Source organism: Sinohyriopsis cumingii, unplaced genomic scaffold, assembly GCF_028554795.1.
Source record: "Sinohyriopsis cumingii isolate HCF-2022 unplaced genomic scaffold, ASM2855479v2 utg001947l, whole genome shotgun sequence".
NCBI classification, from domain to species: domain Eukaryota; kingdom Metazoa; phylum Mollusca; class Bivalvia; order Unionida; family Unionidae; genus Sinohyriopsis; species Sinohyriopsis cumingii.
In genome coordinates this window covers 43,344-104,068 of record NW_028316089.1, presented here as the reverse complement: position 1 = coordinate 104,068, position 60,725 = coordinate 43,344, and the positions used below count along the sequence as shown (strand labels likewise).

The 60,725-nt window shown below is 36.2% G+C and overlaps 2 protein-coding genes and 1 long non-coding RNA gene across 9 annotated transcripts; 2 read left to right on the top strand and 1 right to left on the bottom strand.

The window, feature by feature from the left end:
• The first annotated feature begins 14,496 nt into the window (after positions 1 to 14,496).
• On the top strand, positions 14,497 to 16,514 carry LOC149771331 (sex peptide receptor-like). Its single transcript, XM_089948626.1, has one exon. The coding sequence runs from the start codon at positions 15,288 to 15,290 to the stop codon at positions 16,437 to 16,439; it is 1,152 nt and encodes a 383-aa protein (XP_089804752.1). The 5' UTR covers positions 14,497 to 15,287; the 3' UTR covers positions 16,440 to 16,514.
• A 162-nt stretch (positions 16,515 to 16,676) lies between these two features.
• Positions 16,677 to 42,955, bottom strand: LOC149771329 (uncharacterized). 5 transcript variants are annotated; one of them, XR_016418330.1, is made up of 5 exons: positions 42,471 to 42,955; positions 31,952 to 32,397; positions 29,994 to 30,119; positions 19,227 to 19,428; positions 16,677 to 17,207 (listed from the first exon to the last, which is right to left on the bottom strand). It is a non-coding gene; the product is annotated as an uncharacterized LOC149771329 (long non-coding RNA). The 5 variants fall into 5 exon arrangements; XR_016418332.1 differs by having other exon boundaries at positions 31,952 to 32,151; XR_016418329.1 differs by lacking the exon at positions 42,471 to 42,955 and adding an exon at positions 19,813 to 19,877 and having other exon boundaries at positions 31,952 to 34,024.
• LOC149771330 (protein transport protein Sec61 subunit gamma) lies at positions 25,630 to 41,393 on the top strand. 3 transcript variants are annotated; one of them, XM_089948629.1, is made up of 5 exons: positions 25,630 to 25,774; positions 27,692 to 27,788; positions 31,716 to 31,818; positions 34,045 to 34,096; positions 39,159 to 41,393. In XM_089948629.1, exons 2-4 carry the CDS (start codon positions 27,695 to 27,697, stop codon positions 34,052 to 34,054), a joined length of 207 nt encoding a protein of 68 aa, XP_089804755.1. In that variant the 5' UTR covers positions 25,630 to 25,774; positions 27,692 to 27,694; the 3' UTR covers positions 34,055 to 34,096; positions 39,159 to 41,393. The 3 variants fall into 3 exon arrangements, with proteins under 3 accessions (XP_089804755.1, XP_089804754.1, XP_089804753.1); XM_089948628.1 differs by lacking the exon at positions 39,159 to 41,393 and adding an exon at positions 35,076 to 35,501; XM_089948627.1 differs by lacking the exon at positions 39,159 to 41,393 and having other exon boundaries at positions 34,045 to 35,501.
• Positions 42,956 to 60,725: the final 17,770 nt, after the last annotated feature.

Sequence of the window (60,725 nt, the reverse complement as noted above, 5' to 3'; positions counted from 1 at the left end):
AACTAGCGCCGATGAAATTATCATCCTTGACCTTGTCAAGGTTAAATTGTGTGGCTGAACGAGTAATAGAACACTTTACAAACGCGATGCGTGGAAATGGATTAACTGATTTAAGGCGTGAAAAAATAAACTCGTGGGCTGATTCAGTTAAGGATAACGGTGCTACAATAAAAGATGTTGCTGAGTTAGGAAAAATATTAAAATTTCCAATAACCGTAGCAACAATAACGGGAGAAGTACTGTACCAGTCGAAATATAAATCGAAAGGAGCTCCAATAAATATTATCGATCATAACGCACACGCATGGACTAACGCAGTAACAATATTTCCACGTGATCGAACTGTTAGATTTTATCCCACAGAATTATCTGTGGCAGATATGGCTGTGGCAGATATGGCTGTGGCAGATATGAGTATGTTTGATTTTATTAACGAAATAAGTAAAACCGATCCTGTATCGGTATGGTTATTCAAAAGTAATGAGGAGGGTGAATTTGATCAGTTTGTCAAACCGAGTGGTGAAATATATCGCACAGAATTCCTCCATGACGAGATGAAAAATCTTGCGACGTTTTTACAGTGCAAGCACGCGGAAAATACTGACAAATTACTAACTAATTGTTTTACCGTTCCATCTGTTGCGGCTCATTTCGCCAGGGAACGAAATTCATGGAAACCAACACGATTTGATTTACTCGAGGACGTACGTGCAAGTTGCGTCGAATATGGACATGGCGGATTATGGAATACCAAATACAATTACAATGATGTTATTTCGGTTGATATGGTTGCATGTTATCCAGGAAGTTTTCTGGGATACGGAGATTGTTCTGTGTACTTTGAAAGATTTGGTCACCCTACAAACGAGATGACGCGAGTGGCAATTAATGGACCATTACCTGATTTTGATCTGACTGGATTCGCCTGTATTGAGTCGTTCGAGTTTAACGAAAATCTTCACAAGATTTGTTATGTTTGGTTTGGTAGACATTTTTGTGAAAAACGTTGGGCACCTATAGTTTTGTTGCGATATATGCTAGATTGTATGATACTGACATCGTTGGTGGTCAGTGAGGCAATTATATCATATCATGCACAGACCAAAGTTTGGTTGCCCATGTCAGATTCTGAAGTTATTAGCGAGTTTAAGGACGATATTCCTAATAAACTCAAAACCGCAAAAGATCTCGGTAGAAAAATTATAGGTAAATTTACTCAAGGTGGTGCATATGATTATAAAAGACATCACGCACGATTAATTTTAGATGATGCCGAGTACGATTTTATAATCGCTGATACAACGGCGAAAAATACATTTGTAAATCGAGAGAGTGTTTATTTATCCGACGGAACAAAATTAGGTACGATCGTTAGTTACATAAATGACGTATCCCCGCAATATACTCATCTAAGATCTTCCATGTTGGCTTATGTTTCTATAAATTTATTATCGATGATTAATAGATTTCCTGAGGCCGCAGTCAGAGTCGCAACGGACTCGTTTTATATTTCAAGTAAATATTTAGAACCTGTTATGAAATTTACAAGTAGTGATGAACGATGGGGTTCGTGGAGAATAAAAAAGGAACTATTACACAATTATGTAGAATCAGCAGATGTTCCAGTGAGAGATGTTTATCGTGAGGGTAATAAAATATCAGAAATGTCGAAGGCACCATCGTTGAGTGATCCAATAACCAGATATAAGACAGTATATCTCAATGGACCTGGTGGATGCGGCAAAACAACTCGAACAATTAATGTTTTTAGAAATTCAGATATAATCGTGCTGACACCCACACATAGACTTGCACGTGAGATGAAACAGCGGCAAGTACAATCGTGTACGTATCATAGTTTCTTCCGGTGGCGCGGAGATACATGGACTCCTGAACGGATGGGAGAAAAATATATACCTAAAATAATTATTTGGGACGAGATATGCACGGTGTCATTAGATACATTAAAAATGTTTCTTGATTGGTTGTTGACGAAAAATACCGCCATAATAATGTGTGGCGATCATGGTCAACCTCCGCCCTTTGTTGGACCATCTCCACATGACTGGTTAAAAAATTTCGTTGATTATTACGAGGAAATAGATGATGATCATAGAGCTCTTGATGCAAATTTGAAAGAATTTAAAAAATTAATCAGATTACAATCAAACAAAATTCAGTGTGGAATAATACGTGGAGTGATCTCAGAGACATCAATGAGTGATTTTTTGAACTCATGGAGACCCACCGATTTGATCGTAGCAAGTAGAAAAATAATCAGAGACGCTTTACAACAACAGTTATTTCAACTACATAAAGAACAATATTCAGAATTACCCGTACCGTTATGTTATAGACCATCAGATACACGAAAACAGAATATTAATGTTGATATTCCAGGACCCTTGACAGAGTCAAGGAAGCAAAATCTCGTATTAAATGATATTGTCGCCGTTGATATCAGTGTGGTCGAAGATGCATTACGCGCTGACAAATCTCCATGGGTATTGGGATACGCCATGACAATCCACTCGTCACAGGGATTAACTATTTCTGATACACGAGTCTGGATTGTAGACGATCGCATCGAGTGGTCAAATTTAGTTTATTTAGCGGTATCGAGGGTCAGAAATATATCTCAATTACGTAGAATTATAATTCCTGAAATCGTTGATAAATTTAACATCATCGATGATGATATAATAAGAAAAAAATTAATCGGATACAAACAATCTGACAAAAAAAATAAACGCGACTTTGATCTTGATGTTGAATTTATTATTGAGTTAAAACAGCAGCAGAACAATCATTGCATCAGTTGTAATTGTATAATGTTATGGCGATATTCGAGTAATGATTCAAGACAATTTACCGTAGATAGAAAAGATAATAGTCGCGGTCATACACGAGAAAATACCATGTTAACCTGTCTTGAGTGTAATCGACGTCGGGGTGCAGGCACCCTTGGCGCTAGCGCCTTGGGTGCTAGTTAAGTGATCGAAATCACCGAAGTGATCGCGGCGGTAGTTGTGTATCCGCGGGAATTATTTGTAGTTGTTCACGTGTAAATCCACGTTGAGGAGCAGCAGAATCTAATCTGTAGATTGCAGGTCTGGAAACGCCTACATTTCTTCCAGTGGATCTTGTCACGGTAGATATTTTGTGTGTGGTAACACTCCAAATAGGATCAGTTGCTCTCGCGCTACCACCTTCAAGTTCACCAGGCTCATATAAATATCTGACTGTGACATCACCTAATATTTTTTGTTTTCCAGCATCTTTCCGTTGTGTTGGTATATTTTTTTTTGTGACCGCGCTAATGGGTTTCATGTTGGTTGTTCGTGTGATCTCATTATTTAATGCAGCTATCACGATTGGTAATCTTGCAACCCATTCACGAGATCTTTTATCCTGAATAAATTCCCTCGCGTATTGATATCCAAATAACCGCTCAGCAAGTGTTCGATTAAATCGCTCAACAATTGCTTGATCACGGTGAATTGCAGTATGACCTCGTCGTATTTTGGTATTATGTTGTTTCATCAACGATGATACTGGACCAAGAAATTCTTTACCAGGATCAATCTGTAGCAGCTGTGGCCATCGTAGACCACCTCGTGGTCCACCACCTCGTTGATAAATTCGTTCAAACGCATCGGCTACTTCAGATGATGTTTTCGCTGATAGCGGCTCTGCTTCTTTATATCTACTTGCAACATCAACTACGGTTAGCGCGTACTTGTACGTTTTTCCACGCACAGTATCATGCGGTAAAAACAGAATATCAGCTTGATGAACTTCATTAGGAACACTGACATCGAAATACGAGTACTGAATTTGTTTAGGACGTGGTAGATAAATTTGCCATATTGCTTGTTTAGATAACCACGTTTTAGCAGTAGAATGTTTAACCGATGCTGCATCAGCAAGTTTATCAATTGCTGCTTTGCCTCTCCAGTATCCTCTCGGTGAATAATAAATTGATTCCATTATTAATTACCAGCCCCAATCGCTAATTTACCTTTCATCGAGGATCTTACTAACCAATTAGCTAATGATTCTCTAATATTTTTATTTTTTATAGAATTTAATGAATGAATTAATTTTACATCTGCAATATGCCTATCTTGTAGATTTTTACTTTTATAAGCTACATCATGAGCATGACAAGCTCGATCAATAGCGTTTATTGGTTCCTCGCCTGGTTTTGGTTGATCTTGATTATCGAGCCTGATATCAAGTCGAGTACCAGGACCGCAATAATTATATCCTGGTAGATGTTTTTCTCCGCTGTATTTAGCCCATGGAGCACCTGGAAACTTTGACATCAAATTAGCAATATCACCACCGTGCTTATTAGGTAAAAATGAAAATTTCTTTCTACCGCATATAGAACATTTTCCACCGTACGCTATTTTTTTGTTTTTTGTTATAACTGTAGCTAAATCAATAGTTGGAGTTTTGACTTTACAGCGTAAACAATATAAATTCATGTTATAATATATATGGATATAATTGATTTCTCAGCAACTCGGCAGCGAGAGCCAGTTAAGCATCATCCTGCGCTACCGAACTCCATCAGAATGATTATCATAGGACCATCTGGATCGGGTAAGACGCAATTATTACTTAATCTGATAATGAGATGGTTGAAATGGGATAAGTTGTATTTAGTAGCACCATCCGTTGATGATCAACGATGTTATGATGTACTTAAAGATTTCAATGAAAACGCGCGATTACTGGATGAAGATACTGATGTTATAGAGTTTATAACCGATATTGATGAAGCACCATCCGTAGATTCCATAGATGGATTTATTAATAATTTAGTTGTGTACGACGATGTGATGCTAGATAAACAATCAAATCCAGCCAGAATATTTTCCCGAGGGAGACATAAAAATACAGACGTGATCTATGTTACTCAACGATATACACAAATACCAAAAGTGATCAGAGACAACTGCAACATTTTAGTTGTGTTTAATGGCGTAGACACACACACGTTGCGAAATATTCATCAAACCTGGTGTGGTGGTGACATGGATATAATTAAATTCAAAAATTTCTTTTCACGAGCGCAAGCTACCCCGCATGGATTTATAACAATAAATTTACATGATCCAAGAACAAGATATCGTGTGGGTATTGATAAAATATTTGGGTAACAGGGGGTGATGATAAAATTAAATTTAATTAAACAGATATCATTAATATAATGAACAACTGTGCGTGGCTGCGTCAAGGAACCACTAACAATTGTAATAAAAAATGCCGTGGAGAATATTGCAAGAAACATAATTATCTTATAAAGAAAAATCCTCATGCTGGTCCACGAAGATGTGTTGGATGTAACAACGGCGTTAGAGGATTATATCAGATTTGCAAAAATTGCGGTGGAGATCGATACAGAAGTTTGATGATATATTATAAACACAGAAAGAACATAAATCCAAAAATAGAAAAACCACCATTAGAACTTGAATATTACTTGAAACATAGAACAAATTCCGAAGATTCAGATGAAGATGATTCAGATGAAGATTCCCATGATTCAGATGATGATTCCCAATATTGATAGCAGCAGAGAGGGGCGTCTACGGTTCTGTTTGGGACAAACAATAATCGTAGACGTGGTAATTGACCTCTATGAGTGGTCACTATTTTTTTTGGTAAAACACAAGGGTGACCATTCCCCTAAGTGGTCTGTTCACCCTCTCTGCTGCTCGCTTTAAAGCACTCGGCCACTTGGGGCCCCTTATATAACAGAAAGTGTCAACACAAAAAAAACTTTATTTTCTCGGCCTCAGTAGCTAATAAATATAAATACGATTCCAATGTTTAAGTATATGTATTTAAATAAAATGCGAAATAAAAAATTTTAGGTTTAAAATAAATTACAAAGGAATCATTAGATAATATATTAAGTAGATAGATTAAGACTCCAGTATTCTAAGACCGATTTAGATTACCTCGTATTTATTACATAACTTAAACAGATGGCGTTTTCTCTAGATAATGTAATAAATAACGAAATACCGGCAACGACCGTGGCAGAAGATGCAAACAGGATATATACAAAAGAAAGTGCACTGAAAGCGTGCCTCACATAGGTACACCATATAGTGTTGCCGAAAATAGAAGTTGCGAAAGATGTACTTATACTACATGAAGAATGTACACTCAGATCACCGAACTATACCAGACGCTGCGAAATATGTACGGTACTACACAACAACGGTGCAGTACTAAATTAAACGGGTCAAGGTACTACCCAGACAGATAGTTCACCACCTTAGCGTAATGACATTTAGTACCTATTACGTTATAAAGTGCATTTCCTCAGGGCATATATATGCATATTTATATGGAGGATTAGAGTGATTAGGACTTTTACGGCACATCAACAGAAGTAGCTTGTTAAGTGCAAAGGCAATTATAGCACAGTGCCTTGGCCATGACACACCATGCTGGTCCTGTTGTGGGATTCGGTCTGATGTCTGGAACACTAACCACTAAGTTACCGCTGTATATGAGCCTCAGAACGAAGAATAGCAATCAATGTCATGTATGTTGACAACTTCAGTTAGAACGAAGAATAGCAATCAATGTCATGTATGTTGACAACTTTAGTTAGAACGAAGAATAGCAATCAATGTCATGCATGTTGACAAATTTAGTTAGAACGAAGAATAGCAATCAATGTCATGTATGTTGACAACTTCAGTTAGAAAGAAGAATAGCAATCAGTGTCATGCATGTTGACAACTTCAGTTAGAACGAAGAATAGCAATCAATGTCATGTATGTTGACAACTTCAGTTAGAAAGAAGAATAGCAATCAGTGTCATGCATGTTGACAACTTTAGTTAGAACGAAGAATAGCAATCAATGTCATGTATGTTGACAACTTCAGTTAGAACGAAGAATAGCAATCAGTGTCATGCATGTTGACAACTTCAGTTAGAAAGAAGAATAGCAATCAGTGTCATGCATGTTGACAACTTCAGTTAGAACGAAGAATAGCAATCAATGTCATGTATGTTGACAACTTCAGTTAGAACCAAGAATAGCAATCAATGTCATGTATGTTGACAACTTCAGTTAGAACCAAGAATAGCAATCAATGTCATGTATGTTGACAACTTCAGTTAGAACCAAGAATAGCAATCAATGTCATGTATGTTGACAACTTCAGTTAGAACGAAGAATAGCAATCAATGTCATGTATGTTGACAACTTCAGTTAGAACGAAGAATAGCAATCAATGTCATGTATGTTGACAACTTCAGTTAGAACGAAGAATAGCAATCAATGTCATGTATGTTGACAACTTCAGTTAGAACCAAGAATAGCAATCAATGTCATGTATGTTGACAACTTCAGTTAGAAAGAAGAATAGCAATCAGTGTCATGCATGTTGACAACTTCAGTTAGAACGAAGAATAGCAATCAATGTCATGTATGTTGACAACTTCAGTTAGAAAGAAGAATAGCAATCAATGTCATGCATGTTGACAACTTTAGTTAGAACGAAGAATAGCAATCAATGTCATGTATGTTGACAACTTTAGTTAGAACGAAGAATAGCAATCAATGTCATGTATGTTGACAACTTCAGTTAGAAAGAAGAATAGCAATCAATGTCATGCATGTTGACAACTTCAGTTAGAACGAAGAATAGCAATCAATGTCATGTATGTTGACAACTTCAGTTAGAACCAAGAATAGCAATCAATGTCATGTATGTTGACAACTTCAGTTAGAACCAAGAATAGCAATCAATGTCATGTATGTTGACAACTTCAGTTAGAACCAAGAATAGCAATCAATGTCATGTATGTTGACAACTTCAGTTAGAACGAAGAATAGCAATCAATGTCATGTATGTTGACAACTTCAGTTAGAACGAAGAATAGCAATCAATGTCATGTATGTTGACAACTTCAGTTAGAACGAAGAATAGCAATCAATGTCATGTATGTTGACAACTTTAGTTAGAACGAAGAATAGCAATCAATGTCATGTATGTTGACAACTTCAGTTAGAACGAAGAATTGCAATCAGTGTCATGCATGTTGACAACTTCAGTTAGAACGAAGAATAGCAATCAATGTCATGTATGTTGACAATTCAGTTAGAAAGAAGAATAGCAACCAATGTCATGTATGTTGACAACTTCAGTTAGAAAGAAGAATAACAATCAGTGTCATGCATGTTGACAACTTCTGTTAGAACGAAGAATAGCAATCAATGTCATGTATGTTGATAACTTCAGATAAAGCACTACTCGTTCCAACGGTCTATGTCAGAGTCCTTCGGGTAAAGTACTGCTCGATCCAACGATCTATTGCAGAGTCCCTCAGATAACGCACCACTCGACCCAACGGTCCATGACAGAGTCACTCAGATAAAGCACTACTCGATCCAACAGTCCATGACAGAGCCACTCAGATAAAGCACTACTCTATCCAATGGTCCATGACAGAACCACTCAGATAAAGCACTACTCGATCCAACAGTCCATGACAAAGCCACTCAGATAAAGAGCTACTCTATTCAACGGTCCATGACAGAGCCACTCAGATAAAGCACTACTATATCCAACAGTCCATGACAGGGCCACTCAGATAAAGCACCGCTCGTTCCAAGTGTCAATTGCGTAGTCACTCAGATAAAGCACTACTTGATCATACTCTCCATTTCCGAGTCACTCGTATACAAACTACTCGAACCAACTCTCCATTTCAGAGTCACTCATATAAAAACTACTCGAACCAGCAGTCCAAGTCCCAGTTACTCAGATGTCTAGAAACTACGGTCAATTTCAGGGTCATTCAAATCTCTATAAGCAACGGTCAGTTTCAGATTCACTCAGATCCCTGAAAACGGAGATACAGTTAACACATTTTCGAAACTATGTTTTATATTTCTTTGGGTATTTTTTTTTACATATTTTATCTATGTTTATATTCAGTACAGACCATAAACTCTTACCCTTATGTCCTTGGATGTGTGATAGATGTATATAATCTTGACAAGATAACGTGTAGTACGGTATGATAATTTCCATCATTATACTCTTGACAAGATAACGTGTAGTACGGTATGATAATTTACATCATTATACTCTTGACAAGATAACGTGTAGTACGTTATGACCATTTCCATCATTATACTATTGACAAGATAACGTGTAGTACGGTATGACCATTTCCATCATTATACTCTTGACAAGATAACGTGTAGCATGGTATGACCATTTCCATCATCATACTCTCGACTAGATAACCTGTAGTACGGCATCGCCATTTTGCATTCATTATACTCTTGACTAGATAATTTATAGTATGGAAAGTTGCTGAAGAATGTGGCATTGGATACGTTATTTATAACATTCAACAAATCCTTTACGCATCAATCAACCAGAACTCCGAAAAATATGAAACTGTTGTCGGACAGCAGTTCTGGCAGGAGCAGTTGTAGCCAGTCCAACTATCCAATACCACTTCCCAGTCCCGTACATGCAAAACACAGAACGTTAACTACAGTATAGTTATATATTTGGTCTTTTATTCAAGGTTTTTGAAGTCGTAATGACTTCAGCTTACTGAAGACTTGATACGGTCCTTTTAATTTTTTCTTAAAGGTCGGTAATGCAGATGTCAGTTTCAAATAAAAAAAGATGGACATGGTCATTAGACATAATATTGGAACATAATTAGTTCAATTGTAGAGATCAAGATTTTACTGTTACAATAAACCTTGCAACTCTTTGTTTTTGATTTGTTTTAGCATAGAGCCTTAACTTTCAGAATATGTTCCAGTCAGTGCTAGGATATTTTTGTTTCCTTAAAGTATTTGGAAATTATTGAACTCTTAGTTAGGAATCCCTCTTTATCCGTAAAATTGAATGGTCTATTCTCTTACTGTAGTGCACATCTTACGTCTAAGATGATACCAACAGCAGTGCATCAATTTAAGTCAAAATAATTTTTAATCAAATCTAAATAGGATTTGTATGGCTTACCAGAAAACCTCAATGTAAAATTTGGGTATGTTACAGTCAATCAAAAAGTCAGTCCCATTGGGCACTTCAGGTATGTACCGATATGACAGTCCAGAGACCTGCAATAACCAATCCAAATTTAATTTAATTAAATTGGCTACATTTCTGTATGATTTTGATTTTGAACAAATCACATCCCCGATACATCTTTGAGACCGTCCCCGCATTCCATGAGGCCGGTAATGGAGTTTCTACACTTATTGTCTGTAATCAGCCGCAGATGAAACTTTATGTTTGTACTGAGTTTGAATATAAACAGGGAAAAAATAACACCTACATTAAACTGATTTTTCGTATGATTCCTCAAACTTTTGATTCAAGCCAGCCTTAATGTAATTAATTAGATTCCGATGACTTACTCCACAGCAGTTTCAATGTGACTTGTCAGGGAGCAGTGGGTACCAATGCATACCAAACTAGACAAAGAAAAGATGGAAGTGGTACCTATATTGAAATCAAATTCGAATACCATCATTATATATTCGAAAAAGAAAAGTTGGCAATTGGTTCAGCTTTGGTATGTTTGTAAGAACCTGTGAGTGCGAGCACCTGTACACTTTCTCCTTGACCTCACATTGGATATGCATGTACGAATTATATCTGCTCCGGGCTTTATTCTTCCTTACTCTAACATCCCCTTGAACACTATGTGCTCATCAGTCAGCATAGGTGATGGTGAGTGGATGTAGGTGTGGGTCAGTAGGTTTAAGTAATGGTCGCAAAGTGTGGGTGCTGGGCAGATGGTTTATTTACTGGTCAGTTTATTCGCATGTAGCTACGTAGATGTAAGTTTCGTTTAGAGTTACCTTTTCTCCATGACGGCACGCCGAATGTAAATACTGCAATATGGGCGATTTTCTCGCTACCTTTTCCCCATGACCAGAAACGATTCATAATGTTAATGCTGTACAATGGGCGTTTTTCACACTACCGTTTCTCACTGTTCCATAGTATTATCATGTGTCAATCAGATATATTTGTTTTACATGACCGTCCACTTGCCCCCATACCGCCCCACCATTTTCAAACTATTCACATACCACTTACATTCACACCCATACCGTCCTACCTTCTTAAACATATAGACATTTTTAATATTGCATTTTTCAGTATATCAATAAGGTTCCCCAAAGTAAAACCAAAAGACGTGTTTAACAATAAGCATCCTTACGAACCCACAGTCCCATTTCTAGTTGGCAGCCGAAATTTAATTCTCCTTTACTCCGCTGACACCAGAACGTCATTTTGACCCTATATTGTCTCCCATAATTACAACTGCCGTAATCGCGCTTGAAATAGCAGCTTAAAAGGCTACGATGTACCGAGAAAATGTGAAACAGTTTGTTTTCTTAATGTTTCTTAATGTTTTGATGTTTACTAGTTACTTTTGTAACACTGATCAGTGGAATCTGTATCAGTGTTTTCTTTGTACTGAATGAAACGAAATGTCCATTCTTCGTTCTTGCTTATTTGTGCATTTTGTGGGATAGAGGAGGGGGAACATATTAAAAAGTTAGCAAATACTGTCTCTTTACTATTAAGGACACACACACACACACACACACACACACACACACACACACATATATATATATATATATATATATATATATATATATATATATATATATATATATATATATATATATATATATGTATGTATGTATGTATGTATGTATGTATGTCCAATACTGCTTATGCAAATAATTTTGCTCTATTTGTCGTATTGAATAAATTTGTGAAGTTAGATAAGTGTGTTCTAAGTAGTGGAGTTAGATTATAGTGTTTTAAATAGTGTAGTTAGATAACAGTGTTTTAAATAGTGGAGTTAGATAACAGTGTTTTAAATAGTGGAGTTAGATAACAGTGTTTTAAATGGTGGAGTTAGATAACAGTGTTCCAAATAGTAAAATTTCACTCGATGAGGTTACTAAATCCTTCACATGTAAAATCATGAGATAGTGATGAAATGTTGTATAGAGATGTCGAAAATCCCCGTGTTTTTAATTGTTATACGAGAATGTTGACATATTCACCGTTATTTTGCATGAGGGAAGTTTCGCAAAACTTAAAAATCTAATATAGCCAGGTAATGTAAAATAATGGTGGAAATGCAGATATAGAAACTTCTAGGACAGTTCTAGTATCCGACTGGTATAGTATTCTTTGTCCGCAGACTCCTAATCGTTTGAGTACATATTTTGAGAGCAACGAACTTTGCCTGTGTAAATCCGGATTTCCTCCTCTGTGAAGGACAAGCCATGGTAACTATTAACTTCATGTACAATTCCACATTCCTCCTTTTACTCAAATCGGAAGAAACTTCCCTCTCCAGCAGAGGATGGATCTCCTTGACGACCACTCAGTCAAGACAGAGTCTTCAGGTGACAGCAGCTGATCAGAATCGTGTCAATCAAGACAGAGTCTTTAGGTGACAGCAGCTGATCAGAATCGTGCTGATATTTCTTCACTTTCAAACAAATCTCTCAGTAATGACCTCATAAAAGTTTGACAACCGTATGATAAAACTGCATTTTAAAAAGCGTTTTTTTCTCTTCTTTTCTTCTTTCTTCTTTCCTTCTTTTTCTTCTTAAGAATTGCACAAACCTGTCCTTTTAAGTCGCAATGAATTGATGCTTCATGACACTTTGTAATAATTTTAAATACAAATATCAATACTTTGTTTATTTTGTGACTGCTGTTTCCTTATGATATTTTTATTACATATAGATTTGTTATTTTATTTTTAATGTTATAAAACAATGCAGAGAAAAGGAAGACCAATAAAAAGACAATCAACCATAAATCCAATAAGATGTTTTCAATCGGCCTCTTAGTGTAGATAGCGATCCAGTTTCGTGGGTGCTGAATATTCCTCTCGCATCCAGCACTGAGGATTGAACTTTGAACCTTAGAGATACGGAAGCTTAGTCTTGTCCACTAAACGACCTTGACACCTGCAGCCACATGTTGAAAAGACTCTAACTCTTGCATATATACAAATTGGTGGTGTTCCTCGAAAAATGTTGATATATCTTTATAATAAACATAAATCATCGCCCATACGGCAGCGTTTGTATTTAGCAAATTGTTTGAATTCGAAATTGGAAATGAGAAATGACAATGATTTTAATGAGCTTTATGGAGATTGTTTTATTTTCCAATGAGAGAGAGAGAGAGAGAGAGAGAGAGAGAGAGAGAGAGAGAGAGAGAGAGATGGGGGATGGGTTTAATTAGTTTACTGACTATAAAGATAAAACGATACCAATTAGGAATTGTCTATACCATTTTATCTATATCAATGCAATATGTACCATCAATTTCGAACTGCCATGCATGGCTGATTGGTGGTTAACGGCCTCAGTTTCTTGGTGCCATATATGTTGATTGGTGGTTAACAGCCTCAGTTTCTTTGTGCCATATACAGGGGCGGATTAAGGCTCACTGGTGCCCTAAGCACTAACAAATCTTGGTGCCCCCCTCCTTTCCACGTACACCTCGGAAGATAACCCCAGGGTGCACCATGATCAAGAAACAGAACATTATGATCAATTTGCACTAGTTTTATCAATTTTATTTTTACAAATCTTCATTCGTTTTTTTTCTTTTCACCCTTTTCTCAACTTTGTGGTGCTCCCTTTGGCCCTGGTGCCCTAAGCACGTGCTTAGTCTGCTTAATGGTTAATACGCCCCTGACCATATATGTTCATTGATGGTTAACGACACAGCAACACGTGTAACGTTTTGTTAGTACTGAGGAAATTGGGGTGAAGATATTTGCGCATGGTCAAACCGCGGAAGCCGATCAGTATTCGAACATGCATCCTTGTAGACACAGGTCTGGCATGCTAGCCACTCATGCTCCGCAGCTTCCTGACTACGAGTTCTGTATGTTCCCAGTTATTCCAATGCATTCCTGCATTTTTTTTAAAGCGTACTAACATGCTTTAAAAATAAAATAAGCATGAAAATATAAGCAAATAGTCTATGTTTCTTTTACACTACCAACCATGCTGTGTACAGTCTTTTGTTTTAGAGATAGAACTACATTATGTTTAAGTCTAATGACCACTTTTTTCAAACTGCAAACCGGAATAATTATCCGGACCGGATAAGGGTCATCCAAATTATGACACTGCAAATACAAAGTCACTTGTCTATAGAGGAGAAGTGTTTGAGCAAATATTGATTGACTTGCTGATATTTGACGTTGCTGAGATATGGTGTACATTGATAAAGATCATATAAAATCAAAGTTGTAGCACAACTGTAGTCATTTAGTTACCTGCGGATGCTAGATTAATATATTTGCCGTATTTGACCTAGTTTATCACGACTTAAGGTTCGTGAAAACTGGTTAAGAAAAGAATAAACGACACCGCAGTAAATAAGAGCAACGGTTCACGGAAGCGATGTGGACAAATTTGAGAAAGAAAAATACTGACATACATGATTCAGTGACAGAGGCTGTGTGCGGTGTGTTCTTTTTACTTCTGTACTAGAAGTGGATTTTTTAATCTAACTATTGCTTGCAATATACTATAAATTTTCCACTAATGATGTTTTCCAAATGTACCTCTCATCTGAGTGATTGGTATCCAACAGTGGACATGTCTTTAATTATTTCATGAAAGAGCAGGTGCAGTTTTATCTCATGTGGAATAGTGGAATTATTTCCGAATTACTAGTATTCAGTAACCGTGGTGAGATATTTCGGCATCTGATCACCTATGCTTGGCACTTTATGTTCTGTCTGAACAAGTAACGCTTCTGGAAACGGTTTACTATTTTCTGCATGAGGGACATTTGAGATCAGCAGAGGGATTCTTTTTCCAACACACTCAAGAGAACATTTGTTGTCAGCGATGAGATATTTTTTCAATATGACCTATATTTGATGTCCTCATCTCGTGAGACTTGGTGTTTGAAGTATGAGTTTATACATTTCGGTACTAAATGCAACTTTCTGGTGAATAACACAGCGGACGAAATAAGTTCGATTATTTATTTTAACCAAAGACATTTAATTTTTTTTATCCACAAGAAATATTCTGTGATATAGCATTGAAATAATAACATCAATTCTGATTCAATAGCCGAACGTCAATTTTGATTTCAAGGATATTGCGTCTGATTTTATTCTTTTCCTCACTAAAAACAGGTTTATTTTATTTCTAAAAACCTGGCTTAACTAATACATAGCTCCATTGTAAATCATGGATGACACTTCGACGTACCTACACTATGATTATGATATGATAGCTAACATCACTTCAAATATTACGTTGTCTCTTGGCTTTGGCGATTTATTCATTTATCCAATATTTGAGTTTGAATATTCCGTCGTAGGAATACTTTTGCCTATAGTAATAATTCTGATGTCATTCATGAATTTGTGTGTAATATCAATATTTCTCTACAAAGGAACGAGATCACCGACTAATATTCTTTTTATCTGCATCGCAATGTCGGACACTATGAGCGCATCCATCGGTCTACCTGTGCTAGTCAAAGTATACTCTCTGAACAACAGATTAATATCACGCTCTTGGTGTATAGCATTTTTTATCTCGAGGCTTTACCTGTTTAACGTGTTCCACACAGTTTCAGTTTGGCAGACATTATTACTGGGAATTCAAAGATACCTCTCTGTGAAATATCCGTTTTCTTATAGCAGATGGTGCACGAACAAAAGAACAATTATCTCCGTCCTAATCCTGTACGTGCTTTCCTTCACGCTGCATGTGTTCCACACAGTATACCCTAAACTGGATGTGCAGACAGGCCGCGCATGCGCCTGGGTGATTGAGAAGCCATGCTTGGAGTCTTGTGCATATCTGTGGGTGACTTTATTAAATGTCCAACTCGGCCCTTGTTTACTGTTGACCGTTGTAAGCGGTTTGACTCTTGTGGAAATTCGGACTTCCAGTTTCAGGTTGGACAATAACTGTCGACCCAGCAGGAGTGTTCGATACAGAGCTCAACGAGATAGGAAGGTTAACACAATGGTCCTGCTGATTACTACGGTGTTCCTGATAGTGGAACTGCCTTACGGAGTCTACTATTTGATGTTCATGGTCAACCAGCACTTGCACGGGATTGTTGCTGAGCACATAAATAATCGACTCGTTGCAGCCTTGTACAGCGTGATGCTCGTTCTTAGCTTCAATTGCAACTTCTGGGTTTATTTCACGATGATGAAAGGCTTCCGGCGTACTACTGTCCAATGGGTCTCTTGTCATCACGCACGTGCAGCTTGTAGAAGAGGCTTCCAAAGGCTGAGAATTTTGTCGTCCAGATCATCTCGGTCTTCCCAGGTCCAGGACATTCCATCGTCACCGATGGTTTTTAGAACTGTTAGACAATGACGTAATTGAAAGATGAAGCTCTTTTAATTTTCGTGTTGTCCTATTTTTGCTCCTCTATCGGATTTCAATTCAGAATAAAATGTTTCTACGTGCAGAATAATTGGCACTTTTATAAAATTTCTATCCATGTACCGCTTGGTCTATCTGTAATATTTTTTCTAAAATTTCCATTCCTCTATTTCACTAATTTCCCTTGAACATTCTATCTAATGGACACTTAGAAAAAAAAAAAAAAAAAAAAAAAAAAACCAATCAAAGATTGCATCTGTCCGTCCATCCTTCAGTCAGTTTAGTTGACAATGAACTGAAGACTTGTAGTTTAATCTCCTTGTTATGCTTTATTTAAATAAGAAAAAATTAAAATCTAAGTTCTATACCTCGGAAACTATAAAGCAAACAACGTTCCAATACAGTAGTAGTGTATTCATGTTATTAATAAACCACTGGCACTAGATCGAGGAAACTGATGCGTATGTATGTATGTATGTATGTATGTATCTGTAAATAGTATATACCTTCAAAGCTCAACCAGATAGGCGTCAAGTAAATCAGGGTCATTCTAAACGAGAACAACCAGGTTTGGTGTATTGGAGGTTTATTTGCTCCACAGTAACAAAGGTAGGGTATTTGGTGCTGGGGCAATTGAAGCAAATGGCCTAATCCAAGGACACGCCATAGTTGCCGACCCTGGTTTATCCAATAGTAAGATTCGAATCCTCGCCTTTCCGGTCAAGTGTCCGGTACACTAGCCATTAGCCACCGCGGTTCCTAAAAGTTACAAAGGACTATCAATATAAAATGGCTAAAATGACCATGAGTATTTGAAAACATCAGAATATAGAATTTGATTATTTTCAGTTCATGGATGCTGTAAAGAGAAAATTATATACAAGGACACCTTATTAAATATTAAAATAAACTTTTTGGCAAATATCATAAAAATGAATCAGAACTTTAATGGCTAAATATTGGTGGTACAAAATATTTTAATGTTCATTATGCAGAAGATACGTGACTTTCTCTTGATGGTTTACAAACGACTTTGAAATCTTCTTTGGCTAGTTTAAAAATATAGATATTACAATAATAAATCTTCAATTAAAAGCTGCTTAAATTTCATGTACTCTGCTATATCAACAATTTACCAAAATGGAAAATTATATACAAGGACACCTTGCTGAGTATTAAAATAAAATTATTGGCACATGTTTATAGAATGAATTAGAATAACAATGGCTAAATATTGGTGGTAAAAAATATTTTAATTGTTATTATGCAGACGATACATCACTTTCTCTTGATGGTTTACAAACGCCTTTGAAATCTGCTTTGGCTTTTTGGTATCCAGATGTTAGTACTAATGTAAGCACCTCCACCCCCAAAAAATATTTAAAAAAATAAAACATAAATTAAATAAAGTAATTTGGTTTGGAAGCAGGACACGAAGCAGATGGAAATGATGTCAATATAAACTTAATTGGGGCTGAAAAGAATTTGTTTTCTTCGGGTTAAGTTCTTATGAAAAGAAATTTAACTTAAGCTGGGATTGTAATTTACAAACATCTTTAATAAACGTTTTGGCACATACCATTGTATACAATGTAATTTAAGTAGTATTAATTGAAAAAGATGAAAAACAACTTCTGTAGGAAAACAACATATCCCGTACGGTTATATAGAATGTAAATATTGGCGTTAGTTATTGATGTTTCCATATAAAGCACATAGTGCCAAACATGGATGCAACCAAAGAGTTTAAATTGGATCTTTGATACAAATACGTTACTTAAACCAGTCAATAGTCTCACAAACGCTCTTTGATTTCCTTAAACCGTTCAAAATGGTCGTAAATGATCTTTGCTTCACTGAAACCAGTCAATATTGTCGCAAGTGAAACAATCTCAGATGCATTCTGGGATTGTCACATATCACAAATATATTTATATGACATGTTACAATGGACCAAGAATTAATACCGCGACACCAACAACTTAGTTTATCCAAGAAGACTGTAATTCTCGGAATCAAAGAGGGAACTCGGAACTTTACATACTGTCTTAGCAAAACAATATATTTATTAATATAGATATTACAAACATAAATCTACTATTAAAAACTGCTTCATTTTCAATGTCGAAAAATACAATGGATACTGAGACTGTTAATTGGAAAATTGTGATATGTAGCGGTTATTAAACAAACAGTTGACTGAACACTCTTATATTCACAAATTTTGTTGTGGTGTAAGAAAAAAAAACAAAAAAAAAAACAATAATTGTCGTTTGACAAAGCTATAAATTTGTTACCTCAAACCATATACGTAACATGAAATTTTCCACGTATTTTAGAATAACCGTTACCTTGATTAGATTTTAAAAATTGTAAATAGTTTTAATCTTCATGAATTAAAAAGAGTTATTTTGACAAATGTTAATGTTACAATCTATGGGAATTAAATTTGTTCTCTGTGTCCATTTGTACTGAACTATTAAATCCAAACAATAAGTACAGATTACAATATTAATGAGGTTTTGATAGATCATTTTGGCATTGAATACTGTAATTTTAAAACTGTATATATGTGTGTCTGTGTATGTGTGTGTGTGTGTGTGTGATTTGGATTTTTAACGATTTTTTAAACAATTTTTCAATCATATCCCTACGATGTCTGCAATGTGGCAGTTTATAGTGATGTCTAGCACTTGGGCATGATGCCACGGACATGTAGCATGATGTCCCACCCAGTCACATTATCTTGACACCAGGTCGACCAGTCCTAACACTAACCTCTTAATGCTGAGGGCCTAGCAAAGCAGCTGTTAGCGCCATTTTATAAGTCTTAGTATCTACCGGCCAGGTTTTCGAACCCGCGACCTCCCGCATCCGAGGTAGACGCTCTAACCACTAGGCCACAGGAGCGATGTGTATATGTCGTGCTGTATGAATATGGTGTCATAAAAAGGCCCACAACCTTGGCACCATGATGATTCTTGGATCAATAAAAAATGATGAAAAAGTACATTAAACATTAAATAGCCGAATAATAATGATTTTACTGTTTATAATACCAATGCGGTAATTAATAATAATATACTCTCTTATATAAATTGTGACTCAATATTTCCAACAAACACTTGACATAAAAGGAATTATCCACAAAGCAGGAACGTAATACAGATTAAAGTAAATGACACGAATCCTGTAAGATATGTTATCACAGAGAAATATGGCATGCATTATAAAATATTTATTTATCAATGCAAATGCCATGTAAACATACATTTCTTTAAAATTTAATTTTAATTTTTTTCAGTTGAATCTAGCTAGATGTATCTAACAATATTTAGTAAATGATGACTTTATAAAAAGATACTGTTGTCATTTCAGGTGTTGTGCTTTAATGTCATCGTTCTTCTTTCTCGGATTTCATTAGGTGATCTGTAATTATCAGCATTATTATTTTCCGTGTGAAAAGCAGGAAATTTTTATATTTATGATGAGTATGTATCTCCTCCATATTTTGCATCAGAGATAATGTATCAATTCAATATGGTACATCAGAGATTATGTATCAATTCCATATGGTACATCAGAGATAATGTATCAATTCAATATGGTGCATCAGAGATTATGTATCAATTCCATATGATACATCAGAGATAATGTATCAATTACATATGGTACATCAGAGATTATGTATCAATTCCATATGGTACATGAGAAATTATGTATCAATTCCATATGGTAAATAAAAGATTATGTATCACTCCCATATGGTAAATCAAAGATTATCACTTTCAAATTGTACATCAGAGATTATGAATCACTTTCATATGGTGCATCAAAGATTATAAATCACTTCCATACGGTACATCAGATAGTATATATCACTTCCATATGGTACATCAAATAATATGTATCACTTCCATGTGGTACATCAAAGATCATGCATCATTTATATATGGTACATCAAAGATTATGAATCACTTCCATATGGTACATCAAATATTATGTATCACTTCCATGTAGTACATCAAAGATCATGTATTATTTATATATGGTACATCAGAGATTATGAATCATTTCCATATGGTACATCAGAAAGTATGAATCACATCCATATGGTACATCAGAAAGTATTTATCACTTCCATATGGTACATCAGAGATTATAATTATATGCCCATCTGGACAAATTACTGATACATTTTCCTGTGCCAAGATACAGAAATTAATTTCTGAGCAAATTGTAGTCAGTTTGTTTATGTCCTTCTCACATAATTTTCACCCAGTATTTTGCAGAGGGCGTAAATTGTTATTACTTGTTTTCAATTTGTACCTAATATAACTATGTGATACTACTACTACTACTACTACTACTGATCAACCTGTTAAAAATAGTGCCACTGCAAATACAAATGTTACAAATTTTGATGTAGCAGTAGTAGTAATAGTTGTAGTAGCTGTTGCTAATAACAATAATAAGAACAAGAAGACGACGACGACGACGATGATGATGATGATGATATCATTGGACAAATGGATGATTAAGAACGGAACCCTATACTCGTTCCAAAGTTAATGTGTCTAATCGTGGTATCTTCGTCTGGATTATATGTAAATCATCAAATCGCCATATATTTTAATTTGAATTTTGTATTGCCATATTTCTTACGTATATTAACTATGTATCACTTCCATAAGGTAGACCAAAGTTTATATATCACCCCCATAAGGTAGATCAATGATTGTGTATCACCTCCATGATACATCACAGTTTATATATCACTTCCGTATTATACATCAAAGATTATATATCATTTTCCTATGGTTTAGTAGAGATTATGTATAAAGTAAAGCCAGTAATTGTATACTTAATAGGAGACAATTAACAATGCCAGATTTCAATTGTAACTACGTGCATTGTGTATAAATTTAATAAAATCAACGCCTACATGCATTGTGTATATTTAAAATAAAATCGGTGAAGATAGAGCACATCCTGACGCAAACTACAGTGATTGGTCAATTATTCAAACTACAGTGATTGGTCAGTTATCCATATTCATCTAGAATAACTGGCAATCAAGAGTTTTGTCCCAAAAATTCAGAGACTGTCTTGTCCATACACACTTTATACAGTACGCATCTTTGCAGATAGATATATTTCATTTTAGGAAAGAAATGAAGTCCGCATAAGTGCCGCAGCGTAGGACCGAGGTTCATCTATCACATGGCACGGAATTGTCATGTACAATTAACATGTAGCTTTCGTGAGAAAAGTTCACTTCATCTGAACGAGTTTGACAATTTAAGAAGAAAGTTAAAACTAGAATAATCTGTTATCAAATGAGTAAATGGCACTGAAAATGTAGGGTTTCTTAACCCAGTCCAGACACCAAGCAGGAAGGATATTTCACAAGACCCATATTGCAATGGTTCAAGTTACATGCTTAATTCACTATTGTATCTCGAAAATATACAATTTCAGTGAAATACAAAACACAGACGACGTCAAAATTAGCCATATAAGCACATGTCATGATGAACTGTAACCTTGTGCCCTTCCTTATATACACGTGACTGAATGATCAGTGTAAGGGAGATAACATTTCACCGTTGATTGCATGGTTACTGCCCAGAAGCACATTGAAACGTGATTCTTATGTATATCTTTAGGTCATATATCTCTTTTCACAAAATTCATGCAGTAAAATTATATGTATACATAAATGAAAATGTTCTTGGTTAGGAAGTATATGAAAGAATTCGTGGTGTTCATATTTCATAGGTCACGGTGTTTACTTTTGCACCCGAAAAAAAATCAGTGTTCTTCATGGTGGATTTATTTTCATTTGTTACCCGCGATACAAGAAAACGAAAATAAATTCTCCCAATTAATTCATAGTCAGCATGTACATCCCTGTGATTATTTTCTAAAAATAAATCAACATTTGTTTAAAAACAACCACGTTCATCACTTGACTTTTCCGATCATAAAATGCTAGCTTTTTAAATGCTAGACAAAATTAATTTTAACGGCTGTTATGTTATCATTGAAAGCTGTAAGAGGAAACCCCTAGCTTGAAAATATAGTTGCTAGCAACGATTGAAAATGGAAAAACAAAAACAACTTTAAGATTAAGCAATAACATATATACGTTACTGCATTTATCTGGTCATTTTAGTTCAGCCTCGCAGAATCTTCCTGTCACTTTGAATCGACAGCAAAATTGTTTAATCGATTCTTTAAAGATATTTACTTTGAATATATACGTTTCTTCATTTTCTCTGAGAATGTTTTCTTCCATTTTAAAAAGTTTTTTTTAACAAAAAACAAATTTTTTCTCTCTCTCTCTCTCTCTCTCTCTCTCAGTAGATATCAGTTATAAAGATATAATTGCATGTAGGACTGTTTGTCTCTACATACCGATTTTAATAATTCTTTTCCATGAGAAACTAATACAATTATCTGATACATTTTAGAGCGTTATGATAATGGACAGTATATCATTTATGCCGTTATGTCAGTAACATGGTTGTTTATAAATATATAGATGTTACCCGTTCTTTGTTTGTTGTTGTTTTCTTTATGTTTGTTCTTTCTTTGTTTTGTTTTTTTTGGGGGGGAGGGGACTTCAGAATAGTTTGTGCACATGCACTGCAGTCTTGGCTAAGTTTCTGATCTCAGCACCACGTGAGTAGAATAGTGGTCGCCTATGCCTAGCCGTTTTCACCGAGTTATAGTGTCCCAGGGGTGTTTTTAATGGTAAGTCCCATAGACCCTATAATATCCCCATTCACTACTCTAGCCGTTTTCACCGAGTTATCATATTTGCAACATTATTAGCCCTAAGACTGTATTTTATTTTCCATTATAACAATATTGGAACTCTTGAGCTTTCATCATCAGAATGAAACCTTTCTGTACCATACGTCATCAAGACGACTCATTTTGCGCCAGCACCCATAGTAACCGGCTGCAATGCATCGAGAAGATTATGTAGCATCGTTGACAAATTGCCACACTGTGTTATCTTACGTGTTGCCATAACAACGTACGTAGATACATCTGTCATCATGTCATCATAATCACATCAACAAATTGCAATCGTTAACACTTTTAAGGACGGAAATGACGTGGTCTTTACTAAGTATGTTGCATAAATACACGTATATCAAGTACAGCTTACTTCCACAACGACAACTTTCAAATCATCGCTTGCATCAGTTTTATTACATCAAGCGTAAAACCAAATGCAAATGTCACGCATTAGGCGGCGCTCTACAGTTTCGTATTTTCTTTAGAATTTTAAGGAGTAAGAATTTCCCCGGGTTTTCCTCATTGGTTATACTGGCTATTTTAAAAAAGAAATTGTATATCTTAGGTATAGTTTGAAAAACCTTTAATTCCCTTTATTTTGGTATATGATTGATGGGTGTAATATGAGTTATAACTTATACAGCTTGCCCTTACTTCAGATGTGCACCTTTCAAAAAAAAAAAAGCTAGCTCCACTTGGTCATTTTCACTTCCTGAACTTAAGAGGTAAATTGTATACAAAAGAGCCGATAACTTTGTTTTTTACATTTTATATATTTGGTAATTCATTCATTGCATTTTCAGAAGCTGGTATTGTCTAGTCTGACAAAATTAATTTTCCCTATGTTAATAGCTGCTACGCATAGTGTGCTAATTCAGGCTGATTTTCTTAGCACAAGGGAGCAGTCATTTTAGTTAGCAGTGTGTTTAAATCATGTACAATTTCCAAAAGTACAATATGCAAAGAAATATCATCCACACTACATTAATGTAGCATAGAGGTATGACAACATTCTCTCCATTGTGCATGTTATAAATGCAAACAACTTCACCTTATATACGTCACTCTCTCAAAAGTACATAATAACTGGTGAGCGCCCCTTTAGTAAATGCTAGAGGTATACAATGTAAGGGAAGCAACAATTAACAAAAAATTGAGCTATCTTATAATTATTTCCCTTAGAAGACCATTTAGACACTGTAAACGTAAGATCGAACAATTTGACTCATAACACAATTAATTTTCCTATATAGTCTCTTCATTTGTTTATCAAAATGGAACATTTCTCTGTGCTGCAATCAATACAAATCATATGTTAATCTAAAACACCTTAAAAGATGACTTCATGGTGAAGTTCTTGTCATAGGTTCACCAGCATTTCTTTTAGAGGCTGGACTGTAAACAATGCAATGTGCCATGGAACACCGATTTCACCAAGGCCTTATTACTCACTATGCACTTTCGCCGAACAATACACACAGTCAACCACACAATAAGCTCATATTATAAAGAATACCTTTAAATCATGCCTTAATCTAACTCTTTTATCACCACCAAAAGAGACAGTGGGGAAGAAAGCACTAAAATTAGACTATGGCTACATTCGTACTGAACCGGAAGTAAAAAATTGTGATTTGATTCAAATTACTTAAGACACTGTTTGAGACAAGAGAAGAAACTTATGCAGAAAGCAGACCTTTTGAGTTATTTCCTTTTGATCTACATTTGATTCACTTTGACGAAAATGTGAAAACATAAACAGAAACTTCGTAAAGAGAGCATGCTTCTGAATACAGGTGTCATAAAATGAATTGTTTTATTCGACTCACATGTTTGAACTATGCAATCATGAAGAGTGAATTCGCTTATTTGTTCTTTTGATTTACAAATCTGAACTGTTCATAGTTATTTGGGGACAAGCCCATACTTTTTATTTGACACCAGTGACTGAATTACATGGAGAGAATTACCCTATTTAAATAACAATATATATATATATAATTAATTCATCGCATAGTCCTGGAGAAAAAATATTTTGGTTTATCTGACTTCTAAATCTGAATTATGTATCTTCATGTACAGAGAATTCTGCTATTTAATTGTTGCAGAATGATGGGAATAAAACGATTGGAAAATAAAATAAGCTAAAGGAGAAAAAGGGAAATGGTTGCAAAACTGTGATGAAAAATATTTTTGTTTTAATTAAAACGAATTAAAGATTAAATAAGTAAATACGGTGATGCGTGACGTAAAATTATATTTGTACTATTAAAAATCAATGTTATTCACCGTTCTTTACCTGCCTGTAGCGTAGCCTGGTCCCACATTAATTCAGGCTGAAAAATACGTTAGGGGAGCAATCTATCTCTTGCAAAGGTGTAAGAACCAGTCGAATTGTAATCGGTGAACATTTCAAAACGAAGTGCCAAGTTGGTTTTGTGGCATCGTTGACCGACGTTATTAACAGAAGGTGTCGTTCTAACTATTAAAGTTAACCAGATTTCAGTAAAAAGGTTGGAATAACTTATTTTCTTTTATGCGTTTACAAAGTAGGTTTCTTTAATTTATAACAAATGAATTATTATATCACAGCTGTTCAACCACTACTGTACTCGGTAATAACACAAGTGCTCTATCATATGGAGGGCCCTATGTCAGAACGGGTCATCGGGGGTAATCTAAGGTATTTTTGTCACTCTGTATGATTTTTTTTCCTTTAGATGATTGTTTTTTTTCTTCTTAACATCAAGCTCGCGTCGAGCACCTGTGAGTAATAATAATAATGAGGACTTTGCATAGCGCCTAATCTTTAGAAGCTCTAAGCGGTTTACAACCTTAGACAACACCTATAAGATAAAAAAAACCGTATAATAATATTATTACAAAAACAAACACCATGAAATTAGAAAAACATTAAAAAATAAAAAACATGCTGAGAATATTTCGGGTAGGAAACATTATTAGGTCTTTAAGTTTGTTCATGCAGTCGAAATAAGTGAGTTTTGAGAGCCCTCTTGAATGTGATCACTGTGTCTTTGTGTCTAAGTTCAATTCATTCCACGTTGCTGGGCCCTGGTATGCAAAAGAACACTGTCCATATGACTTTGTTTTTATAGTGGGAATAATGAGTATACGATTGTCAGAAGAGGAGTGTAAGTATCTTGCTGGTGTGTACATATGGGTGAGGTCAGATAGGTATGTTGGACTAGAGTCCAACAGTGAAACATAGCACAGAGAACAAATTTTGTGTTTGATTCTGGATCGAATGGATAGCCAATGTAGGGTACAGAGCAGCGGGCAGGTGTGCTCTGATCGTGGTACTCTAAGGATGATCCGAGCAGCTGTGTTTTGAACTTTTTGAAGTTTCTGGGGTAGATATTGAGATGAACCAGACAGAATTGAGTTACAATAGTCCAGTCTTGAAAGTACTAATGAACACACAAGTGTTTAGTGGCATCAACTGAAACAGTGAAAGATATTTGCGAATTGAGCTGATGCATCTCAGCTCAAGATACGCAGCCTTGCATATGTTCATGACATGTTGGTGCAATATGAGAGTACTGTCTAGAGTAACACCTAGGTTTTGTACTGACTATGAATTTAATATTGGTGTTGCTGATATTTACTGTTTGAGGTAAGGGATATGATTGAGAAAGTCTTTGTGTTGTGGTCAGTATGGCCTCAGTTTTATCATCCTTCATATGCAGCTTGTTCCATGTCATCCGTGATTTCACATCAGAAATGCACCTCTCTACACCTTGGATGGTAGCATCAACTTCAGTTGGGTGGCTAGATTTGTATATTTGGGTGTCATCAGCGTACAATTGGTGAGACGATGGATGATGATCTATGACACTTGAGAGTGGCTGAGTGTATAGAATGAAGAGAACAGGTCCAGATCCCTGTGGAACACCACAACATAGATCAACTGGGCTGGATCTCGCACAGATTAAATGTGTCATACATGTATGTTACAATTTCCATTAGCAGGAAAGGGAGTTAGTCTCAACCAAAGGAATCTGCAGGGCACCTGCTGTAGTTTTTCAAGACCCGTTTCTCACTACCAACCATGGATTTTAAAATTATGTATTCTTGTGCAGAGATACTGATTTTATTTTTAAAACATTTGTATGACTGAGGTGAGTTAGAAAGTATCAGAAATCATAAGGATGCAAAATACAAATGTTTGAAAGATCACCTGGCAAAGGATATGATGTGAATTTGTAGCTCTGATTGGTCAGAACAATTTACAATAATAAAATCTTAATTTCTAACAAAGCATAGTGCCAATCACAGACACATTGAACTCTGAGATCCAGTACACGTTTCACTGTACTTAGTAAGACACTGGCAGTGACTTTGTTGAGTGCTTGTGGCTTGAACTGTAATAAATATTAACCTAATCATTACAAACATTTTTCATTTTTCAGAAAATGGATCAAGTTTTACAGCTGGTTGAACCTGCAAAGCAGTTTGCAAAGGATTCCCTAAGACTGGTGAAAAGATGTACAAAGCCAGATAGGAAAGGTAAAATACTGCTATTTTCTTGTTATCATGAGATGGGACAGCATAAAAGAATACAGGGTGTATTTTAATTACAAGTAACATAATCTGATTATAATCATGATCTCTGACAGCGCAAAGTTCATGTTCCAGGCAGGTTTCCCTTATGATTTAAGAACGAATTCTCATTAACTCTTCAGCCAAAATCTCAAGGCTTAAATAACAAAGGCTCATCAACTCTTGGGCCAAAATCCCAAGGGTTTAATAACAAAGGCTCATCAACTCTTGGGCCAAAATCCAAAGGGTTAGAATTTGAAGATTGAGACTCACAATCTTAAACCTGAGTCATGAGAACAACGTAGAGAAAGGAAACACTTAAAATGTGTTTAGATTTGTTGTCAAACACCAGAGATGATCTTTTTCTTAATACAGAACACAGTTATGACAACAAATATCAAGAGAAGACCCAATTTCAGTTTCCCAAAGAACAAGCTAGAATATTTCTTTGTCATTGTATTTATGTGTAATGTTTTAATTTGAAAATCAGATTTGATGCAACATGATGTCACATTTGATGCAACATGATGTCACAGAATCAATAACATCATGTCACAGAATCAATAACATCATGTCACAGAATCAATAACATCATGTTACAGAATCATGCCGATTGTGTACTATAATGTTAAAAATAATTAAATATTGAATAATTCACTTGTATAACAGAAGCGCAACCACGGATAAAGTAGATCATTTTAAATCGATAAGTTCAACAAGTTTTTCACAGATTTGGCATCATAAAAGTTAATACAAATTTTACGGCAGCATGTAAAGATATGCCAGTTTAAATTTCTAGTCATCACAGTCACTCAAAGAATCCATTTATCCTCTCAAAACAAAATATAAAAGTTGACTTCAGTGTCGGTTATCAAGGTCTTGTACAGTCCCAACAACTTGTCATGAGGATAATACATATAGATTTGCAGGTTTTTTGGTGTGTAGGTTTGGTCATTGGTGTTTAGGTATGTTGGCTTGGTCATTGGTGTGTAGGTGTGTTGGCTTGGTCATTGGTGTGTAGGTGTGTTGGCTTGGTCATTGGTGTGTAGTGTGTATTCTTGGTCATTTGAAATAGCAAGAAGATTGAAGGTTGTTATATGGTATTGATTATAGTGCTTGATACATGATTTGATATGTTTGATTGTCAAACATACATAGCTTTTAATGTACGTGCACCAGTTTCTACTCAGACATGAATTAACACTTTTCAAGACCCAGGAATAAATGTCAAAGGGAAATTCTGCTCATTGCTCTATCAATGCATGCATGCTGTCATAACTGAGGAAAATGTTGATTGAAAAATGAAACTCATGCAGCTTTTCATAAGTGCTACATTTCTGATGGTACAAAATACAACAGAATGTTAGCAAAACGTACTGGCTGATCGTAGATTTTGTTTGTCTCATATTCAGTGCTTTATACCCAGAGTTGGAAAAGGGTTTGGTTATTTTCCTTCTAAGGTGGTCACATTTGATTTTAAAAATGGTTAATTGTGAATTGATGTTATTAATAATAATAATAAAGAATAAGGGTAGTAATATTTATGTCAAGAACAGAAATGATGAAATAATGTGACCTTTTGAGAATTATATCTTCAGTGAAAGTGCCTTTATTATTATTATATCATATATAGGACTGCTACGGTGGCCTAGTGGTTAGAGCATCCGCTTCAGATGCAGGAAGTCGTGAGTTCGATCCCTGGCTGAGTCATACCAAAGACTTACAACAATGGTACTTACAGCTGCCTCGCTTGCTTGGTGCTCAGCATTAAGAGGTTAGTGTTAGGACTGGTCGGCCCGATGTCAGGATACTGTGACATCATGTTACATGTCTGCAGCATGATGCCCCAGTGCTAGACATCACTATAAACTATCACACTGCAGACATCATAGTGATATGACTGAAAAATTGTTAAAGCTACGTTACAAATCCAAATCACACACATACACACATTATTTCATATATATATATATATATATATATATATATATATATATATATATATATATATATATATATAGCACACAAAAGAAGTAGAAAAGGATATTGAATGCTTTATGTACAGGCACAAATTTAAAATCTTTGCAACAGTAATAATCATCATTAACTGCAATAACTGTGACATTTAGGAAATTTCAGAATTTTACTAGGCTTTATATTTGTTCTACTTACATGTACTATTCAAATTCCTTTGAACTATGGGTTGCTGCAGCCTTTGTTAGTGGAAATCACACAGCACAAGTTTGCTTACCCAAATGGCACGTCAATTTTTTCAGCAGAAATCAGCAATAGACCTTGCTTTGCAAAATATCGAAAACAAACATATTTTAAACAGCATTATCTTCTTTGACTCACTATCAGTACTTCAGTCACTACACAATAGAAAACTAGAGAACCCATTATTGACCAATATTCTAGTCAAAAATACAGAGCTGAGTGTCTCCCACAATATAATATACTGTTGGTTGCCCAGCCATATTTTCTCATGGGTTGGTGGTTCTTTCCGGGGTTTTTCCCAGGTTCTTCTTCCACCATTAATACTGGCCGACATGTATAGCCTATTGTGTGCTGAAAAATGGCGTTAAACCCTACTACAACAACAACAACCCAGCCATATTGGTATTAAAGGTAATGAAAAAGCAGATTGCACTGCTAAAATGGCTCTATCCCTCGAACCATCTGATTTTAAAATACCGTATACTAATTTTAAACCTAGTATCAGAAAGTCCTTGCATCAGAAGTGGCAGGCATCATGGAATGATGCAGTGAATAACATATTTCATACGGTCAAGCCAGCTCTAGGAGAATGGACTCCTTCCTACAAAATCATCCGTAGAGAAGAGGTAGTCAGTGCAAGAATTCGAATTGGTCATACTTATATAACCCACTCCCACATGCTAAAAGGTGAAGACCCACCAGAATACGGTACTGAACCATTGACTGTTACGCACATTATGACAGTGTTTTGACCTGCAACCTATGCACTATCAGTACTACAATGTGCTTGACATGAAGGAACTTTCTGATGCAATAAACGTAAATTGTATTCTAGAATTCTTACAAGACATTTATTCTAAACTGTAACTTTATGCCATCACGTTGAGACGTTTTAAGTAATGTATATACCGTCCTTTACATTCAACACCTTTTCACCTGTCATCATTAAGATACACCGTTTACAATCCACGTTGATCGGGAAGCTTTATTTATTATTGTTTCCAACTTGTCATTTTACATTCAACTCTTTGGTTTTATATCGCTGGTCGATACGAAACCTTTTACTACTTTTAAATAAACCTTTTGTATGGCACTAAATAGCCTAATCGTGCTGCTGCACCATAAAAATATAATCAATCAATCCTTTGAACTATGATTTAATTTACGTTTTTATATTTATAGAAAAATGAAGGTTTTAACTTGATTGGTGAATCAAAAGGTCAGTAGAGCATGGAGTCATATTGCCATTCCAAACTGCTGTACTTATTATAGCCGATTTCTCTTTTATCAGATTAATCATAATGCAAATATCAGTCACTCACATTAATATAAGAAGATATACTTTAAGGCCAAATGGTAAAGTATGCATCTTTCTGGCTACCCGACAGGCTCTATTTTTACCTGCCAACCATACATTTGTAAAATTATGGAAAAAAGAAAAAAATGAACAAAGGGGATTTAACCTCAGTTAAATTCAGGATGCAAATGACGTTCATTTTCTAGTTGATGCTTCATTTCAATTATCCGACAATAAAAAAAAATTAACCAAGATGAAAATGTTTGCATTGACCTACCCACCACATTTCTTTTTCAATATATCCAGAACTGTGCTTTTTTAAATTTGGCCAAATTTCTAAAATTGAAAAAATTGAAAATTGATTATTTTATTGCCTTCAGAATTTCAGAAGATTGCCATGGCAACGGCAATAGGATTTGCCATCATGGGGTTTATTGGTTTCTTTGTCAAGCTGATACACATCCCAATCAATAACATCATTGTGTAAGTATTACAATCAATAACATCATTGTGTAAGTATTACAACTCTTTTATTAACTTTATCCTGGAACATGCATTCTTTTTCAGGATCCCGATTTCCATTGATAACATTTTTGTTAAAGTAAAATTGACTTACTTATCTTTGTGGCCCCGAATGGCCCTGTGGTCTAAAGTTCTCACCATTACGGATCACTGCCATCTCACCTCTGTGTGCATTGGTTTGAGTCTCAGGTTCTGACTATGTGGGTACATGGGAAAGCTTGCCAGCAGCTTCTCGTGGGTCAGTGGTTCTTTCTCCACAATTAATACTGGCCGCCATGCATAGCCTATCTTGTGCTGAAACAAATGGCATTAAACAAGTACAACAACAACTTACCTATCTTTTGGCATAGATCAAACCAACATTTGTTTGGCACCAGCCACCTCCGTTACTTTTTAGTCATACTTTTCATAGTCCATAAGAGCTCATGGGAATGTCTGTTGTCCATCCGTTAATTAGCATGTTCGTTATCCTCATTAATTATTCTGAGAGATGCCGTGAAACTTTACATATACATTTGTCATCCTATGGTGTAGTTGAGCCTGTATGAAAATCATAATGCTTAGACATTTTGTTATTACTACTCGTCCTGAATTGATGCTCATAACGATATGGTTTTTCACAACAAGACTTTTTATGATGTCTGATTGGTCATAATGAAAATGGTGCTGATCTGTAGTCTAAGAATGGTGCCATGGAAGCGATCTCGAAAAACTTGTTATTGCTGCTCATGAACAGAAAGTTATATTGACACGAGGTTTCACCAGAAGATGTCTTCAAGTTGGCCCTAAATGAAAATGTTGCTGCTAAAATATGGCTGCCACAGTGGCCATCTTGAGAATCATGTTACTAATGGATGTGTTATCAAACTGAATTTTCCTAAGACTTCTTATGATGTACAGTCGGTCCTAAATAAAAATTGTGACGGTCAGACATCCAATATGGACACCCCAGTGGCCATCTTCAAAATCTTGTCATCACTACTCCTGAATGAATGGTCATAAATTAAAAATCTTGCTACAGCTACTTCTTCTGCATGGCTGAGTGATTGTACAGAGATTATGCTTTCACCGCAAAACTTCTTATCTCTACTTAGTCCAGAGTGAAAATGGTGTCAGTGCAATATCCAACATGGCTACCATAGCAACTGTCATTCAGACCTTATTATTACCATTGGTCCTATATTAAAATGGTGTTGACCTGAAGTCCAATACGGTTATCTTCAAAATCTTGTTATTGCTACTCTTAAATGGAAAATTATTGTTACACGGGGTTTCATTAGAGGAGCTTTTATGGTGTCTAGTTGTTTTGAACTGAAGATGATGCAAACCAATTGTCAACATGGCCACCATGGTGGACAGCTTGAAAATATTATAACTACTCATCCCAGATGGATGGCTTTATCAACTCATGGTTTTCTACTAGACGTCATATGATACCAAGTTGGTCCTAAATGAAAATTGTGCCATTTGTACATTCATGATAACTGTCTTGAAAATCCTGCTGTTAGTATTCCCTCTGCATGGAAGGGTCATATTGACATGGGGATTTCATCAAAAGAATTCTAATGGTGTCTACTTGGTCCTAAATGAAAATGGTACCAGTCTGATACCAGTATATCGACCAAAGTGGCTAATTTGAAAAACTTATTACTGTAGAATGCCAAAGATGGTTTCACTACTCGGCTTTCAATAAACACAAATTGTAAGATCTTCAGTGTCAGTTTCTTTGATGGATTCTTTTTTTAAAAACATAAACCTTTAATCTTACAGTATACCAGGCAAATAGCCAATTTTGACACCAATGAGTAATTGGAGTGATTTGCAAGAAAATATTTATCAGCATCATTCTTTATGACAAAAGAAAATTAAGTTATTATATTTTAATGTACAATATACCAGGGTCTATTCTAGAACTGAAAAATTAGCATGCAAGGATGGGTTATTTTCCTCTCCATTGAAGAGAGGTGTGGTTTTTTTTCCTTCTAAATATAGAGCAATTTACTGATGAATGGAAGGTTGGGTTTTCATGCTACAGTTAATTTTTGGTTGCGATTTGTTTATAAATTATCATTCTCTTCTAATTCATTTAGATCCTTGAGTTACCTCTGACACCTAGACCACAACACCTTAATGACTTGAATAATCTGATATTTTTTTATAACAGTTGTTCTTTTGTTTTGCTTTCAGAGGTTCCTGATCTGTGACTTGGCAAAACCCTCCGTACTATATGTTGCATTAGGTATACATTACTGATGTCAACGTTGCATAGTAATGTTGTATTTAATTATGTACATTTTGACTTTTTATTCTGCTTCTATTTAGTACGATTTCTTTAATGTTCTCTTTCAAATTCAGTCGTGGAAAGTTTATTTAGTAATACATTTTGAGCAGGAGAAATTGTGCGAAAAGTGAAATACATGTCATGCAAGCAAGAAAATTTCTTGTCGGCAGAAAATGATTTGTAAATCTAACCAAGACATTTTCATTATTTGTAAGGTTTGTTTAATTATTGTTTACATCTTTTATAATAGTAGACGTGGATTAAAACTGAGTACTAAACTATGGCAGTTTTGTTGTATGCAATAATAATTGGAATTCAAGTTAAAACCATAGAATTTTAACAAATTTCTTAACATGGGTACTGCTTCAAGATACTCCATTTCAGCATCGCAAATATACTGAAAGTATTCTATTGCATTTAGGGGCTTTGTTTTTTTTTTTTTTTTTGTTTTTTTTGTAGGTTAAAAATGCCCCGACTCCTATTTAAAGAGTGTGGTTAATTCTACTGGCTTTAGAGTATATAATTGGTATATCCAAAAAAGTTCCGTATCTTTCCTTTAAAATTTGCTCTGGATCAGATTTAATGATTTATTATCTGAAAACTAAGAGAACATTGTACCACACTTAATGTCGTCTATTTACTCACCTGTATTAAATGTGGCAGACAATATGCAGTTGAGACGAAAAGGGAATGCCAAGTGAGAATGAAAAAAAACTAAACTTCATGGATATCCATAATCATACTGATTCCCCAAAGTCTAAACATTTTATCTTATCTGACCATAACATTGATTATGTTGAATATCAGATAATAGAAATTATTAAATCGGATCCAGAACTCTCTAGTATCACTGATGAACAGTCTTTACCAGTTCTAATGGGATTATATGCCCCAAGAATTTTGGTAAACAATTCTCTTGAAGAATTCATTTTTTTAGGACCTCAGGACTCCTACGATGGATTGGATTTTGCCACTACTTGGGATGAAAATTACTGGTGAACAATCCCTACCATAACAAACAGGATTATATACCCCAAGCAATCTGGAAAACAGTTCTTTTTAAAAGAGTTCGGTTTTTAAGATCTTATGACTACAACAATAGTTTGGATTTTACCTCGGTGTATTGCTGAAGCAAACTATAGTCTGACAAAATCAATGATGAAACCTGTGTCAACCCTATAGACAATCTTCTAATCCCACAGAACCTAAATATCATTTATCAGTTTGATACACCTGGGGACATCGTTTCAACCAATAAATTGCATAATAGCATGGCAGGGTTATAGTGTTAATGAAACTGACTGTCTTGTTCTGTAATATAGAAAAAGGTGTCAGTAAATTTAAAATAAAAAATTCTTAAGAGTTTTCTAGTCATTTCTTTGTTTATACCCACCATTAAAAACATTTTCTCTATAATTATGATTTATCCGCCATTTAGCGAAAACCCTAAATCCAAATCCTTTAATTAGAAACCAGGATTCTACGACAATATGTCACATGACATAGCCAGAATACTGGTTTTACTGTCGACACCGGCAGCAAAGGAGTATAAAAACCTGTCAATGACTCACACCTGCCAACCCTCACAATATTGACATGAATTTCACGACTCGAGATATCTATTCACGGATTCATGCCGCATGCAAAAAATATCACGGATTCCAGAATTCTCAATTAGCTTAAATCATGAATAAAATAAATTTTATCCCGTTAAGTGCAAGTCAAAAATGGCAGTAGTGGTCATTGGTACCATAATGGTTCTGTAGGCCTATTGCTAGTCACGATGTTAGTAGAACTATATTCAATTGTTACGGTTTGCCCTGTCTCAAGCATTGTAAAGTATATAATGTATAATTAGAAATTTTACAAATGCTCATAAAGAAAACGGGCCCAATTGTTTTTTTTTTTAATGGCTCGTGTACATACTCTTAGCAACTGATTTTTTTAAAATTATAAACAAAATGAAAATGAAAGCTTTTTCGAGTATAGGAATTTTTTAGATATTGAATGATTAGCATGCATCATAATTTGCTTGAGTTCATTTTTGTCCACATATGTACCGACACCACTAATCATGAATTGTTCGACATTCATCTTATGGATTATTACCATTTCATAATTAAGCTACACAACAGTTAAAATGTTTTCACCTCCATAGAAACAGATATGTATTCCACAAAAAGTGAAATATAGATTGGAGTACACCAAAAATTTGCCATGCATTCAGCATTAAAACATTGATGTACATTATGCTTTTCTTAGTGTTATGTCGCAAATTTTAGAATTGGGAATGTGCACAGAGGTTCATATTGTTACTTACAGTTTACCTGTCATACATATATAATAATAATATTATATAGTACATGTATGACAGATAAGTTGTAAGCAACGATACGAGCCCCTGTGGGCATGTGACAGAACAATTTGAAAAGGCACACAGCTTGCAAAAAGCACATATATATTGGAAAAATGAAGAGCACCCATCAGATTTCGGCTCTGGAGTACTTTAAGCCACCTAATCAAGTCCTGCAAACTACTAATGCTGAAGCATTGTTTGTGAGTTTTCTTGTTGAACATAACCTGCCTTTCTCAGTTGGAGATCAGCAACAGTGACAGTGTGTGCGTGATTTAATTTTCAACGTAGTTTTAACAATTTTTCAGTCGTATTGCTACAATGTCTTCAGTGTGGCAGTTTATAGTGATGTCTAGTACTGGGGCATCACGCCGCAGACATGTAGCATGATGTCCCATTGGTGTGACTAGACCAACCCAGCAGATATGCGGGAACTCCTCCAAATCCATTCAGTGATCTTCCCTGCTTTAGTTTTTGTTCTTAATAAGTATTAGTATGGGGTATGTAAAGTTTATGTGATGGCTTGATGATCATCGTCTGTCATTTGTAAAATGTATTACTTCTACACACAAATCACCATTTGTAAGATCTCGACAAAAAAGTCACTCACATATTCATGTGAAAGTTGTAGTCAGTCCAAAGTGTAAAAGATCTGCTGTCATTGAATTTGACTGCCAGAGTGGTGAGCTTGAAAATCTAGTACTTGTTGCCTGTGCTAACTACTTTTGGAAGGACAACAAATTTGACTTTTATATTTACTTGTATTGTCTGTTATGAATAAAGGCATTGGGCTACAGTGGCCAATATGTCGGGGACCTTGTAAATTGGGTTACTGACAGGTAACTGCAGTTACATTATATGGTAATTGTGGATGTGAACAGATGGGCTAATGTATAATCATATGGTAAATGTGGATGTGAACAGATGGGCTAATGCATATTGCTCTAATTGAAGTTTTTCTATATAATTGTGGAGGAACATCATGTTATGACTCTGTAGCAGTTTAACATTCATGGGCTCCATTGCAGTTTATATCATGTGCAGTATAAAAACTTATTTATATTGAAATGATGCAATCATAGTTAATATTCTCTTTCTAATAGTCATGTCATTATGTCTGCCAAAGCGTCCATTTGGAATATCTTATAATTGCTAAATCATAATGTCCATTGTTATAAAGAGCATTACTATGCTTCTTCATTTTTAATTTTCTTTAACTGAATTTCGAGTTGAATAAGCAAGCAATTATTTTGTATTTATAAAAAATTTTTTTAGTTACTACTGGGAAACAACCCTTGAAAGACTTGTCATTTCAATGTGTTTGAGTTACGTCCCTTGCTTCATGTGTGTGCGTATGCATATATATATATACTACTACTACTAATAATAATAATAATGACTTTGTATAGCGCCTAATCTTAGAAGCTTTAAGCTCTTTACAACATTAGACAACACCTGTAAGATAAAAAAAACATATAAAATGATATGATTACAAAAACAAAGACCATTAGAAAACATGCTGAGAATATTTAAGGTAGGAAACAGTATTAGGTCTTTACGTTTGTTATAGCAGTCAAAATAAGCAGTTCAATTAATTGCTTGGGGCCACGCGCATCGCTTATGCTGCCTTGGTTCCCGCACATCCTCGGGCCGGATTTTGGGCAACCCCCCCCCCCCACACACACACACACACACATATTTGAATAACAAAATTAACTTCCTTGCAATTTGGCACTTAAAATCAGGCCTATATATGGTCGGGCCGGCCCTGAGCGTACCTTTGGGCAGGAAAAATTCTCGCATTTCGGGGAATGTAACTTCAGTTTTGGTGCAATGTAATAAAGTCAACTATGGCTTGGTGAATAGAAAATTATATCAGGAGGAAAATGAACTGTTGATTATGGTTGAGTGCCTCCATGGAAGGGAATATAAGATCAGCGTCATGTGGGGGGAGGGGTACGGACCGCACCGGGTGACAAAAAAATGACATTGCTAAGGATTCTGTATGGTCTGTTGCGGAAGGAGGTCCATGGGGGTGACACCAACCCTAGTGACGCCACTGTAGAAGATTGAAAACGAGCACCAGGTACGAAACGGATTGCTTGCAAATTAAGTACTTGCCTCGTGTCTGTTAAAGTATGATAGACCCCCCCCCCCCTCTCGTCCGGTGTCAGAACGGGTCATAAGAGTAATCTGAGGAACTTCGCATCACATGGTATGATTTTCAACTATCAAGCTATTTATTATCTTTTTTCAAATTTAACAATAAGCTTGCGTCAGTCACCAATGCCGCCACAATGTTGGAAGTGCAGTTCTGCAATGTAGGAACAGTGTACCAAAAGTTGAATATAATCCGCATATAAAATTTGGATAATACACTGAGAAAGTGTTTCGAGGTACATGGGATTAGTTCTTTCCTTTCACTAATAAAAATAAATATTAAAAAAACTATTGTACGGTGCACTGATGTTCAGAAATGTTTAAATAATCAGCATAAATAAAGTTACTAATATACAATAGACACAGAAGAAAAATTGACCGGAGTGCTATGGTATCGTGGGCATTAATCTTAGCGATCGAATAAGTAAATAAATACACTAACCTTAATTATATTATATATGTATATATTTTGTTTGTTCTCTATTAAAATGTATTTTTAATTTTCAGTTTAGATCAGATGATTGCGGGAGACAATCGATAAATAGACTCCATTTAAAGTCTCTGTTATGCAAAGGGATTTAAACGGATATCGCGGTCGACCTTCCGGACACATGTTTGCAAATTTCTTCCGTGACAAAGTACAAACCATTAGAGATAAGCTTGCCACTACAATTTCAATTGACTCGTCGTCACCATACAGTTGGGATACAGAATTTGAGTGGCAACCATTAGCAGCATTTGAACCAGTCTCTATGGATTTAGTACGTACAATCCTGATGAAGAGTGCACCAAAGTCATGTGAACTTGATCCAATTCCAACATCACTGCTGCTCGAGTGCTTAGATCCAGTATTGCCTTCACTAACTGATGTTATTAATACCTCTCTCTCATCTGGGGAATTCCCATCATTTTTCAAAACTGCCATTGTAAAGCCTCTGCTGAAGAAACCAACACTAGACCATAACGATTTAAAAAACTACCGCCCAGTTTCTAATCTCCCATTCATTTAAAAAATCTTAGAAAAGGTTGTTCTATCCCAGCTTGTGTCTCATCTAAATTCAAACAGTCTTTTTAGCAATGTACAATCTGCATATCGCCCTTGCCACAGAACTGAAACTACTCTTCTAAAAGTAGTTAATGACATTCTCTCTGCGTTGGATAGCGGAAAGATTACAGTCCTTACCCTCCTTGATTTGTCTGCAGCATTTGACACAATATACCATGATATATTACTTCACCGTCTCCAGCATGTATTTGGCATTCATGATACAGCCTTACTGTGGTTCAAGTCCTACTTGGTCAACAAGACACAAATTGTATCTGCAAATGGAATACACTTCAGCCCAGTTGATCTATGTTGTGGTGTTCCACAGGGGTCTGTTATTGGACCTGTTCTAAAAAAAACATGGATATGAATATGTTTATCATCCAGTGTCTCACCAATTACGCTGATGACACCCAAATATACAAATCTAGCCACCCAACTGAAGTTGATGCTAGCATCCACGGTGTAGAGAGGTGCATTTCTGATGCGAAATCATGGCTGACTTGTAACAAGCTGCAGATGAATGATAAAACTGAGGCCATTCTGATCACAACACAAAGACTTTCTCATTCACATCCTTTACCTCAAACAATAAATATCAGCAACGCCAACATTAAATTCACACAATCAGTACGATACCTATGTGTTACTCTGGACAGTACTCTCAAACTGCACCAACATGTCATGAACATATGCAAGTCTGCATATCTTGAGCTGAGACGCATCAGCTCAATTCGCAAATATCTTTCAGTTGATGCCACTAAAACACGTGTGTTCATTAGTACTTTCAAGACTGGACTATTGTAACTCAATTCTGTCTGGTTCATCTCAGTATCTACCCCAGAAACTTCAAAAAGTTCAAAACACAGCTGCTCGGATCATACTTAGAGTACCACGATCAGAGCACACCTCCCCGCTGCTCTGTACCCTACACTGGCTATCCATTCGATCCAGAATCAAACACAAAATTTGTTCTCTGTGCTACATTTCAGTCGGACTCTAGTCCAACATACCTATCTGACCTCACCCATGTGTACACACCAGCAAGATACTTACGCTTCTCTTCTGACAATCGTATACTCATTATTCCCACTATGAAAACAAAGTCATATGGACAGCGTTCTTTTGCATACCTGGGTCCAGCAACGTGGAATGAATTGCCCACTGAACTTAGACACAAAGACACAGTAATCACATTCAAGAGGGCTCTCAAAACTCACTTATTTCGACTGCAAGAACAAACTTAAAAACCTAATAATGTTTCCTACCTGAAATATTCTCAGCATGTTTTTTATTGTTTTAATGTTTTTCTAATTTCATGTTGTTTGTTTTTGTAATAATATTATTATGTTTCTTATCTGATAGGTGTTGTCTAACGTTGTAAAGCGCTTAGAGCTTTTAAAGATTAGGCGCTATACAAAGTCCTCATTGTTATTATTATTATTATGTAAACATGATCACGTGACCTTTATCTGTTTTGCGTAATATTCAAGTTTTAAACCATTGCTGAGAGAGATAGAGAGAGAGATCAGTTGGGCCTCTAAACACTATGTGTTTCTTTTGTTATCATTTTGAGAATTACATTTTTAATGTTTATTCGAATTTTTTGGATTCTAAAGAATTACTTCTTTTTTCTCTGCAAATAATTTGCGTTCTCATACAGAATTTTTGAATAAAAATATTTCTTAAAAATTTTATTCGGAGTGTTACTTCTTGTGTTTCTACAAGGAACTGTAGACTTCAACACAGTACAGCATACGGCATCGACTTCCATCTTGGATTCTTCGTCGGGACTCGAACTTGAATTCATTAGAACATTTCAATGTTAGGAATTCTAAAATTTTATTCGCGACAAATTGTATTCTTGGTTTATTTTCGGATTTGATTCTTAAAACTAAGTTCTTATATTTTCATTTTTACAGCATTTTCCCAGGGAAATAAATTATTTTTTTTATTGTTTTCAAAGCTTGTTGTTTTCACTGCTGTTTATTCGAGACTAAACGCGTAACATAAGACAGTGGTATCAATTTTAAGAAGATATAGATTCAATTTGAACAAGGGGTACGGCCAGTTTTGCAAACAGTGATATTGATGGGTGCATTTTTAAAATAGTGGACTCTCCAGCAGTCATCTGGTGATGCAGAACTAGTAACTTATAGTAACTGAGTGCATCTATAAGTACATGATAAGTGGCGCTTTGCAGAGAAATAGAGAAATACAGTAAACTTCTGAGTACTGCGTTACCATAGAACCCGTGATATCGTTGGAAGCTAATATATCTATGTCATCAAGCTTTCGGCTTCTTATAACAACTGTTATAATGTATTCTGGAATGTCGATTGTATCGTATGTAAAGATGAATGTTAAGGCTATAAATAGAACGTCTTGATGCCATTGTAATTTAAGGTCATGACTGAAATGTTTGGGGTAATGTCACATGACTAAACTATGGACATAGTTGACGTATAAATCTGACCACTGTTTGATATATGCAGTTAAATTTTGCCTTTACAACCAAGATTTTCAAAACTTATTTCTAGATCCTCTGTCAATTTTAATACTTGCCACAAAAGAGTACATGATTCAATAAGTTTTTGTCAGTTTTCATTCATAGAGAAAGCACAGTTTTATGACCGTGATTTTATAAGAAGGCATTATACAACAATTTCTTGTCACGCTGCTATTATATACGTAATCTAGTTCGTTTGACATTTATTTGACATGTAGTACTAATATAATCAGCTATACTGTCATGACTTTACACATTATTTTACCTCATCATTAGATCTCTCCGGTGATCTAGCAGTTAGAGCGTCCGCCTCGGATATGGGAGGTCGCGGGTTCGAACACCGGCCGACTCATACCAAAGACTTATAAAAATGGTACTAACAGCTGGCTGGCTAGGCGCTCAACATTAAGAGGTTAGTGTTAGGACTGGTCGGCCTGGTGTCATGATAATGTGACTGGGTGAGTCATCGTGCTACATGTCTGTGGCATGATGCCCCAGTGCTTGACATCGCTATAAACTATCACGATGCAGACATCGTAGAGATATGACTGAATCAACATTTATTAAAGCAATCTAAATCACACACACACACACACACACCATATCATTAAGTGCAAAGTATCTTTAAATGTGTATTGGAAGTAAAAAGGTTAAACGTGGTAGTAGCTCAGCTTGGCTCATACATGTATCTATATATCTTTTGCAGAATCGCTGTACTGTACTCGTTGATTATAGAATTTCAAAATTAAACTTTCTATCTACATCTTTTTCCGTGATTTATTTTTATCACATAACTACCTCGCCGACATATCGTCATCTACATGGTGAATCTCTCTTTTTCCAGATTGCTGTAACAACGGTAATTGGGGGGGGGGGGTATTTTGGTCGTCGTTCGTAAATAAATATTTTGAAAATTTTATGTCTTTGTGTTTTGCCATGAATTTTTTTTTATACGACTTTCATTTAATATTTTCTAAGTTTTGTACAACATTGGGATTATTGTTAGTATCACGCGATTATTGGACCTCTAATATCATGTATATATCTGGTGCGAGATTTAGTTAGTCTTTAATCCAGCAACGCTGTCAGGTTTCGTCAGCACAATAGTTTCGACTCGTCTGTATCGAATGAGAGGCATAAATGTTATACTTGCAATTTCTGAGGACACAAATCATATTCCTATAAATTCTAATCTTGTAGGACACGTGTAAAATCAAGTTTGCAAGGCCAAATAGTAGAAGAGTACCCTATACCGAGACCACGTGTGTGTGTGTGTGTGTGTGTGTCTGTGTTTTTTTTTAATAGCGAATTCCAACCTTTCCTAGGCAATTGATAATTTCGACATGACATCATCCCTGGCATACAAGCAATTAAACACCGCCATCTGACTCGTTGGAGTAGATGTTTGATAGCGAAGTAGGTCCTTCTTGCCTTCTATTTTTGTTATTAAACGTAAATATTTATAACCAATAATATGTTGAAATGTATTCCCAAGATTTTCCAAAGATTAATTTTGAGAAATTCTCTGATGACGAATTTAAATACTTGAAGGGAGAACGAAGGATAAGAGCCCACTACCAGAACCAACCTCTTGTAGCGCGTATGTCGAAATTATCAATATAATCTGACCTCGCACTTGAGCATAAATGTCAAACATATTTAAAATGGGACGGGAAAGGGAAGAAACTCAAACAATCTTAACCGTAGCTGTATAAATCGAACAAAACCGGTTAAGATTTATCAAGCCTTATCTAGAAATACGATTTGTAAAATCCACGTTTGTTTTAATCCCAAATGTACAGTTGAATTTTGGGGATTTATGCGGTTAACTCTGGGAGAACTTGAACATCCAAAAGTAGATCCATGCTAGCATAGATAAAGGAGTACGAGCTACGACTGAAACTTTTCTAACCATCGGACGTTTGACTTGTACAGTTATGAAAACTACTAGCCTGATATAGACAGGGAGTTTACTAGCCTGACAAGGAGTTTATATGCCTGACAGAGAATTTGTTTGCCTGACAGAGAATTTACTATCGATGGGCATGCCGACTATCGCTAATTTCGAGTCCGCGTTTCTGCTTGCAAACAATCTGACATTTGTGAAAGACAAAATTACACGTAATTTGAGAATATCATTAGTAGTAAAGATGAATTAAAATAATAGTTTTGAATGGTTCCACGGATATGACGTAACAATGACCATTTGACAAATACAGATATCAGGTTCAGACATCTTTGCAAGAGTTGTTCTTACTTCTTTGCCAGTTTTTATTTATTTTGTTAAATGTTTGGTCGAAGTCATCTACGTTTTTTACTTATTTGAAATCCTACGCATGGCAAAGTAGACAATACATTTTGTTAGCATGTTGTTTGGGCTCGAAGTTAAGTGATATTCTCTACCACAATGCAGTCTGGTCTCGAAATTGAACGATGTTCCGAATTTGAACGATGTTCCGAATTTGAACGATGTTCCACACCAAACTACAATTTCCTGGTATATGATTATGCACCTTTTCAAGCAGGTATTAGAAACTACGAACATGAAATCGCGTCATATCAAAGACTTAACAAAAATGGTACTAACAGCTGCCTCGCTTGGCGCTTAGCTATAAGAGGTTAATGTTAGGACTGGGTGACCTGGTGTCAGGATAATGTGACTGGGTGGGACATGATGCTACATTTCTGCGGCATGATGCCCCAGTGCTAGACATCACTGTAAACGGCCACATTGCAGACATCGTAGCGATATGACTGAAAAATTGTTACACATGCTTAAATAACAAATTACGTGATTAAATTGTAAGGAGTACATTTAATCAATTAACACAATTATAAACATAAGCAGCGAGAACCTAAAATGCCTCCGTCTACAAAGACATTTGTCAAATGTTATGTTGTTGATTTTAAACAAAGGCAAGCTTAGACACACTCAAGGATGAATTAGGATGCATACAGAACACCTGTCTTTTCATTTAAACAATGAAAGCCGCTAAATTTTCAAGCCGTCAAAAAGTCAGTGAGCCATCAAAGGATTTACGATACACCAAGCAATGAAAGACATCAAAGGAATTTTTGGTGCACCCAGCAAAATATCCAAGAAAATGAATTTACTGGCTCCTGAAAATCATTGTTTGCTTTGTATTAATACGTTAACAACAACCAGTGGCGAGTGACACACGGTTCATTCATCATTTAAAACGTCTTTGTTACGAACATTCAAATGTTTCGATTTCTACAACATTTTTTATGTCAAGCTTTGCCACCAGACTTTAAGGAGTTAATTATGACTTTCCTTGATCATTACAATCGTTTTCTTTTTTAGTTTCAGTACAAAATGAATCATTCATTTGCATTTTTGTAGATACGAAGCCTCCTAGTTAGCGTTAAAAATTTGAAATTCAGTTGGTTGTCTAGCACAAAAATTGAAAAGTTAAACTCCATATTCTTACTACGCTAAGTATTTTCTTTACGATTCTATTTCAGTTATGTCTATTAACCCTTGTTCATTTTTTTTTTTTATATGTATTCTGGGGGTTCATTAAAGACGGCTGTAATGTTTCTCTAACTTTTGTTAAAGTATTGATGCATGGGATAAATCAGTCCTTCTTTATATTTTTAAACATTAAGTGTATAGCTACTAAAATATGTCAACACAAATTGTGTTTAACACGTGAAAACAAATTAATGTGTTTAAAGTTTTGGCGTAGAGTTTTGCAAAATCACAACCTTCCAGCTATGTGCTAGACTTGTAAACATTTCAGATTTCCGTGCAATATGAAAACATACTGAATCGCTACCACAGTTTCGCACCTAGTCCCTGATGCGATCGGCTTGGCAGGCGGCTAAACCGAGACCTCTTGAGCTCCTTACGACCACATAGGACTTTACCTCAGAACTCCATGCAAGGGCTAAGGTATTACATACACTCAGTCTACAGAACCTGTGTATATATTACGCCTGAAAAAAATGAGCACATCTGGCTCAACAATTGGACTCGGGTTACAATTATTACTTCCGGTTCGATACCCACAAAGGGAGTCCCACTTTATCTTTAGTGCAATTTTTCCCTCTTTTATTTTAGTGGTCACACAATAATTAGATGTTTGCATTCTTGATATTGATTGAATTTTTTTTAAAAATTTTTTTAATTTTTTTATTTTATTTTTTTAAGAATATGAGCATGATGGTGTGGTTGTCTGTGTCCATTTTGGCGACAGTGCATTGACACTGATAAGGAAGCGAAATGTGTGGTCTATCACAGGTTTGTTTACAGTCCATCCTCTCGTGGGAACGCCGGCTAATTTATGACACGAATTTCACCATGAGTTCAGCGTTGAAGACACTTTTATGTCAGCATATGATGTGTTAAGGTTTGGACATAGTGAAAAGTTCAGTACTAACAAACGATTGCAGAGATTATATATGAAAACTAATCGTGGGCTGAGGCCTGTCATTGACAGTAATATAAATGTTTTAATCGGTATCCAAATTTCATCATGAAAGGTAGACAAATGAGATTTAGACATGTTTTATATAATGACTTTTAAAGTAGAACAATGAAATAAAAACTTTAAGTGACTTTTTTATACAGAAATTAAAACTTTTGTAAACACTATGCAGATGTATATAATTCTTGGGGTTGATATTCATTATTATCAGCATGTACCTCCTTATTAGAAATTACAAATTACAATAATGGATATATTTTTTTTAAATTCTGTCAGAAAATATTTTTCAAACTCAGAATTAAGCTTTTATTCAAAACAAATGAAAACATATTTCAAGATGATATTTGGCTTTTCTGTCATTTGTACGAATTTTTTTTTTTGTGTCCAACAGTTAATTGATGTGTTTTTGATGTGCTAGACTTGTAGACCACGAATTAGCCCCAGTCTGTTTTAGGGGATATTTCCTTTCTCATTGTGTGGTGATACAAAGGTTATTTGGGTACTATTGATATTGACGTGAAGGTAAGAAGATATATAAAATTTATTATGCCTCCTAGCAGAAAATTGATACATTTCTGATGAGTGGTGGTTGGAGTGTTTATATGAGTAACACATATCTGGTTGTAAGATTTTAGTAATTGCTTCTAAACATAGCTATATTGTACCCAATGGAGATGGGCGTTATATAGTTGAACCAACCCAGGTTGTCTTTTATTTTAAACTGTCAGAGAATGACAAATGTCAAAAGAAATATAGGTCAAAGAAATAAAATATACTGTCCCCAAAGTCTACTTACCTTGGATGCAAGAAAACGACTCAATGAAATAATTATAACACAAAATGCAGTCCTGTTTTATTCGTCGTGGTTAAGACATTGATTGGCAAGTGCGGCATTGTGATATGAGCCGATATCCCATTCTAATGAACCATGTTACATTATGCATTATTAATTACTAATAATAATTGCTACCTGACACTCTATTTGAATTAACTTCGTACAATTGATCTTAATATGGTTATATATCCCACGTGAGAAAATGTCAATATATTTTAGAATATTTGGGATCCAAATTTTACATTCAGATAGGTGGGGCCCCGAGTGGCCGAGTGGTCTAAAGCGCTCTCCGTTATGGACCACTACCATCTCACCTCTGTCTGCTTGGGTTCGAGTCTCGGATTCGGCTAACGTGGGTATGGGAGAAAGCTTGCCAGTAGCTTCTCGTGGGTCGGTGGTTCTTCCCGGGGTTTTGCCGGGTTCTTCCTCCACCATTAATACTGACCGCCATGCATAGCCTATCGTGTGCTGAAAAATGGCGTTAAACCCCACAACAACAACAACGTCATTCAGATAGTAAATCATGTATGATCTCATTGTTACTATAGAAGATATGTTAGACATATATACACTTAAAATATCCATCAAGAATGTGCTTATGTGTGGTAATATATTGTAATGTACTTTGACAGAGCGCTGTATTGTAGCATCAGCTCGTATCACATTTGTCATGAACCATTCTACTTAATATTTGTTAACCGACATTCCTAAATATGCACTAAAACTGTTCAAATAAATAATATCATTTTCGTTTGCACGGTTCATCATAATAAGTGAATCGAACATGTTTCACTTATGCAAATGTATATCCGTATTTACAAGTTTTGCATGGGATCAGAATTTCACATTTAGTTGACGATACATGATCAGTTTGTAGTTATAGTTGTTCTGTTATGAACATAATTGACTGTATTCGTTTGACTTATCCAATAATGTTATTACCGTCATGAAACAGGTTATTTATGATAACATCTTTTAATTTAGTATATGGTCACTCATATTCCCTGTATACTGGTATGTCCTAATTTGTTGCACCAATGACCTGAAGCTGTACGATAGCTAGTGTACCTTATTCATTATTTAGCCAGTAAATGGCTGAACATAGTCTGACAAACATACGCTAGAAACTTCATATATTTTTGGGATCAAATAGCCACTTGAACGCACCTCAATTACTTCACATTTCTGAGTTTAATCATGTCAAGTTTAATGTTTTTTTCCTGTGCTTGCACCCTTAATATTTTGAAAGCTCTGTATCTAACAAAATTTTACTTCATTTGCCTACACCATAAGTAAAACAAGTTATACCTTTTCAGGTGTAGCCTAGAGAAAGTTGGAAGAGCTGGATTAGCCAGGTGGTGATATCAAGATCTCATTAAAACACGTCCATTGTACATGCCATAAGTTACCACGAATGGTTAATACCATCCCAATGGTAGATAGCACCTCAAAGACATGGTTTAGGTCTTCATGAGAGAGATTAGCACCATTGTTCAATAAGTTAGAGCCTCCGTGGACATGCATTTTCCTATGACATTGTTGCCTTTTGAGGTTAATGACATTGAAACGCAATGCACATTTGTTATAAAACATGGCGATGGTCCCATAAAAATGTGAAACTTTTGAGTCCGGTTTTATTATTCAACCAACTGGCCTAGTAACTGACACAGTAAAGGTGGAACATAGGACCTGGCTTTGTTTGTACACCTATATGCATTTCAAGAGGCATATTGCAATTTGCTGCAAAAATCAATGTGAACTATCTTGCCTCGCTACCCCTGGGAAAAAAGTCGAACAGACCCTTGGACAAGATGTTATAAGATAAGAAAATCGAGCTACCACTTCTTTTAAATAACACTAATTAGTCAAAATTAGCTGTCTCAAATTTGTCAGTTTGATTTTTAAAATTTGTAAGCATATTCAAGTTTTTTAAAATGCATTTTTTCGAAATTTACATATTTATTTAAATTGTAATAAAATGTAATTTCTCAAAATAACAATCCAAATCACACACACACACACACACACACACACACACACACATGAATGATCAGTGTTAACTCGATACGTTTTACTGTAATTTGAATCTATGACTTTACTGCATTTTCAAAAACCGACTAATATGTAGAAAGTCGCATAAACATCAATGTTTGAAATCAGAATCAAATCTAATTATAAAAATAACAAGGACAACAGAGTCAGTAACAATGACAATCTAGGCAAGGACATGTGCCTCGTTTTGGTTTGATTGCGACATTAATTAGACCTTTATTCTTTTTGTTCCATACCATAAATCAATTATTTCGTAAGAAAAATGACGTAAGGCGTGGCAATATATTGATTTTAACCCACTTTTCGAATAAAACTCGAGGGAGGACGTTATTTCCTGCGTTGTACTCTTAGAAATATCACACATAAAATGGCTGATATTGGACTCATACCAGAATAACTAAATATTTATCCTCAAGCTTTCTTGATGGTCGCACCATTAATATGGGGAAAAGTCGATAAAAATGCTCGAGTTGCCATGCAAGGTACTAGTAGCTATTTTCCATATTGAGTAAAAGGCCAGCAGACGACGGCTGTTGCTCTACATCATACCACCAGACACTGATACTAGATGACTGCCTACACCCAGGGGACCAGATGATTGCCTACACCCAGGGGATATGATTTTATTCATTTAATAATCGGTTCTGCTTCTTATTCAGTTTATGCTTCCCGAATGGACAGGATTTTAAAAGACACTTAAACATAAAAATCAGATTTTAGCAGATAGTTAAAACGATTAAGATTCATTTTTGTTCTTCAAAATCGGACCGGGACGCGGCACGGATCTAAAAATCGAACACGAACAAGAGCTAAACTTCTGACCCACGGTTAAAAACTTGGTATGAGCTTGAATCGATTACAATCCAGGTATTTAACGTTATACAGCTTAATTGCATCCCAATTTACGTGCAATAGGGTAGACAAGTTTTTTGACCAATTTAAATTTGTTCGAAGGTATACAAGATAAACCTGTCAGAGCGTCGTGATAGTAATCCGAGGATCGCACTTTCAGTACCACCCAGGCCAGCTCCAGTGCGCTGCATTAGGTGTGTCTTTTGGAAGGGCACGTTGCTGCCATATCCTGGGAATATTATAGCCACCAACTCGTTCAACGCTGGGACGTCATTGGGGTGGGGGTGGGGCATTTGCCCCCTCACCCTGAATTTGCATGTGCTGTATAATTTTCTGTAGCCTATATACGAAAATTAACAAGCCCGTCAAGTTTGCCCACCTCCCCATTGAGTTTTGTCCCCCCCCCCCCCCAACTCTGAATAAGATGAGATGACATCCCTGGTTCAACGTGTCGTTAAAAATAGCAAACAAACAAACCATGTACGTATGTAAAGAATGCTGCAGATAGGCACATAGAACAACTGAAAACAACGGTTGTCAAATAAAGTATGATTAGTCCTCGTGAATAAAATATTCAGTCAATAAGAAACTTGTATGAGAAGAGGTTAGAGCTTAGAATTTTATATTACAGGTTTTTGTGGGGGTGGGGTGGGGTGGGTCGGGTATTAAAGAAAGAGACTAGTACGTGCACTACGGACGTGCTCTACATTAGTTACCCGCATGTTCTTTTGGATGAGTTCCAAAAATAAAAGTGCGCGTGAAATTCCAAGTTTTCTACATGTTATTATTAAACGAACGTGCCTTGAAAGTGAAGCAACCAGGCCAAGGTGAAAGTCAAGTTCCTATAGTTGATTCTGGTTGTATTAGTATATTGGAGTTTTTTCAGATCTTATTAAAGGCTTGAATCTCTCTCTCTCTCTCTCTCTCTCTCTCTATATATATATATATATATATATATATATATATATATATATATATATATATATATGTCGCTTTGCAACGCTACATATCACGATCTAAGTCCATAATATCACGTGATAAATAGAGTCAACGAGTGTTCATAACATACCACTGGTGTGCTAGCAGCTCGTGGTTTATCATATTATTCAATTCATTTCATACACGTCACTTCAAATTAAGTTTCGTGTAAAATCAACAATTACCAATCCGTATACTGTATTTTGTTTTGGGGAGGTGTGCGTCTTTGAATTTCTTCACTATATTCTATAAAGTATGGATTAATTCAAATATTTCATCATTTACTGTTGCTCTGTTTGATATATTTTATGTATAGTCCATTTTTCTGAAGTAGAGTACAAACTAGCCTGACCAATTTCAAGTTTGGTGTTTGGATATCCGAAATATATTCTATTCACTGTAACTCCTACATGTTTATTGATTATACACATCTCCTATCATGTCAACAGGTCTGACATGAAATTATTGGAAATCTCATTAAATTTTCACGTGATACCTACCTATTTCAAAATTGATTTTTCCACATGGTCTGCATCATAACTGTGCAGTACTTATTAGCTTAGAAAGCCGCACAGGATATGAAAAGTCTGATGTCATACCCATTGGGTCTTTTACAGGAATTATTTGAACATCGATACTATTTCTGATTTAGTAACATATTCGATACAAACTTTAATCATGGAAGTTTTTTTCCCTCTTCTTTTTCTCGATAAGTTTGTATGTGCAGTAGTTTTGCATTTACAAAGAATGTTACACGGACTTCATTTCATATGAAATTTATGGAACTATACGTGAATAAATTGCACGCTTTGCGAGATGAGTTGTGGGACAGAGAATGTCAAAGAGCATGGACGCCCGCACATAAGGGCAAGGGGAGGAAGGACACGTAACCCCGCCCACTCACCCCCCCCCCCTCCGATTTCACCTCTAAACATGTTTTTGGCCTACAACTGTAAAACTTAATAACTGATCACTATATGTTTGCCCCCACCCCATTCTCTGAATATAATTTTGCGGGTACCTCTGTCAGAGAAGGAGATACTGCGTTAACACCAAGCATGCATGCACGTAATCTAGTACCCTGATCATCTCCATCACTTCGTATTGTAAAATAAACGTAATGGAGACGATCGGGGAAGGTGGGGTTCAATACTAGCATGCACGTATCGTTCGCCATTCACGAATGCACACGCGCTCATACTCATGAAATACAAAATTTGCATATTTCGCTGTGCTCATTTTTTGAAGAAAGAACTGGAAAAAACTGAGCAAACAATCACGTACTGTATGTATCGGGTTATTGTTGCTGGATGAAGAGCCAGATAGCCAGTTGCGGCGCGAGGGTCCAATGTTCCCGCTGGGAATATAGTCCCGTCCCTACTCTGCTAGACAGAACAGTTTTTATGTCAGCTGCCGCCCACTCTCCCCGTTGCACCTTTCCTAAATGTAAGTTTTCTGAAGATTTACCCTCCTTACACTAAGGTGAAGGTGAACTACAATGAAAACTTCTCCTTTCGCCTGGCGCACGGGGGCATCTGTCTACCACCCCTCCCACCCTCGCGCCAATACGATGAATAGATATGTCTTTAGAGGGCGCTTTATATTCAGAGGTATTTGTAGCTTGGGGAAAAAATCCAGAGAAATGGATACATTCAACACAAAAGCAACTCATTATATGGCTCCTAATTACGCGAAGTTTCTTTTCATAGAAAACGCCGTTACAAATTCTTTGTCTTCCAACCACACTCTTATCAGTTATTATTGATTAGGTCTTCTGAGTGTTAATAGAGTGTTTGTGTGAATTACTGCTTGCTATCAATGCAGATCATCTGTAACTCTCGTCATACGCGTTCGATGTAAATTACAGATACATACGTATGTCTGACATATGGCGTGTGCAATATCACCATATTCCGTGTCAAATTCACCGCCCATGTACGAAATGGGTCTACATAACAAGACTTACTAATCGTGTCAGTTGGATATTTATAATTAGGCCAGTTTCGGCTAGTCTGCCGCTTGCTGTATAATGCTGTTGGCTGTTGTAAACTATTGGAACTGAATATACCTAGTGACATTGAATTCAATAAAAAAAAAAAAAAAAAAAAAAAAATATTTTTAAAAATGTCTATTTGTTGGTAATTTTTAAATCATCAATTCAATTAGAAATTGTAATAAGAAACTGTCCAGATATGACGTCACACACCGATGTGATTCCGACTTGTGTGACGGATCGCTTCCATGGCCTTGTGGTTAGAGCGTCCGCCTCGTATGCGTGAGGTCGCAGGTTCGAACCCCGGCCGAGTTATACCAAAGACATATAAAAACACAGGGGTTCGTTACAAAGAAAATTTGGAGTATCCGTCCATGAATCAAGGGATGGGGGTTCTAACCTGTAACAATATAACAAAAGGGAAGACACCATTCCGCACACCTCGTTAGTTCCAACACAGCTAGTTTATCCTAACTGCGTCTGCTAATTTCCAGCTTAAGCCAGTCGTAATCAAGAATAGTTCAATTTTCAAAACAGCTCGACACACTTCGTTCAATTTGTGACATAATGGAGAAAATGCAATAATTGTTCGCCGATTTTGACGTCTGCACAAATGCCGACTAGAAGCTCCGTTTTGCATTCGGATAGTCTTGGATTTCACCATTGACCGAAAGATAAGATCCGAACAACCTCGAGTCCGTAGTAAATATCGTTAATGTACATTTTGATGCGTTTTAATTTTGGTTGCAAAAACAAATGTTGATTTTGGTAAATTTGGTGCTGATTGCTGGTTACATTGTTGCACAGTGCATTGTTAACTCCTGAAACATACTTACTGTTGAACTATAGACTCGAGGTTGTTCGGATCTTACCTATCGGTCAATGGTGAAATCCAAGACTATCCGAATGCAAAACGGCATTTCTAGATGGCATTTGTCCTGACGTCAAATTTCGCAAACAATTATTGTATTTTTTCTCCATTATGTCACAAGCTGAACGAAGTGTGTCGAGCTGTTTTGAAAATTGAATTTGATTACGACTGGCTTAAGCTGGAAATTAGCAGACGCAATTAGGATAAACTAGCAGTGTTGGAACTACCGAGAGGTGCGGAATGGTGTCTTCCCTTGTGTTATATTGTTACAGGTTAGAACCCCCATCCACTGATTCATGGACGGATACTCCAAATTTTCTTTGTAACGAACCCCTATGTATAAAAATAGTACAAACAGCTGCCTCGCTATTCGCTCAGCATTAAGAGGTTAGTTAGGACTAGTCGGCCTGGTGTCAGGATAATGTAACTGGACGGGACATCATGCTACATGTCTGCGGCATGATGCCCCATTGTTAGACATCGCTATAAACTGCCACACTGCAGACATCGTAGCGATATGACTGAAAAGTTGTTAATGCTACGTTAAAAATAAAAATCACACACACACACACACACACACACACACTTGTGACGATGGAGGTGGTGGATGTCACTTCTAAGTTCTAACCAGCAAGACATGCTGGGATGAAGCTAAGGAGTGTCAATAATGGGTTGGTGTGAAAAATGAGACATCATAATTACGACACTTGCGCCATCTGCCAGAGAAAATTTAAACTACGCAGCATCGCATGGGAGGAAGAGAACATTGAGTAATAAATTAATAAGATGAGATGACCACATCTTTTATCCCTTGGATTTTAAATCTTTTCCGATCCACATTTTTCTATAGGTTTCCGATATCTATACCTGGATTTTTCAATACATTTTTTAAAAATATTAAATAATTCAAAACGCGGTGTTATATTGTTGTGTGTTTTTCTTCACAAAGTGATTTCACACCAATTTTATTTTCGAGACATTATTTCGGGGTGGGGGTGGGGTGTTCAAGGCTTAGTGATTTTTTTTGTGACGAAATATGACAAAGGTGGGGTGATGGTCAAATGCTTGGAAAGAACCTGCACTATAAACCATCGGGTTAAAAATGTTCTTTCACGTTTGGAAGGAAGAAAACTGAGTGTGATACCAGACAAGCTTCAGTGGCATACAGTTAATTAGATTGTCAGTGGGGGATATCGTTCACCGTTTCAATACTGAGCACCAATGTATACAGAAACTGTTTGCAACTTCCACGTGTTTTCTTCTCAAACCTTTGAAAAATTATTTAGTGGAATTTGTTTGATTTAATTTGTATTTCTATTGCAGTTCCGCAGATACACCCGAAATTCCACGTGTTTTCTTCTCAAACCTTTGAAAAATTATTTAGTGGAATTTGTTTGATTTAATTTGTATTTCCATTGCAGTTCCGCAGATACACCCGAACTTCCACGTGTTTTCTTCTCAAACCTTTGAAAAATTATTTAGTGGAATTTGTTTGATTTAATTGGTATTTCCATTGCAGTTCCGCAGATACACCCGAACTTCCACGTGTTTTCTTCTCAAACCTTTGAAAAATTATTTAGTGGAATTTGTTTGATTTAATTGGTATTTCCATTGCAGTTCCGCAGATACACCCGAACTTCCACTTGTTTTCTTCTCAAACCTTTGAAAAATTATTTAGTGGAATTTGTTTGATTTAATTGGTATTTCCATTGCAGTTCCGCAGATACACCCGAACTTCCACGTGTTTTCTTCTCAAACCTTTGAAAAATTATTTAGTGGAATTTGTTTGATTTAATTGGTATTTCTGTTGCAGTTCCGCAGATACACCCGAACTTCCACGTGTTTTCTTCTCAAACCTTTGAAAAATTATTTAGTGGAATTTGTTTGATTTAATTGGTATTTCCATTGCAGTTCCGCAGATACACCCGAACTTCCACGTGTTTTCTTCTCAAACCTTTGAAAAATTATTTAGTGGAATTTGTTTGATTTAATTGGTATTTCTATTGCAGTTCCGCAGATACAACCGAACTTCCACGTGTTTTCGTCTCAAACCTTTGAAAAATTATTTAGTGGAATTTGTTTGATTTAATTGGTATTTCCATTGCAGTTCCGCAGATACACCCGAACTTCCACGTGTTTTCTTCTCAAACCTTTGAAAAATTATTTAGTGGAATTTGTTTGATTTAATTGGTATTTCTATTGCAGTTCCGCAGATACAACCGAACTTCCACGTGTTTTCGTCTCAAACTTTTGAAAAATTATTTAGTGAAATTTGTTTGATTTAATTGGTGTTTCCATTGCAGTTCCGCAGATACACCCGAACTCCACCTTCTGCATGCAATCATCAAGGAGCATTTTCCCCTTCAGCGCCTCTAGTTAAACCATTCATAAATTCTTGATCAGGAATAACGTCACTCCACTGGTCTACACAGTGTTCAGGCGCGAGATTGGTTTGCAGCATGCAGCTGGAGTCTCATTTTGGAGCCAGCATCTTCGTATATCCGTGTTTGTTGGAAAACCGTTGCCAGTTTTTACCTGATGAAATTCATAAAGGAACCAGTTCACTGCTTCCTTTACCTAAACGGATTAACTCTTGATTAACTGATGGAGACAGGACAAATTCGGACCTTGGGATGATATTACAAACATTAGGTCTTCCACAAACTGTCATAGGTAAGTGTTTTATAATATAAAATCAATGCTGCATGAAGAAAAAAAAAGTGCGATGATCGAAAAATCGAGCATGTAAACATGTAGTCCTACAATGTAAGACATATCACATGTTGTTTTTCTTTTAGTGCCATCACCCCCACCCACCCCGAACTAAAATATCGGGTGATGTGTCTTACGTTGTAGGACTAGCAAACGTGCAGACCAAAGTGGACGGGACATACACAGCAAAGTATTGATTCTAACTCCGACAGGGTATAGTAGTAATTAGACAGCTATGTTTTATTCACCAACCCTCATGTTCCCGTCAACACTGGTACACTGCAAACATACGAAAACATTCTTATCAGGATTTTTCCGTATATTCATTGATTCGAGAAAAGAAAATTCCTGGTGGACAAAAGCAGCTTTTATTTCAAAATTGTCATCAATATCAAAGGGGAGATTAGCTATCATGTTAATATTTTCTTGTGGAACTACCTATAATAAATAATTCGACATTCAATACGTACGTACGTACGTACGTATGTATGTAGTAAGTAGTATGTATGTATGTGTGTGCGTGCGTATATATGTATGTCTGTATGTATGTATGTTGTTGTTGTAGGGTTTAACGCCATTTTTCAGCACACGATAGGCTATACATGGCGGCCAGTATTAATGGTGGAGGAAGAACCCGGGAAAACCCCGGAAAGAACCACCGACCCACGAGAAGCTACTGGCAAGCTTTCTCACATACCCACATTAGCCGAATCCGAGACTCGAACCAACGCAGACAGAGGTGAGATGGAGTGATCCGTAACGGAGAGCGCTTTAGACCACTCGGCCACTCCGGGTCCCTGTATGTATGTATGTTTGTATGTATGTATGTATGTATACAGTTCGTATGATCTAGCAGTACAGAATTTCATCTCCACAAGCTGCTGTGCAGAAAACAGAATCCAGCCGCGACTGGCTTAATAATCGTCTATCTGGAGTAATACAAAATGGACGCCGTGATATACAGATTATGTTTGCAGTAAGGAAGGGGAAGTACAGTATGTATGTATTCACACGGCGGGTGCGTACCAACTTTTGGAAAGACTATTCGCATGGCCGCAATGTGATAGCAGTTGAAAAGACTCCGCACGGCGACAGCTCCGCATCAGGGACGAGGGAAAAAAAAAATGCATGTTATATAAACACAGCTAAACATAACACATACCAATCAATACCCTTACAATAACGATTTTTCTGTCTTCAAACATCATTATAGAGGAAATTGTTCCCTAGTATATATTTAGTACATCGGCTATGTAGTAAATTTCGCACGTCTGCCGTTCGCTAATAATATTTGCTTTGCGATCGGTATCTGTCTCAGTTTGGATTAGAATGGATATGATATGGGTTGAAAACAATTAGGGGCCGGCAGGTGAATCTGTGGTTTTCCCAAAGAGAATGAAATTGGAAAACACAATTTTCATTATTATTCGAAAAGTGTGTTATCAATAGGCAGCCACGGTAAAAAAAAAAAAAAAAAAAAAAACAGGTACCAAACAGAAATGTCAAATATGTAGCTTTTGCTGTGGTCAAATGGAAATATGTCGATATATCGCACAAAAGATCAAGGATCGAATCCCACTCCCCACATTTTATTTGTGCTTTGTTATCATGAACATGAAAGAATTACGTTACATTTACAGTGCCAGTGTACATTTTAAGTGGACCTTTCCGGTGGTCTAGTGGTTAGAGCGTACGCATCGGATGCGGGAGGTCGCTGGTTCGAACCAGGCCGAGTCATACCAACGATTTAGATATGATATGGGTAGAAGACAGTTAGGGGTGAACAACATGAAGAGGTTTGTGTTAGGATAGTTCTACATGTAGGACCTCGACGCTGATATTTATGTTTTGGGCTTCTTACTGCCTAAATAACAGCGCTGTGTAATGTGTTTTAATGTAGGTTAGCATCGTAACGAAAGTCCATTTTTCTGGAATATCTCACACAACTGGCACCCAATAACGACGCTATTCTACAAAGTAAAGTCATAATGATTTAGTCAGATTTTACTTACTCTGATGTCTTTTCTCTAATAAATTCAAATTCTCATAAAATAAATAAACCTGTTTTCAAGTTTCGTTGGCCTACATTTCATTTGGCTGGAATGCGACGGAATCCCTTAACAGCGAAATCGGGTTAAGTTGAAGTATACTTCTTCTAACGAATCGAATAAAAATATATTAATATTCAAGAAAGTATTTAGATAGCTTCGTTTCGTCCAAGATTCTAATCAACCGATTTTGGTATTCCCGGTTTCCATTGCATTCCAGCCAACTGAAGTGTAGACCAACGAAACTTGGAAACAGGTCCATTTGCTTGTGTAGGAACTTGAATGTAGTAGGAAAAACACATCAGAATAAGTCAAATCTGACCAAAATATTAAAAATATTATAACTTTATTTTGTAGAAAAACGCCGATATGGGCTGCCAAGTGTGTGAGATATTCCTGAAAATTTTACTTGTCGTTCTTTGTTAAACGACATAGGAACACGCTATACAACACCGTTATTTGGACAGTAAAACCTAGACGCCCAAAGCATATATATCACCATCGAGTTCGTACATGTAGGACTAGTGTTAGGACTGGTCGGCTTGGTGTCAGGATAATGTGACTGGATGGGACATCATGCTACATGCCTGCGGCATGATGCCGGAATGCTAAACGTCACTATAACCTGCCACACTGCAGACATCGTAGCGACATGACTGAAATTATTTTAAAAGCTAAGTTAAAAATATAAATCACAGTCATATCGCTACGATGTCTGCAGTGTGACAGTTGTGTGTGATTTGGATTTGGTCGGCCTGGTGTCAGGATAATGTGACTCGGTGGCACATCATGCTACATGTCTGCGGCATGATACCTCAGTTCTAGACATTAGTTGTTGTTGTTTTTGCGGGGTTTAACGCCATTTTTCAGCACACGATAGGCTATACATGGCGGCCAGTATTAATGGTGGAGGAAGAACCCGGGAAAACCCCAGAAAGAACCACCGACCCACGAGAAGCTACTGGCAAGCTTTCTCACATACCAACAATGGCTGAATCCGAGACTCGAACCGGCGCAGACAGAGGTGAGATGGCAGTGATCCGTAACGGAGAGCGCTTTAGACCACTCGGCCATTCGGAGCCCCTCTAGAGATTAGAATAAACTGCCTCACTGCAGATATCAGAGCGATATGCCAGAAAAATGGTTAATGCTACGTTAAAAATCCAAAACATACACACCCTTTCTTTCTGTCTCACACACATGCACACACACACACACACACACACACACACACAGACGCACGCACGCATGCACACATACAACAGATAAATAGTTTACAAATCTTCTATTGTATTTACACCTATGTCATCGAACACACTTGCCGACCTATGCAAATCTACTGGTCTGACCCTAATTGTTGGTATTGACCAGTGTATTAGACACTGGAGGGCCACACTTGTCGGCTTGACCCTAATTGCTGGTACTGACCATAGGTTAGGTCCAAGAGGACAGCAGTTATCAGCATTGCCATAATTATTGGTATTGACTATGTGTTAGACCAAAGAATCACACCTTTGCGCATGACCCTAATTTAATTGTTGGCATTGACAATCTGACAAATTCGAGAGTACCAGTTATCAGCGTGACCACAATTGTGTGTATTGATGGAGTTGACCGATCAAGGTTGATGACGGAGTTGACTGATCAAGGCTGTTGATGAATTTACCTGATCCAGGTTGACGACGGACTTGGCTGATCAAGGCTGTTGAAGAAGTTGGCTGATCCAGG

Coding starts and splice junctions, on each gene's coding strand:
- LOC149771331 (XM_089948626.1), top strand. CDS start 15,288: ATGGATGACACTTCGACGTACCTACACTATGATTATGATATGATAGCT.
- LOC149771330 (XM_089948629.1), top strand. CDS start 27,695: ATGGATCAAGTTTTACAGCTGGTTGAACCTGCAAAGCAGTTTGCAAAG. Junction 27,789..31,715: donor TACAAAGCCAGATAGGAAAG/GTAAAATACTGC, acceptor TATTGCCTTCAG/AATTTCAGAAGATTGCCATG.